Source organism: Leucopleurus acutus (assembly GCF_964270905.1).
Source record: "Leucopleurus acutus genome assembly, chromosome: X".
NCBI lineage: Eukaryota > Metazoa > Chordata > Mammalia > Artiodactyla > Delphinidae > Leucopleurus > Leucopleurus acutus.
This window is the reverse complement of record NC_139148.1, coordinates 109,962,776-110,034,864: the sequence shown is the minus strand read 5'-3', so window position 1 is coordinate 110,034,864 and position 72,089 is coordinate 109,962,776.

Here is a 72,089-nt window from a genome sequence, read left to right as displayed (position 1 = left end):
TCTATTTTACAACATTTAATCTTGATGACATTCATTTTTATATGCTATGAGGTTTCCTCAAGGGAAATATCAATTAGGCTATTACAATTTACTAAATAAATCATTTTTTCCTAATGGATTAAAATATATTTGCCATATATAATATTTCCATAAATGAACCTGTTTCTGGATTCTACGTTTTCTTCCTTTATTTTTTCATTATTGTGCTGAATATATAAGTTTTTTTTTCTGGTTAGAGTAGCTTTACTGTAATTTTTGAAATTTGATAAAGCACATTTTTCACTACTATTTTTATTATTTTCATTAATAGAATTAATTATAGGGGGCAATTGTGAAATTGATGAAAAAGTACAGATTTTTCATATACACTCTCTCATCTTCTTCTAGTTTCTATTATTATTCATGTCATGCATTTGTGTGATACATCAGTTACAATTGATAAGCCAATATTAATACATTATTAATAACTAAAGTTTATATTAGTATTCACTCTTTGTTTTATACATTCTATAGGTCTCTTTTTTAGCATCTTTATTGGAGTATAATTGTTTTACAATGGTGCATTAGTTTCTGATTTATAACAAAGTGAATCAGCTATACATATACATATATCCCCATATCCCCTCCCTCTTGCGTCTCCCTCCCACCCTCCCTATCCCACCCCTCTAGGTGGTTACAAAGCACCAAGCTGATCTCCCTGTGCTATGTGGCTGCTTCCCACTAGCTATCTATTTTACATTTAGTAGTATATATAAGTGCATGCCACTCTCTCACTTCATCCCAGCTTACCCTTCCCACTCCCCGTGTCCTCAAGTCCATTCTCTACATCTGTGTCTTTATTCCTGTCCTGCCCCGAGGTTCTTCAGAACCATATATTTTTTTTTAGATTCCATATATATGTGTTAGCATACAGTATAGTATCCATCAACAGATGAATGGATAAAGAAGATGTGGCACATATATATAATGGAATATTACTCAGCCATAAAAAGAAATGAAACTGAGTTATTTGTAGTGAGGTAGGTGGACCTAGAGTCTGTCATACAGAGTGAAGTAAGTCAGAAAGAGAAAGACAAATACAATTTCATTAAATTTACTGAGGTTTGTTTTCTGACCCAGCAAGTGATCAACCCTGGAGAGTCTTCCATGTGCACTTGAAAAGAATGGGTATTCTGCTGCTTTCCAAATGAATGCTCTATAAATACCAATTAAGTCTATCTGGTCTAATGCATCATTTAAGGCCTGTGTTTCCTTATTGATTTTTCTGTATGGATGATTTGTCCATTGATGTAAGTGGGGTGTTAAAGTCCCCGACTATTACTGTGTTACTGTCAATTTCTCCTTTTATGGCTGTTAACATTTGCCTTATATATTGAGGTGCTCTTATGTTTGGTGCACATATATTTACAATTGTTATATCTTCTTGGATTGATCCCTTGATCATTATGTAGTGTCCTTTATTGTCTCTCGTAATAGTCTTTATTTTAAAGTCTATTTTGTCAGATATGAGAATTGCTACTCCAGCTTTCTCTCTTTTTTTTTTTTTTTTTTTTTTGACAGTACACGGGCCTCTCACTGTTGTGGCCTCTCCCGTTGCAGAGCACAGGCTCTGGATGCACAGGCTCAGCGGCCATGGCTCACGGGCCTAGCGGCTCTGCGGCATGTGGGATCCTCCCGGACCAGGGCACAAACCCATGTCCCCTGCATTGGCAGGCGGACTCTCAACCATTGCGCCACCAGGGAAGCCCTCCAGCTTTCTTTTGATTTCCACTTGCATGGACTATCTTTTTCCATCCCCTCACTTTCAGTCTGTATGTTTCCCTAGGTCTGACATGGGTCCCTTGTAGACAGCATATATATGGGTCTTGTTTTTGTATCCATTCAGCCACTCTATGTCTTTTGGTTGGAGCATTTAAGCCACTTACATTTAAGGTAGTTATCAATATGTATGTTCCTATTACCATTTTCTTAATTGTTTTGCATTTCTTATTGTATTGTTCCTTCTCTTGTGTTTTCCTGCCTAGACAAGTTCCTTTACCATTTGTTGTAAAGCTGGTTTGGTGGTGCTGAATTCTCTTAGTTTTTGCTTGTCTATAAAGGTTTTAATTTCTCCGTCATATCTGAATGAGATCCTTGCTGGGTAGAGTAATCTTGGTTGTAGGTTTTTCCCTTTCATCACTTTAAATATGTCCTGCCACTCCCTTCTGTCTTGCAGAGTTTCTGCTGAAAGATCAGCTGTTAACCTTATGGGGATTCCCTTGCATGTTATTTGTTGCTTTTCCCTTGCTGCTTTTAATATTTTTTCTTTGTATTTAATTTTTGATAGTTTGATTAATATGTGTCTTCGCGTGTTTCTCCTTGAATTTATCCTGTATGGGACTCTCTGTGCTTTCTGGACTTGATTGACTATTTCCTTTCCCATATGACGGAAGTTTTCAACTATAATCTCTTCAAATATTTTCTCAGTCCCTTTCTTTTACTCTTCTTATTCTGGGTCCCCTATAATTCGAATGTTGGTGTGTTTAATGTTGTCCCAGAGATCTCTGATGCTGTCCTCAATTCTTTTCATTTTTTTTTTCTTTATTCTGCTCTGCAGTAGTTATTTCCACTATTTTATCTTCCAGGTCACTTGTCCGTTTTTCTACGTCAGTTATTCTGCTATTGATTCCTTCTAGAGAATTTTTAATTTCATTTATTGTGTTGTTCATCATTGTTTGTTTGCTCTTTAGTTCTTCTAGGTCCTTGTTAAACGTTTCTTGTATTTTCTCCATTCTATCTCCAAGATTTTGGATATCTTTACTATCATTACTGTGAATTCTTTTTCAGGTAGACTGCCTATTTCCTCTTCATTTGTTTGGTCTGGTGGGTTTTTACCTTGCTCCTTCATCTACTGTTTGTTTCTGTGTCTTCTCATTTTGCTTAACTTACTGTGTTTGGGGTCTCCTTTTCACAGGCTGCAGGTTTGTAGTTCCCATTGTTTTTGGTGGCTAAGGTTGGTTCAGTGGGTCGTGTAGGCTTCCCGGTGGAGGGGACTCGTAGTGCCTGTGTTCTGCTGGATGAGGCTTGAATCTTGTCTTGCTGGTGGGCAGGACCGCATCTGCTGTTGTGTTTTGGGGGTGTCTGTGACCTTACTATGATTTTAGGCAGCCTCTCTGCTAATGGGTGGGGTTGTGTTCCTGTCTTGCTAGTTGTTTGGCCTAGGGTGTCCAGCACCGTAGCTTGCTGGTCGGTGAGTGGAGCTGTGTCTTAGCGTTGAGATGGAGATCTCTGGGAGAGCTTTCACTGTTTGATATAACGTGGAGCTGGGAGGTCTCTGGCGGCCCAATGCCCTGAACTCGGCTCTCCCACCTCCTGAACTTGGCTCTCCCACCTCAGAGGCACAGGCCTGACACCGAGCCAGAGCGCCAAGACCCTGTCCTCCACGTGGCTCAGAATAAAAGGGAGGGAGGGAGGGAGGGAGGAAGGGAAAATAAAGTTATTAAAATTTAAAAAATTATTAAAAAGTAATTTAAAAAAAGGACTGGCAGAACCTTGGGACAAATGGTAAAAGCAAAGCTGTACAGACAAAATCACACAAAGAAACATACACACTCACAAAAAGAGAAAAAGGAAAAAAAAATATATCTTTTGGGAAGTCTGAGGTCTTCTGCCAGAGTTCAGTGATGTTCTGTAGGAGTTGTTCCATATGTCGATGTATTTCTGATGTATTTGTGGGGAGGAAGGTGATCTCCACGTCTTACTCCTGCGCCATGTTGAAGGCCTCCCTGTGTTTTACTTTTAAATGTCAGTAATTCAGAAACCTGAATGTGCATAAATCTTGTTTTATTTTATCAGGTGAACATAGACATAACATAAAATTTACTGTTTTAACCTTTTTAAAATATGCTATTCAGTAACCTCAAGCACATTCACAATGTTGTACAAACATTAACAGTATCTATTTCCAGAAATTTTTCATCATCCCACACAGCAACTCTGTATCCATTAAATAGCCGCCATATTCTCCTCCCCTCAGTCCCTGGCAACGTGTGTTCTGTTTTCTGTCTCTACAAGTTTGCCTATCCTAGGTACTTCATATAAGTGGAATTATAAAATATTTGTCATTTTGTGTCTGGCTTATTTCACTTTACCATAATGTTTTCAGGGTTTTTCCATGCTGCAACACATGTCAGAGTTTTACTGATTTTTAAGGCTGGATAATATTCCATTGTATGTACGTATATACCACATTTTGTTTATCCATTCATCTGTTGATGGACATTTGTATTGTTTCCATATTTTCACTCTTGTTATTCTGTGAACACTGAGATACAAGTATATGTTAAGTTCCTGCTTTCAATTATTTTGGATATGTATCTAGAAATGGTAATTCTGTATTTAAGTTTTTAAGGAACCGTTAAACTGCTTTCCACACCACCTGCACCATTTTACATTCTCGCTCACAAAGCACAGGTGTTGCAGTTTCTTCACATACTTACCCAAACTTAGCTTCTGTTTTATTTATTAATTTTTTTGATACCCATCCTAGTGGGTGTGACATGCAATCTCATTGTACTTTTGAATTGCATGTCCCTAATGGCTACAAATGTTGAGCATGTTTTCATGTGCTTATTGGCAATTTATATATCTTCTTTTGAGAAATGTCTGTTTAACTCCTTTGCCCATTTTTGAATTGAGTTTTTTATTATTGAGTTGTAGTTACTTATATATTCTGGATATTAATCCTGTATCAGATATATGCTTGCCGTATATTTTCTCCTATTCTATAGGTTTTCTTTTCACTTTCTTGATAGTATCCTTTGTTGCACAGTAGTTAATTTTAATGAAGTCCAATTCATCTATTATATGCCTATTATATTGGTGTCACAGCAAAATCCAATGTTATCAAGTTTTTGTCCTATATTTTCTTCTAAGATTTTATAATTTTATCTCTTCAGTTTAGGTCTTTGATCAGTTTTGAGTTAATTTTTGTATATGGTGTAAGGTACGGGTTCAATTCATTATTTTATATGTGGATATCCAGTTTTCCCTCCAGTATTTGTTGGAAAAACTTGGCATCTTTATCAAAAATCCATTGACCATATATGTGAGTGTAGATTTGGGGGTTATCTATTCTATTTTATTGCTCTATTTCCATACATATGCAGGTATCACACTGTTTTGACTGCTATACCTTTGTACTGAGTGTTGAAATCAGGAAGTGTGAGACCTTTAACTTTCGTTTTCCTTTGAAAGATTTTTTGGCTATTCAGTGACTATTGTAATTTCATATGAGTTTTATGATGGGCTTTTCTATTTCTTCCCAAAATGCATTGGAAATTTGATAGGGATCGTATTGAATCTGTAAATCACTATCTTAATCTGCTCAGGCAGCCATAACAAAATACCACAGACTGGTGACGTAAACAGCAAAAATTTATTTCTCACAGTTCTGGATGCTGTGAAGTCCAAGATCAAGATTCCAGCAAGGTAGGTTTTTTTGTTTGTTTGTTTTGTTTTGTTTTAATTAGTTTATTTCTTTATTTTGGGCCACGTTGGGTCTTCGTTGCTGCGTGTGGGCTTTCTCTAGTTGAGGTGAGTGGGGGCTACTCTTTGTTGCGGTGTGCAGGCTTCTCATCGTGGTGGCTTCTTTTGTTGCAGAGCATGGGCTCTAGGTGCATGGGCTTCACTAGTTGTGGCATGTGGGCTCAATAATTGTGGCTCATGGGCTCTAGAGCACAGGCTCAGTAGTTGTAGCACACGGGCTTAGTTGCTCTGTGTCATGTGGGATCTTCCCAGACCAGGGCTCGAACCTGTGTCCCCTGCATTGGCAGGCGGATTCTTAACCACTGTGCCACCAGGGAAGCCCACAAGGTAGGTTTTATTCAGAGGGCTTCTCCCTTGCTTTCAGGTGGTTGCCATCTTGCTGTGTGCTCACATAACCTCTTCTCTCAGTTATAGGGGCAAGGGGAGAGAAAGTAAGAGGGGAAAATTAAGGGAGAGAAAAAAGTAAGGGAGAAAGTAAGGGAGCCCTCTTGCATCTCTTCATATAAAGATACTAATCCTATAGTATCAGAATCCCACCATTATGAACTCATTTAATCGTAATTACCTCCTTATAGGCCTTATCTCCAAATACAGTCACATTGGGGGTTTGGGCTTCAACATATGAATTTGGGTGAGGACACTATTCAGCCTATAGTAATCACTTTGAGCAGTGTTGTCATCTTTGAAATATTAAGTCTTCCAATCCAATACAAATGTCTTGCCATTTATTTATGCATTCTTCAACTTTCAACAATGTTTTGTAGCTTTTCAATGCACACGTCTTTTGTCTCCTTGGGTAATTTGAACAAAAAGTGTTTTGTTCTGTTTGGTGCTATTGTAATTTATAAATGAAATTGTTTTCTTAATTTCCTTTTTTAATTGTTCATTGCTAATGTAGAAAAATGCAGCTGATGTTTGAGTGTTGATTTTGTATCCTGCAACTTTGTTGAAATTTTTTATTAGTTCTAATATTTTTGTGTTTGTGGAATCTTTAGGCTTTTATACATAAAAGTTCATGTCAGTGTGCACAGAGGTAATTTTATCTCTTTATTTCCAGATTGGATGCTTTCTATTTCTTTCTCTTGCCTAATTACTCTGACTATAACTTCTAGTACTATGTTAAATGGGAGTGGCAAAAGTGAACATCCTTGTCTTTTCCCGATCTTAGGGTAAAAGCTTTCGGTCTTTCATCATTGAGTATGTTGTTAGCTACCAGTTTTATATACATGGCCTTTAGTAGATTAAGTTTCCTTCTATTCTTAGTTTATTGAGTGTTTTTACTATGAAAGTGTGTTGAATTTTGTCTAATGATATTTTTTATAAATTAAGATAATCCTGGGTTTTTTCTCATTCTACTAATGTGATATATTACATTGATTGATTTTCATATGTTGAATCGTTTTTGCATTTGGAAATAAATCTCACATCATCATTGTGTATAATCCTTTTAATGCACTGCTGACTTCGGTTTGCTAATATTTTGTTGAAGATCTTTGTATCAATAGTCATTAGGGATATTGGACTGTAGTATTCTTATAATATCTTTTTCTAGCTTTGGTATCAGGATATTGGTGGCCTCATAAAATGAGTCTGGGAGTTTTCCCTCCTCTTTAATTTTTTTGGAAGAGTTTGAGTAGAATTTCGTTAATTCTCTTTTAATATTTGGTAGAATTCACCAGTGAAGCATCTAGTCCTGAGCTTATCTCTGGTGGGAGGTTTTGATTATTAATTTCATTTTCTTACTAGTTATAGGTCTATTCAGATTCTCTATTTGATCATGAATAAGTTTTTGTATGTCAAAAATTGAATAAAAGTTTTAATTTACCCATTTCTATCAGGTTATCCACTTTTTGGCATAGTTTTGTTCATAGTAGTCTCTCATATTTTTTTTCTGTAAAATCAGTAGTAATATCCCTTCTTTCATTTTTTATTTTAGTAATTTGAATCTTTTTTTTCTTTGTTTATATAGATGAAGGTTTGCCAATTTTGTTGATCTTTTTGAAGAACCAACTTTTGGTTTTCATTTTCTCTATTGTTTTTTCTATTCTCATTTTTATTTATGTCTGCTCTGCTCTAATGTTTATTAATTTTTTCTTCTACTATCTTTGGGTTTAGTTTGTTCTTTTTCTAGTTCATGAAAGTGTTAAGTTATTTATTTGAGAGTTTATAGCTATAAATATAACCCTTAGCCGTGTTTTCATTGCATCCCTTAAGTTTTATTATGTTAAGTTTTGTTTTCATTTGTCTCAAGGTATTTTATAGTTACCTTGTGATTTGTTCTTTGATCTGATATGGGAAAAGATATCATCCCTCTTTTCAAAGAGGTGTATAATTTCTTTGGAGGAGATATATTTATAAACAGAGATGATTATAACACAACTAGCTAAACATATTAACAGAGTCAAGCAGGGGCTTTATGACAGCACAGAAGAGAAGTCTTGAAGACAGATCATCTACATAAAATAACACATGATTTTAATTGCTCAGGACGATAAGAATGAACCAGACAGTTTTCTTTCTATCCTGGGATAAAATGGACCTACTGATGAGATCTTCATTTATGTAATGCATAAACTTTCTCTAATATTCTCTTTGTCACAAGCCCAAATATTTTCTTCATTAAAGACAGACATAAATTATAACTTTAAGAAATTTACGTTATTTATTTCAGACCTTTGGTTATATTCTAAAACATAAATCAATCATGTTAGATGATGTATAATGATAATCACATACACATTTCTCAAAACTGTACAGATGAGGAAGGTAAATGAAAGTACAGGTGAATCTAGAATTATTATGGCTCCACTAGTAACCCTCAAGTTTATAATTTTATTTTCATTATTAGTTTTTAAAACTTCTTGATGATTAACAAAAAATGTATATTTTTACCACCTAAGACTACTCATCTTGATGTCTAAGTGATATTGAGGTAGATATTGATCCTGCCTCTTTCAAACATTTGACATTCAAATAGTTTCAGAAACATTCATGCTGAAGAAATTGGCAATTGGCAATTAAAATGTCTTAAAAGTAAAAGAATAACTAATTAATAATAATTTCCATTAATATATGTGTATATATATATACACATATATATTTCATTTTTATGGAGAAATATAGAACAATCAAAATATTTTCAAGAAGACATATACTATAATAGTATAAAATATTATGAAGGGTTTAGAATGAAAATATGAGCTCAAAAAATTAAAATTTCTAATTTTTATTGAAGATCTTGTTTAGTATTAAGTGATAATTTTGTGGTATTCAGTTGCTTCGGTCTTGTGTTTATGTTCTTCAAAGTAACCTTGTTTTCAATCTTACATTACTTTGATAGTAATCATGTGTAATAGGTGTTTTTAACCTTATTTTGCTATTAATGGGTGAAACATTGAACACCCTAGTGCTTTACCCAAGTTCACAACACAAGTTAGCATCAGAATCAGGAGTGGAAACCCTATATCTCTGTTTCATTTTAAGGTAGGATACTATAGGCTGCAGTAACAAACAATGATCAATCCCAGTGGCCTTAAAACTTAAAATGTTCTTCCATCAGGAGACAGTTGAGGGCTCTGTTTCACATCACCATCATGCACATTATGGAATCTAGTAGGATGAATCAGCAACCATGTGGAATAGTGTTGTTCACTGTAATACAAGAAAAAGAGAATAAGGCAAAGCAAGCAATGACTTTAAATTTTTGCTCAGTACTGGTACACAATTTTTCTACTCACATTTTATTAGCCAAGGTAAATATTATGGTCCTTCCATGGGAAAAAATTATCTGGAATTATTCTATAACTACCAGTATCTTGATGTTTAATTCAGTGATTGTTTCATTAACTGATATGCTTCCTTCAGCCAGTCCCCAAGACTGATAGCTTTTAATATGTGGTCTGACTCCCTTCAGGAGGTTCATGAGGTCTTCTTTTCTCCAACTACATATCTGTGAGAGGCCAAATTACCTTTATATAGCTCAACCAAATCAGCATATCATGAAAGACTAAATGCAGATACAGATAAGAGGATCCAATTGTCTTCTATTAAACAACACATTAAAAATATTTATAAAAATGTAAAAATAATAATTCCACACTATACCATTTTCTATAAATATAACTATTTTTCATAAAATGTTTTTATGCCTACATATAATAAATTCATTAAATAAGTAAACATTTAATGTGATTTGTTTAATGTGTATTAAAAATATCACTAATATGACTCATATAAGCAAGAGGGTTTTGCATCCCCCATAATTTTAGTAAGTACTAGAAAAAAAATGTTTAAGAACTGCTAACTTAAACAATTTTAAAAGACATAGAAATTTTAGCATTTGGATTACATTGGCAGGCTAATAATAATGGCAGTTTTATTAAGGAACAACAGCAGAATTTAGTTCTTTTGTTTGTGTGCTAATGATTTACTATTTTACTTTACCCAAGAAAGTCATTTGAATTTTATCTGTGATTAAGTTTGATGCTCCGTTTAGAGCCAGAGGGAATTCTCCTCAAATTATAGCTCAACCACTTGCTAGCTGAGAGAACTTGAACAAATTAACTTCTCTAAACTTCAATTTCTTATTTACAAATGGGGATAATATATGACTAGTATTGTTACTATGAGGATGCGTATATGTAAAATTGTGACATATTTTCTATAAGGTAAAACATGATCAATAAAATTTTATTAATAATAGAGATAATAATAGGAAAACTAACCAAAGAAGTTTCTGGACAGAATATTCTTCCATTGAGTAAGAAGATGAGATATTGGTAGTAAGAGAGTTTTTCAGTAGTTTTTGTATCATATATGTAAGTTGCCACCAACTCTGAATAAAGGTAGAGCTATCTTGGCTGTCTACCCTGCACATTTGACAAGTATGCAACATGACACTCACTTCTCGTAAAAGTCTATTTGCCTAGTAACTGCCACATTTTATAATGCAATGCCCTCCAAGAATATTATCATAAACTTCATTTTTGGTTCTCATCTCCATCCAGGCACATAAGAGGAATTGTGCCCACCATCCTCCCCTTTAAATTTAGGCATGACCATGCATCTTGCTTGGTTCAATAAACATGAGCAGGGTTGATGTACATCACTTTTTTCTGGAAGAATTTGAAATCTAGTGCTCTACTCCCTGGTTACCTTTTTTAAAAATACCTCTCCAGCCAAGGAGGCTATAGTGCAACTACAAGGTGTTAAAGGCTCTCAACATCCTAAATTAATGAATCCCTAGATAGAGTGCAGGTGCCTGAGAGAGGTGCCTGGATCTATAGCTGATTTTTGTAAGTGAGAAATAAGCCTTCATTGCGTTAACCCACTGAGATGTAGAGGTTGTTGAAGTAGCATAACCGTGTCTATGTTATTGACTCTCAAACTAATTCCAGTAGCGGCACAAACTCAGGGGTACTTACCACTATAAGGGTCCAATATCAATTAATGTACCTCTGAGCTATAAATAATATACTCCTCTGCTTCTCACCCCAGATGGCTAATCTATTCAGTATGATATTGACAGTACAAACTTTTTCCATTGGAAATATCCTCTGAATTTAGTGAAGCTTTTCAAAACTTTCATTTTTCAATTGCTCTTTATCTTTTCTAAAAGGCAGTATTTTAAGTAAAGTAGGCTAAATTAGCCCTTCTTACTTTTCTTCTCCATTCTCACCAGAGCAATAAAATGCACAGTTAAAATTCATTCTCATGCATGTGTAAAAGGCTTAGAAAGATTAGTGGATAATAGAGTCCAAATAAGGAGCTTTTGAACATTAATCCACCAAGAGTTTAAGTTAGAAAATGTATCATCTTTTGAGCTATTGGGCATAATATTTAGATAGATAGGTTTGGATGGATTGTATAATAGTTGGAAAGCCATGTGGGCTGAGGTAGATTAAGAACTAATTTTCTTCCACCATCTGGTGTATTCACTTTTATTGTTGAAAACAGTCTGTGCTATTGTACTGTTCAGTGCAGTCCTTTAAAATTTCTCTCCATGCATGTGAATAAATGTCTAATTTACCTGGTGTGTGATTATGATAACAGTGGTGATTTTGATCTTTATCCATTGTGAAAATGTGGTCAGCAAAGACATCATGTATGATTTGACTGGCAAGAAATATACAAGGTTTTTTTTTTGTTTTTTTTGGAGGGGTTTTTTGCATTATGAAAAAGAAGGAGTGTATATATCCAGAGAACCTAGCACCAAGGATGCCTTTGTTGTTTACATGTGGAAGACTCTGGGCCGGGAGATTCAAAATAGCTATGTCAGAAAGGAGAGAAAAAAAGAGGGACATAGACTGGGAAATGGGAATGAGTTTAGGGAGACAAGCAGAAAGAGAGAGAGAAAGAAGTTCTGATGCTGTGATCCATTAGAAAAGTCTTAATACCATATTGGTGAATGCTGCACATTAGTATTTTTTTCCAGCCTTATTGAGATATAATTGACATTAAACATTCTGTAAGTTTAAGGTGCATAATGTAGTAATTTTATACATGTATATGTTGCAAAACTGTTACCACGAAAAGGTTAGTTAACACCTACCTCACCTCACATTCTTACAATTATTTTTGTGGTGAGAACTTTCATAATCTACTCTTAGCAATTTTCAAATATACAATACAGTATTGTTAACTATAGTCACATTACATACCTAGAACTTATTCATCTTATGACTGGGAAGTTTCTACCCATTCACAAAATTTACCCATTTCTCCCACTACCCAACCCCCTCCCTGGACAACCAACAATCTGTCCCCTGTTTCTATGAGTTCAACCTTTTAGATTCTACATATAAGTGAGATAATACAGTATTTGTCATTCTCTTTCTGACTTGTTTCACTTAGCATAATGCCCTCAGTGTTCATGCATGTTGTTGCAGATGGCTTGCAGTGGATTTTGTTCTTTTTTATGTATGAATATTTCATTATTAATAATGAATATCCATTAGTCTACATTTTCTTTATCCATTATATGTTAATGGACACTTAGGTTATTTTCATGTCTTGGCTCTTGTAAATAATGCTGCAGTGAATATGAGGGTGCATATATCTCTTCAGGATAGTGATTTCATTTCTTCAGATATATATACCCAGATGTGGAATTGCTGGATCATATGGCAGTTCTACTTTGTAATTATTTGAGGAACCTCCATACTGTTTTCCAGAGTGGCTTTATCAATTTGCATTTCCATCAGCAGTGTACAAGGAGTCCCTTTTCTCCATATCCTAGCCAGCACTTGTTATGTCTTATCTTTTTGATAATAGCCATTCTAACAGATATAAGGTGATCTTATCATGATTTTTATTTGCATTTCCCTGATGATTAGTGATATTGAGTATATTTTCATGTACCTGTTTCGCCATTTAAATATATTCTTTGGGAAAATATCTATTCAAGTGTTTGGCCCATTTTTTTTTCTTTTTTTTGGCGGTACGCGGGCCTCTCACTGTTGTGGCCTCTCCCGTCGCGGAGCACAGGCCCCGGACGCGCAGGCTCAGCGGCCATGGCTCACGGGCCCAGCCGCTCCGCGGCATGTGGGATCTTCCCGAACCGGGGCACGAACCCGTGTCCCCTGCATCGGCAGGCGGACTCTTAACCACTGCGCCACCAGGGAAGCCCATGGCCCATTTTTAAACTGGATTATTTGTGGGGGGTTTTTGTTATTGAGTTGTATGAGTTCCTCATATATTTTGGATATTAACCTCTTATCAGATATGTCGTTTGCAAATATTTTCTCCCATTCCATAGATTGCCTTTTGATTTTGTTGACTGTTTCTTTTGCTATGTAGAAGCTTTTTAACTTGATGTAGTCCCGCTCGTTTATTTTTGCTCTTTGTGCTCGTGCTTTGGGTGTCACATCTAGAAAATTATGGCCAGGACCCACATCAAGGAGTATTTTCCCTATGTTTTCTTCGAGGATTTTTATGGTTTAAGTTATTACTCCATTTCAAGTTGATATTTGTGAGTGATGCAACATAGGGGTCTAGTTCATTTTTCTGCATGTGAATATCCAGTTTCCTCAGCACAATTTATTAAGGAGACTAACACTTCTCCACTGAGAAGTTCATGCCCTTGTCAAATATTAATTGACCATATATACATACATATACGTATTTCTGAGCTCTCAATATCGTTTCATTACAGCTGATACAAAAGAGATGCAAAGGATTATAAGAGACTAATATGAATAATACACCAATAAATTGGACAACCTAGAAAAACTGAATAAATTCCTAGAAATGTATAAGCGACCAGGGCTGAATAATGAAGAAATAGATAATCTGAATAGACCAATATTGAGTAAGGAGATTGAATCACTACTAAAAATCTCCCAACAAGGAAAATTCTAGGACTACATGGTTTCACTGGTGAATTCTACCAAACATTTATAAAAGAATTAACTACAATTATTCCCAAACACTTGGAAAATTTCGAGGAGAGAATACTCCCAGATTTATTTTACGAAGCCAGTATTACCCTGATAACAAATCCATACAAGGATACTATAAGAAAAGGAAACAATAGACCAATATTCCTGATGAATATAGATGCAAGCGTTCTTAAAAAATATTAGCAAACCAAATTCAAGAAATCATTAAAAGGATTATACACCATGGCCAAGTGATATTTATCCCATGGATAGTTTAACATCTGCGTTGAGCAAGTCTATCAGCGCCAATGTTCCAACATCATTTGTTCACTTTGTGTCTCTGTGTCACATTTTGGGAATTTTCACAATATTTCAAATGTTTCCGTTATTGTTATATTTGTTATGTAATCTGTAATCAGTGATCTTTAATGTTACTATTGTAATTGTTTTGGGGCGCCGCAAAACACACCCATATAAGACCGGGACCTAATTGATAAATATTGTGTGTGTTCTGACTGCCCCACCAACTGGCCATTTCCCCATCTCTGTCCCTTTCCTCTTTATTCCTTGAGACACAATAATGTTACAGTTAAGCCAATTAATAACACCACAATGGCTTCTAAGTAACCAAGTGAAAGGAAAAGTCGCACATCTCTCACTTTAAATCAAAAGCTAGAAATGATTAAGCTTAGTGAGGAAGGCACCTTGAAAACTGAGATAGGCTGAAAGCTAGGCATACTAAGGGTCTTCGTCGTTGTATATACAGTTGCCTAATGGACATCTCCCCATGGATGTCTGATACGTATCTCCAACTTAACATCTACCTAATTGAACTCTAGGATGCTGGTCTCTTTTTTGTCGTTGTTGTTGTCATTGTTACTCAATTGCTCTAGCTTATTTCTGTCTCAAGGACTTACTAGTGCTGTTCCTCCTGCTTGTAGCACCATTTCTTCAGAGCTTTTCATGTATGCCTCTCCTTGTAATTCCTATCTAAGATCAAAGGTTGAATCATCCAGATATGTGCTTACTCAGTCACTCAAACTAAAATGATCCTCCTTCAGAACAATGGTTACCTTCTATTGCACTGCTCTGTTTTATTGACAGCATAAAAGTTATCAGTGCTATATGCTATCCTATTCGTTTCTTTGTATTATGATCTCTGCTACTAGGATGTAAGATCCTTTAGGGTGAGTGTTATATCTTTCTAGTACCTTTATGTATCCAAAACATCTATAACATTGTCTGGCACATAATAGGTCCATATAATTATTTTTTCAACTGACTTACTGTTTTTTTAGAGAAGACAAATAATACCTCAATGTTTACATAAGTATCAGGGAAAATAAAATATTTTAAAGAAACAAGGTCATTTGACAAATGTGGGCAACTTCTAGACAATATTACATAGAGATAATTCTATTGTAGATTGATTTGGGTGTCACTTAAATGTTTGATGAATTTATAAAATATATATACTTTATTGGCAAAGATTCTTAAAGAAAGTTCTTTTCAGGTAGACAATTTTTATAACCCAATCTTTTTATTTTCATCGTGGTCATGGTGACTCTTCACACTTTATTTTAAAACTGTATCACTAGAGTTATGATCACCATGCCTACAACAAGGAAAATAATATTTCTTCTCTCATTTTATTTGCCCCCTACTCTAAGTAGAACAATTATCAGGAGTACATGTATAAACATTTGTGAAACTAGGGATAGATTAAAAATTCAAGTTTATTTTTTAAGCTGGTTAAATGATCCTACCAATTTCTGATATTTGTCTAGGGCTGTAATCAAGACTCATGCACAAATATTTGTAATGTAAAATGTGTGATGGTAAAAACTTATAACCAGTCTCTAAACCATTTTCACATATAAAGCTCTTACCTCCTATATCCACTATCTTCACATACTGAAATTACAGTCATAGCAATCCATCCTCCATCTTTACAACCCAGCTGAACTTACTTCATGAATAAACTTAGTATGTCATATTCTGTATTTCTCTTCCCTGGAACCGCAGTGTTGGGTTAGATATTTCCTTTATATTCTCACTTGTCATTCTGTATATGCCTTTATGAAAGCATTTATCAGATTCATTGAAATGATCTGTTTTTACTTCAATAGTGTTATCACTTAACACCAATGTCCTAAACCTAATAGGTACTCAACTAACCTCACTATATTGAAATAACTTTTGAATTTTTGTGATGTGGTAAGGTACATTACTGCTGTTCAGAACATATTCTCTCATCCTTACAATCATGGGCTATGTGGAAAATCAAATTCATGACCTTTGTTGGTGGCTGCAACCTCTTATCAAATGAGCTAATTTTCCTCTGATATAATAGTATCTATTCTTAAAGTATATCACATATATACAATCACAGATTAATCATTATAGTATTACAGCAGGATGGCTGTTCATAGTCATATCCCCGCTATTCCTTTGTTTATTTATCTCCTCACTATGCCACCAACATCAGAACATCTATATTCCTTGCTTTGTACTTTCCTGCCCTCACTTACAGTAAGTGCAGTAGTTAGGATGATAGATGAAGTATTACAGATATTTGTAAGTTACATGGAACCATTTTAGAGATTATATAATAGAGTATGCTGTTTACATTATTCAGGCTATCAAGTTGTGATCTCAGAGGTCACACTTCACCTTAGAGTGAATTGCTTACTCCAGTCTGTCTTCTTCAAGGACTCTGGTTTTCAAACTGTGTTCTTTAGAAGAACTTTAGGGGATTTGACAAAGTTTAACTTTAAACTTTTAAAAATATGTATTTATTGAAAATCCTTCACAAAAATTCACATACTCAAATGGATAAACATTGGCTTATTTTTGTGCAGATTTAAGAACACAAAAACTTTCCCTGATATCTCTGTATAGACTTTAAGTTCTTGTCAATAGGCACTTAAAATTACGCATGAATTTTTATCATTCAAAAATTTTCATGTCCACCCATGCAAAATTGTACAAGCAACTACATTTGTGCAGCACATATACTCTGCTCAATAAAAATTGTCCTCAAACACTAAAACTAATTAAAATACTTTATTACTGTCAACTGTCATCATGCAATTGACTTTATTCTATGACATGAATGTGTGCTAAATAGGTGCACCTGAGACGAACCTGAAAAATAAGTGTTTTGTTGCTAAGTTGAAAAACTCCTTTTCAAACGACTATGATAAGCATCTAGTAAAGGTATCCCATAGAGTGTTTAGCCTACGGTTGGTGTTTGATAGTTTTCTACCACACTTGGGTATTTTATGGAAGAGGGGCAGCAAACAGAGCATGATACTCTATTCTTTATTCACATCGGCCTCGGTTACATTTGAGATATTCCAAATCTGTCTTTGAATAAAGTTATACCAACACGTCTGTAACCATTGTTAAAAATGAGCTTGTAAACTTCTCTTGATCGTATATTAATGTCTAAAGACACATAGAGCAATAAAAGAAACTTAATTTCCATAGCAGTACTTGTGTTTACTTTGACACATCAGATAAATATGTATTTTGCCTCCTTTGATGCAGAGACTGCTAGTGATGCTAGTGAAGCTTTTGATACTGTGCTTTGTATGATAACGGTATAAAAACAGATACAGTGGTATTGTTGTCTCCCACTACTGTAGACTTTAACAGTAAATTTTCAGAACTATTAAGTTTTTGTGTAAATGTATAATTAGGAAATATATAAATATTGTGTTATATGTCAAAAATGTAAAAAAAGTAAATGCATAATATGTACACATAATGTTATGATTGTATATTTTATATTTCCAGTATTTTTGCTTAGAACTAGGCAAAAATAGTATTACATAAGCAATGACATTTATTTAGGTTTAGAAAATGAGTACAAATGAGCTTTTCTTCTGATTAATGATTTTCACTCTATTTAAAGAAAAAATTGGAAATGTGAATGATTTTCTTCCCATTTTCATAGGCAGCAGAACAGTTTCCCTGGGCACCTATGGTTCAATCAAAAATCTACCAGTTACTTCTCTTAGCCATTCTTATCAGGATTTTCATTATCCATTAACATGGTTATACATTATCATATGACACTGATGTGAATCTGGGGATGGAAAGGAAACTAGTGATCCTCTTATTTACAAGGAGATGTAAAGATAACTCTGATAGTTATAGCATAATTCCTCTGAGAGGTCAATGATAATTTTGCCCATATCATTGGTTCTTGATGTGACATTCTTTAGCATCTATATTAATTAGAAAAATACAGACACAATTTTTAAATTAAAAGGAATAAAAACTTTAATTTGCCAAAGAAATGAATTTAAATATTTACTGCACTCTTTAAAACTAATCATAATGACTTTTTTTGAAGCACGATCTGTATACAGTGAATAGTGTTTAAAGAAAGTTTACAGGCCTTAAATTTGGTAGGTTGTGGCTTCACAGATCTCTTTCTTTCTCCCCCTTTAAAAAAAAAATCTAAGAAACCTAATCTGTGGTCATTCAATTAATCAGACTTAACAGTGCAAATATGCTGGCATCCATCTGCTGAAAGCTTTCATCAAGTGACATCATCTTGTAACTGGATTTCAGACTTATTTGGCATGCCTGCAACATAGCCCACCTTCTGTTTCAGGCTGTAAAATAGATGCTTAATTTTTTTTCCTTCCTCTTTATGATAACAATCTATATTACTAATGTACCAGACATTTTTCACATATTCAAATTCTTTGATCATGCAGTGTTTGCTGGGATTAAAGCTTTCGCAGAAGACACAGGGGTTTCTGTATTGATTTTCCACTTTTGTGACAATAATAGAATAAAAATGTATGTGTTTTCCTCAACTCTCAGCCTTTGTGATTTGGGCTAGGGTTAGTAAATTGTGAAGAAATAACTAGGACGATAAGGGAGAGATTAAAAATATTTGTTTCCAGATTCCTTTGATGCCATCTGTGGGCTAAGAGTCTATCACCAGTAAAGGGTGAATTTATTTCCTGCCTTTAGGTGGAAAATGAGGAGCTTTTTCTGCACTTACTGCTTCTTAATTGCCTTCAGCCAAAATAATTTTTATGACAAAAAGGCATATTTTGTGGTGACGTATTCTGGTTCCTTTTTTAAAGCCATTCTACTTGATTAAATGTCATATTAATCTTAAATATTTAATGTCACTTACATATATTGTTCAACCACTACAAGTAATTTCCACTTACCCACCAAGATTTTACCTCCTGCTCCCTATCTTGAAACTATCAAAAAAGACACATAGCATGGTTGACAAATAAAATAGTTCTACTGGTGATATACCTGTGCCAAGGAAAATGTAAGCAATGTTTTGTTTGGGGGCAGTAAAATAAAATTTACTAAGAAGCTAGTATATCCAAGAAAATATAAGTCCACTGTTTGGGACACATTTATTGGTAACTGAAAACAAAAATAAAGCAAATTTAATCACCTATTATTTTGCATCTATTTTCTCTATCAAGGAGGATCAACTTAACTATGGTGAAGATGGAATATACATTGAGTAAAAAATTAGAGTAGGAGACTATTTATATAAGAGACTCTAAGTGAGAAATTGTGTGTTCCAAATGAATTCGTCTCCTTGTTAACAGATATTATATGCCAGGATATTGATATTCCAGAAATCAGAGAGAAACACTGTTGACAATATTTGAAGAGTCAATAGAGAAGGTGAGTGATTCTATAAAAAATCAGATCAGAAAAAGAACTTGAATTTTTAAATTAAAAATGAGGTCATTCCTACAATTACAAATTTCTACGAATATAATAGCAAAGCTCTCATTTAACTCCAACCAAAAAACACTAACTAACTAACACTAACTAGATAGGAAATTCATTCAGGCTACCAGAGATGACATTCCAGCTTTTTTCAGGTAAAAGATTCAGAAAAGTTAAGTACCTTTCCCTACATTACAGAGCTTATAAATGGCAGACAGGATTCAGCACATGCCTGTCTGATTCCAGAGCTTTGACAATTAACTACTGCTATATACAGTTTGTGATAAATATCCAGCCAAAATTCTAGACTGGATTATTGAACGTATAATTATGTATGAGAATAGTAGTCATTAGAACCACTAATAATAACACAATAACATCACACTGACAGATGAAGAAATACTTAAATTTTTCCAAACTGTAATGATGAATATATCGATTTAAGCCTTGAATAAAGGAAGTAGTTAGTGAGACAAATGGATGCTTTATTCTGTTCTATATTTTATTGATGATGCAAATCCAGTTATAGAGCATGCTAATCAAATTGGCAGATGGCACAAATCTAGGCCAGTTATATTAATAGAATATCAATGTTTGAAACAGGGATTTTAAATACTGAAGGAATTGAGAACACGCCACCCCAAAATATGCCACTCTGGCATATTGACATATTTTAAGTTAAAGGCACTTGAAAATCAGCAAATACAAGAAAAATACTCTGACCTTGCCTCTTTTTCTTGAAAGTAGGAGGTAACATTCCATTAAAAAAAGATGTTCTCCCTATACCAGAAGGAAAGCAACAGTATTATCATCAAGAATGAGGAGTTGAACCTGGGAGAGTTCTTTACAGATCTTATTAAAATAATTCTTATCTTCCTTTAGCCTTCACACATGGTTTAGTCACTTTTGCACAATTGCCTTTCTTTGTTCAACCTAATATAAAAGCAAGCAGATTTCAGTATTTCTTTGGGTCTTCATCCTTTATGAAGGCTCCCATATCATATAGAGTTTGTATTAAATAAACTTGTATGCTTTTCTCCTATTGATCTGTCTTACGTCAATTTAATTCTCAGACCCAACCAAAAAGAACCCTAAGAAAGTAAAGGTAGAAGTTTGCCTCCCCTTCGATACTATTCAGTTCAGCTTGATATATCTCTACATTGTTATTCAACCAATGTGTACTTGAGTACCCTAATTACAAGAAACTCAACATATCCTGAGGTTTCCTCTTTTAACCATGGTTGTTAGTATATTCTTTCAGTAAAGAAAGTACGCCTTAGTTTCTTGTAACTGTTTAACCAACTATTCCTTATTCAATGTAGTGGAACCAGAGAAAATTTGTATATATTTTAGAGACACAGAGGAAATATCTGAAAAGTGATTGAATGGTTGAAAATGGTTGAAAATATCAGCTAAATTAAGGAAGCATTTTCACCTTTTTTTAAACCAACTGTTTGAATTCCTTCTCACCAATGCTGTGAATAACTAAAATATGGTACAGAAAATAGTAACAAGTATACAGAGTAATTAGATTAACATTATAAGAGAACAATCCTGGATTATCTGATGGAAAATATTCACAACTCTCAGTAGTACCAAAGAAATAACTATTATTAGATTTCTGTTCAGTTAATAAAGGCTATCAATGTTAGATATAATTTTCAAAATAAAACTTTGAATGGTGAAATTAATTCTAGTTATAATTTAGATTCACATTTATTAAGGAATAATTTGCATATAATAAAATTCACTGATTATAAGTGTACAATGCAGTGTGTAACCACTGTAACCATTGCCGCAATCATGATGCAGAACTTTTCCATCACCCCTCCTGACTAGTTCCCCAACCAGAACTTCTAGAAAAAAGACAACAGGTGGATGTGACCATCAAACACTAAAATTAAAAAAAGGCAAATAGAACTCCTATAAGTAAATATATGTATATATAAAAATGATATGAAAATATATATCTATAAATCAATATCTATCTCACAACAAAATATAATGAATGGATTAAATAATAGAGTAGACAAAGCAGAAGAAAAATTAATAGACTGAAAGATTTGAAGTTACTTTATAAAAAATAGAACAGAGAAATTATACCTGGAAAATATGAGATGTTAGGATATAGTACTGAGTGACTTCTGAGAAGTAAGACACAGATTCCTTCCTCAATCTCAGTATTTTTAGTCTGATCCTAATATCGTGGAGAAAGTGAAAACTTCCTCAGAGTCTAGGAGTAGGACAGCAAATTTGGTAGAGGATTTGGTTTTAGCATTGCAGTATCTGAGGAAATTGGCTTTAATTATAGCATTGATTCTATGGGAGAAACGTATTCCAAGTTACAGATAGCTGAAATGCATTGAAATTTTGGAACATAAGATCTTATTTTAAGTCATGACACATACTTGCTGTATCTGTACATTCATTTATTACTTCTGTTAGTATTCTTTTGTTTCCTAATCACACTTTCACCCACAGTATTGTAAGAATTATAATTTGTAAATGGAATACCAAATATAAAGACATTCTTTGTTGTGATGCCATGTATGTTTCCTTATTTCAACCATTACTTTGTGTTGTTCTAAAATAAAAGTATAAATCCCTTGATTTACCTATTTCTTCTATCAATGTTTAAATATCAGGATGAAGAATTATAAGTGATTAACTTCTTTAAAACTCTGAAGGTGAAATGAAGAAATCCATCTCCCATTTTATAACATTTTTTAAATCTTTGAATAGGTATCAAGAGAAAGATAGAAGTTATTATAAATTAGTTTAAATTTGATGAAGAAATATTGCTTATTTCAAGGATTCTGAATAGAACTTTTTCATTTAACTCTCTATCCTGAATAAAGACTTCTTTTCAGTGTATGAGAATTGTTCATCTACTCTGATCAATTTAATTTGCCTTTAATTGGATTCAATTATGATTGTATCTAATTCGTCCTTCTAAGTTTTAAAAATATGCTTTTGAAATCCTTCAGTTTATTGTATCTCTAATTCATATTTGAGATTCCAGAATACATAAAGCACTTTGAATGTAACTAATTTAAAAAATGAGTTCAAAAAATATATTAAAACCCTGATTAACAAGATGCCTAAGAAATAGGTAGTCTTATTGTTTAAATGCTCTGCTTAAGTGACAATTAAGCAAAAAGTCCATTGTTTTACATTTTCTTATTTAAAAGTTTTCTTAATTGCCTATGTCTACTTTCTTTGTACCGACTATATTAAAGTGATTTTAATGGAATTCCTCTTTTAAAACCCTACAGTGCTCAGGGTCATCTGTCAGTATAGCAATTCATAGTGTACATGAGTTTATATGTTAAAGCTGCAGGAGGCTAAGCTATCAGTATACAAAATCTGGAGCATCTCTTGAAAGTTGCCTATGGATTGTATTTTTCTTGCATTAATATGTTATTTATAATTTGTATCTCCCAGATAGGTTGCAATGTCACAATGTTGATTATCTGAGAGTTACAGTGAATTGGATTCTAGTTAATTTATCTTTTACAGCTAAACATATCCAAGATATATGAAGTGTAGCCCTAATCACAGTATCAAAATTCTAACCCATCAATTGTTCTTTTGTGTTACATAGAATTATGCAATGCCTCTGGTGAATCATATGCAAAAGTGGCCTAATTCTTCCCATTGCTCTGAATGCATGCCACTTCTCTCATGAAAAGGTAGTCTGTTTCCTTTTCACATGGATCTGGAATAGACTTGTGACTTCCTGTGACGAATTAAGAATAGTTCCCTCTATGCCTACTTTCTGCAGGGTTTTTATCATAAATCCGTGTTGAATTTTGTCAAAAGCTTTCTCTGCATCTATTGAGATGATCATATGGTTTTTCTCCTTCAATTTGTTAATATGGTGTATCAGGTTGATTGATTTGGGTATACTGAAGAATCCTTGCATTCCTGGAATAAACCCCACTTGATCATCGTGTATGATCCTTTTAATGTGCTGTTGGATTCTGTTTGCTAGTATTTTGTTGAGGATTTTTGCATCTATGTTCGTCAGTGATATTGGCCTGTAGTATTCTTTCTTTGTGACATCCTTGTCTGGTTTTCGTATCAGGGTGATGGTGGCCTTGTATAATGAGTTTGGGAGTGTTCCTCCCTCTGCTATATTTTGGAAGAGTTTGAGAAGGATAGGTGTTAGCTCTTCTCTAAATGTTTGATAGAATTTGCCTGTGAATCCATCTGGACCTGGGCTTTTGTTTGTTGGAAGATTTTTAATCACAGTTTCAATTTCAGTGCTTGTGATTGGTGTGTTCATATTTTCCATTTCTTCCTGATTCAGTCTTGGCAGGTTGTGCATTTCTAAGAATTTGTCCATTTCTTCCAGGTTGTCCATTTTATTGGCATAGGGTTGCTTGTAGTAATCTCTCATGATCTTTTGTATTTCTGCAGTGTCAGTTGTTACTTCTCCTTTTCATTTCCAATTCTGTTGATTTGAGTCTTCTCCCTTTTTTTCTTGATGAGTCTGGCTAATGGTTTATCAATTTTGTTTATCTTCTCAAAGAACCAGCTTTTAGTTTTATTGATCTTTGCTATCATTTCCTTCATTTGTTTTTCATTTATTTCTGATCTTACCTTTATGATTTCTTTCCTTTTGCAAACTTTGGGATTTTTTTTGTTCTTCTTTCTCTGATCGCTTGAGGTGCAAGGTTAGGTTGTTTATTCGAGATATTTCCTGTTTCTTAAGGTAGGATTGTATTGCTATAAACTTCCCTCTTAGAACTGCTGTTGCTGCATCCCATAGGTTTTGGGTCATCGTGTCTCCATTGTCATTTGTTTCTATGTATTTTTTGATTTCCTTTTTGATTTCTTCAGTGATCACTTCGTTATTAAGTAGTGTATTGTTTAGCCTCCATGTGTTTGTATTTTTTACAGATCTTTTCCTGTAATTGATATCTAGTCTCATAGCGTTGCGGTCGGAAAAGGTACTTGATACAATTTCAATTTTCTTAAATTTACCAAGGCTTAGTTTATGACCCACGATATGAACTATCCTGCAGAATGTTCCATGAGCACTTGAGAAAAATGTGTATTCTGTTGTTTTTGGATGGAATGTCCTGTAAATGTCAATTAAGTCCATCTTGTTTAATGTATCATTTAAAGCTTGTGTTTCCTTATTTATTTTCATTTTGGATGATCTGTCCATGGGTGAAAGTGGGGTGTTTAAGTCCCCTACTATGAATGTGTTACTGTTGCTTTCCACTTTTATGGCTGTTAGTATTTGCCTTATGTATTGAGGTGCTCCTAAGTTGGGTGCATAAATATTTACAATTGTTATATCTTCTTCTTGGATCGATCCCTTGATCATTTTGTAGTGTCCTTCTTTGTCTCTTGTAATAGTCTTTATTTTAAAGTCTATTTTGTCTGATATGAGAATTGCTACTCCAGCTTTCTTTTGATTTCCATTTGCATGGAAGATCTTTTTCCATGCCCTTACTTTCAGTCTGTATGTGTCTCCAGGTCTGAAGTGGGTCTCTTGTAGGCAGCATATATATGGGTCTTGTTTTTGTATCCATTCAGCCAGTCTGTGTCTTTTGGTGGGAGCATTTAATCCATTTACATTTAAGGTAATTATCGATATATATGTTCCTATTCCCATTTTCTTAATTGTTTTGGGTTTGTTACTGTAGGTCTTTTCCTTCTCTTGTGTTTCTTGACTAGAGAAGATCCTTTAGCATTTGTTGTAAAGCTGGTTTGGTGGTGCTGAACTCTCTCAGCTTTTGCTTGTCTGTAAAGGTTTTAATTTCTCCATCAAATCTGAATGAGATCCTTGCTGGGTAGAGTAATCTTGGTTGTAGGTTTTTCTCCTTCATCACTTTAAATATGTCCTGCCAGTCCCTTCTGGCTTGCAGAGTTTCTGCTGAAAGATCAGCTGTTAACCTTATGGGGATTCCCTTGTGTGTTACTTGTTTTTTTTTCCGTTGCTGCTTTTAATATGTTTCTTTGTATTTAATTTTTGACAGTTTGATTAATACGTGTCTTGGCATGTTTCTCCTTGGATTTATCCTGTATGGGACTCTCTGTGCTTCCTGGACTTGATTAACTATCTCCTTTCCCATTTTATGGAAGTTTTCAACTATAATCTCTTCAAATATTTTCTCGGTCCCTTTCTTTTTCTCTTCTTCTTCTGGGACCCCTATAATTTGAATGTTGGTGCGTTTAATGTTGTCCCAGAGGTCTCTGAGACTGTCCTCAGTTATTTTCATTCTTTTTTCTTTATTCTGCTCTGCAGTAGTTATTTCTACTATTTTATCTTCCAGGTCACTTATCCGTTCTTCTGCCTCAGTTATTCTGCTATTGATCCCATCTAGAGTATTTTTAATTTCATTTATTGTGTTGTTCATCGTTGCTTGTTTCATCTTTAGTTCTTCTAGGTCCTTTTTTAAATGTTTCTTGCATCTTCTCTATTCTATTTCCAAGATTTTGGATCATCTTTACTATCATTATTCTGAATTCTTCTTCAGGGAGACTGCCTATTTCCTCTTCATTTGTTAGGTCTGGTGGGTTTTTGTCTTGCTCCTTCATCTGCTGTGTGTTTTTCTGTCTTCTCATTTTGCTTATCTTCCTGTGTTTGGGGTTTCCTTTTTGCAGGTTGCAGGTTTGTAGTTCCCATTGTCTTTGGTGTCTGCCCCCAGTGGCTAAGGTTGGTTCAGTGGGTTGTGTAGGCTTCCTGTTGCAGGGGACTAGTGCCTGTGTTCTGATGGATGAGGCTGGATCTTGTCTTTCTGGTGGGCAGGTCCACGTCTGGTGGTGTGTTTTGGGGTGTCTGTGGACTTATTATGATTTTAGGCAGCCTCTCTGCTAATGGGTGGGGTTGCGTTCCTGTCTTGCTAGTTGTTTGGCATAGCGTGTCCAGCATTGTAGATTGCTGGTCGTTGAGTGAAGCTGGGTGCTGGTGTTGAGATTGAGATATCTGGGAGATTTTCACCGTTTGATATTATGTGGAGCTGGGAGGTCTCTTGTGGACCAGTGTCCTGAATTTGGCTCTCCCACCTCAGAGGCACAGCACTGACTCCTGGGTGCAGCATCAAGAGCCTTTCATCCACACGGCTCAGAATAAAAGGGAGAAAAAGTAGAAAGAAAAGAAAAGAAAAGAAAGAAAGAAAGAAAGGAGATAAAATAAAGTAAGATAAGATAAAGTTAGTAAAATAAAAAATAATTAGGAAGAAAAAAATTTTTTTTGAAAAAAAAATGGACGGATAGAACCCTAGGACAAATGGTGAAAGCAAAGCTATACAGACAAAATTTCACACAAAGGCATACACATACACACTCACAAAAAGAGGAAAAGGGGAAGAAAATCATAAATCTTGCTCTCAAAGTCCACCTCCTCAATTTGGGATGATTCGTTGTCTATTCATGTATTCCACAGATGGAGGGTACATCAAGTTGATTGTGGAGCTTTAATCCGCTGCTTCTGAGGCTGCTGGGAGAGATTTCCCTTTCTCTTCTTTGTTCGCACAGCTCCTGGGGCTCAGCTTTGGATTTGGTCCCGCCTCTGCATGTAGGTCGCCGGCGGGCATCTGTTCTTAGATCGGACAGGACGGGGTTAAAGGAGCAGCTGCTTCAGGGGCTCTGGCTCACTCAGGCCAGGGGGAGGGAGTGGTGCGGATGCAGGGAGAGCCTGCGGCGGCAGAGGCCAGCGTGACGTTGCACCAGCCTGAGGCATGCCATGCATTCTCCCAGGGAAGTTGTCCCTGGATCCTGCGACCCTGGCAGTGGCGGGCTGCACAGGCTCCCCGGAAGCGATGTGTGGATAGTGACCTGTGGTTGCACACAGGCTTCTTGGTGGCGGCAGCAGTGGCCTTAGCGTCTCATGCCCGTCTCTGGGGTCCACGCTTTTAGCCGCAGCTCACGCCCGTCTCTGGAGGTCCTTTAAGCGGCGCTCTTAATCCCCTCTTCTCGTGCACCAGGAAACAAAGAGGCAAGAAAAAGTCTCTTGCCTCTTCGGCAGGTCCAGACTTTTCCCCGGACTCCCGGCTAGCCGTGGTGCACTAACCCCTTCAGGCTGTGTTCACGCCACCAACCCCAGTCCTCTCCCTGCGCTCCGACCAACCGAAGCCCGAGCCTTAGCTCCCAGCCCCGCCCACCCTGGTGGCTGAGCAGAAAAGCCTCTCGGGCTGGTGAGTGCCAGTCGGCACCGATCCTCTGTGCCGGAATCTCTCCGCTTTGCCCTCTGCACCCCTGTTGCTGCGCTCTCCTCCGTGGCTCCGAAGCTTTCCCCCTCCACCACCTGCAGTCTCCACGCGTGAAGGGGCTTCCTAGTGTGTGGAAACCTTTCCTGCTTCACAGCTCCCTCCCACTGGTGCAGGTCCCATCCCTATTCTTTTGTCTCTGTTTATTCTTTTTTCTTTTGCCCTACCCAGGTACATGGGGACTTTCTTGCCTTTTGGGAGGTCTGAGGTCTTCTGCCAGTGTTCAGTAGGTGTTCTGTAGGAGTTGTTCGCTGTGAAGAATTGTGTATGATAGAATCTATGCTGTGCTATGTCTGGGCCTAGGCGTTAAGAGATGATACACATTTGCATTTGCTCTGTTAAAAACTAGTCACCATGTAAAGAAGTCTAGATGACCTACCAGTGCAAACATATGGGAGAAAGAGGCCTATCCATTCTTTAGGTGTTCCAGCCATCCAGCAAATTTGCCAAAACTTTGAGTGAATTCATCTTGGTTGTTTCAGCCTCGTCCAAGACCCTAGATCAATGCAATTTCGAGAATGACGTCAGCACACATGTTGTTAAGAAGTGCACAACAAAGCCTAGGCAACTCACAGAGTCATTGGAAATAATATTCGATACATTTTTTAGCCATCATGTGTTAAGTGTTTTGTTATGCTGCAATAGATTCCTGATACAGAAATTAATACCTGAAGGTAAAATGCTACTTGAGCAGAAAGCTGAACATGTGCGTTGGCTTTGAGCCCAAATGTGGGTTAGAGGAAGAAAAGTGATGAGCAGACTGTTAATAGAGACTAGAAGAGCAGTGAGGAAATCGTTATCATTGAAAGCTGAAAAAGAAGTAATACATATTATATTGACAAAAAGTTCATTAACACTCACCTGAGGTAATATGGAAGAAAGAAAGTGAACCTAATGAATTTGTGGATCTGGCTGACGAGATTTCTGATCATAAAGTTGGCATTGTCAAATAGCTTACTTTAGTAGAATATGATAAAGTCTTGCAAGAGAAAGGTAAACTAAATAAGGCAAATTAATTTGGACCCAGGACAGTCTCTCCAGCTGGTAAAATTTTTTTGAAGTAAGAAATGCCAACTGGCACAGATCACAGTAAAACGTAGCCTAAGAATTAAAATAAAATCAAATTGTATAGCTGTAAAAAATCTTTGTAAAGACCTCGACAATATTTGTTTGTTCCCCTTCACTAGATAAAATAACTATTAATTTTCTAAATATTGTCCCACAGCAGCCTGCCACTTTCACAGTAGAGAGAGGTAAATCTAAAAAAGAACTATGAATGTGTCATAAGATGATTCCAAATAAGTTTCACAGAAAGCCCACAGAAGTTTTAAGAGAATTACACTTGCAACAGCATCCTGGACTAAAAGTTATAGAGATAGTTCAAAATAAAAAGAAGACCCTGCTTACCAAGTTTCTGTTGACCATAAAAAGACTGAGGGAATTATTCAATTGCAAACATAGGTCATATTTTATGGAAAAATATGGAAGACTTAAAGGGTAAAGCCAAGAACCACCAAGAACAATGGTTTAGGGAACTATTTCCATAAAAGTGCAATTGGACCTTAATCAAGGAACATCTCAACGAGAAGGGGAAACTCATTAAAAGTCCCTGGCACAGGACTTCCCTGGTGGTACAGTGGTTAAGAATCTGCCTGCCAATGCAGGAGACACGGGTTTGATCCTTGGTCCGGGAAGATCCCACATGCCATGGAGCAACTAAGCCTGTGCGCCACAACTACTGAGCCTGCGCTCTAGAGCCTGCGAGCCACAACTACTGGGCCTGTGTGCCACATGTATTGAAGCCTGTGCACCTAGCGCCCGTGCTCTGCAACAAAGAGAAGCCACCGCAATGAGAAGCCCACACACCACAAGGAAGAGTAACCCCCACTTGTAGCAACTAGAGAAAGCCCGCGCACAGCAATGAAGACCCAACACAGCCATAAATAAATAAATAAATAACACATTAAAAAGAAAAGTCCCTGGCACAACTTCATATCTTTTTAACAGACCAGTGTACTAGTGTGCCTTTTTTCTAATGACGTAAACTGTGATGATTATTTTATCTGTGTATGTTGGGTGTCTGGGGGCAGATACTTCTTTTAGTTCATAGGCTTTCAGAACAAGACTATCCATACTTGAAGAGTCTTATCCACTTCTGAACGTAATGCAGATAATGAGATCCTTGATTTTGTACTGATACCATAGTGAAGAACAACTTTGGAGGGGGTGGGGAATGGGAATTAGTGTATTTTGCATCTGGGAGGTATGTGGATTATCGTGGCCAGAGGGTGTATTGTGATAGATTGTTTGCAAAGATGCCACCAGCAATTTTTACCAGACTTTGACGTTTCTGCTCCCTCTCTCAAGAGGTAGGTTCTCTTTGCTTTTCCTTAAAATGTGGGCTCTCAAGAGGTAGGTTCTCTTTGCTTTTCCTTAAAATGTGGGCTGCACTTGTGACTTGCTTTGACCAATAAAATGAGATGAAAATTAAGCTCTGAGATTTCCAAACCCAGACCCTAGAAAGTAGCTTCCATTTTCTGCCCATTGAGATCCAGTGCCATGTAACAGAGCTCAAGTAAAACAACTGGATGGTGAGAGAACACAGGGAGAAAGCGGACAACTGGCTAATATCCATTCCAGCTACCCTAGCTGACTTGCCAGATAGGTGAGTAAAATTAGCCTCAGCATCCCAAACCCAACTCAACTCACAGATAAATGCAGCTCCAGCTGCAAACATACAGCATATAACAGCCCAGTTGATTCTAGGCAACCCAGAAAACTGCGAGAAAAAACAGTGTTTCTTTAAACCATTAAGTTTTAAAAGATTTTGTTATGCAATAATATACAACTGAGACATTCCCTTTTGAAGAACAGCCTTCAATAGGACTGAGGGGTGTTTTTCTAAAGAGAATTAGCATGATGGATTTATTTATGTGAGAAGTCTTAATTTTTCAAAATTTCTTTTCTCTTTGTATGTAGGACTATGCTCTGATCGAGGTATTATTGTTGGCAAATGAAGCTATTCTAACATTGTATAATCACTAGTGGGATAATTCTTTGAATCATTAAAAACAGAAGCATTCAAATGTTTTGATAAATATTGGTGTGTTCACTTGATGTGATAATTAGTCCATCCATATTTAATTCTAATTACTTAAATACTATTCTATGAATAATCATATTACTATTTAAAAACATGTTTGGGGATTTAAAAATACTAAAAACTACCCAGATTTAGCTTTAGACTTTCATCATGATAAAACAAAAAAAACTTGTTTCGCTGTATAATTTTTATCAGTTTCAACTAGTAAAATAGATACGTATAAAGAATATAATGTATAAATTATCAATAGGCCATTAACTCTTAACCATGGAAGGAGAAATTACACAAATTTCTGTCTATTTCATATTATAAATGCTAGCTTATGCTAAACTGCTATATTTCATTTATCCAACCAGGACTTAGTGCTATGTGAAAGGATAGGATTATGTTAAGTAAAGTGAGTGATCTCCAACAGAGAGTAGATTCAAGTATACCAGATAGAGCTTCCAAAAGCAGACTAAAATATTACCTTGGAGGGCCCTAAAAAAGTTATGTCTTTTAAACCTTTTCCTGGGTGATAAGGATGATGACGACCACGACAATGATGATCATGATGATTATGATGATGATGATTTGAGGAGCAATGACTCAGAAATGAAAAAAGTAGAGGTCGGTATATTTTGATATGGTTGGTCTTGGCAGATTAAGTTAAGTTCCATCATGGGAAGAACTTGGCAAGATACATGGACACGGGGTGAAATTGGCAGAGGCATCAGGCAAGTAGGAGCATGATGAAATAGGGACAAAATGATGCAGAAAATTAGCTTCACTTTCTATTTTTAAAAATTATTTATTTGTTTGTTTATTTATTTATTTGTCTGCACCGGGTCTTAGTTGCAACACGCAGGATCTTTATTGCCACGTGCGGGATCTTCCTTGTGGCATGAGGGATCTTCAGATGCGGCATGCAGGATCTTTTTTTTTTTAGTTACGGCATGCAAACTCTTAGTTGCAGCATGTGAGATCTAGTTCCCTGATCAGGGATCGAATCAGGGCCCCCTGCATTGGGAGTGTGGAGTCTTAGCTACTGGACCACCAGGAAAGTCCCTAGCTTCACTTTCTTAATAATTTTTACAAATGCTCATGCTCCATGTGACATGAATCTCTGCTTACCTTACACACTTGTTGCTTGCATAAAATATGGATGTCAAAAACCACATGATTTTCAAAAATATAGCATTATACACCTGTGAAGTTACTGTTATTCTTGTTTTATTGACTGCATCAAATGGAGATTTTTAATTCATTCATTTAAAACAAATATTTATTGGAAATCCAGATCCTGGGTCAGACACTGGATATTCAACATATTAAAAGGACCCTGATACCATCAAAAATTCTCAGTCAACTGGTGGATACTGATGGAAATATGTACAGTACTTTACAATGTAATCAGAGTCATAACAGAAGTGGGAATAAAATGACCTATTGAACAATGATTCTTCCTGGGAGATTCACAATATGATACTTATATTACTGTAACTTGAAGGATGACTAGTCATTCACAAAGCAGAGATGAGGAGCAGAAAAAAAGGCCACAAAAATGTGAAAGAAACAATGAGGAATTAAGTGTGCCTTTAGTCAATTATTTGTATGGACAAGTTGAAGAATATAAGGCTAGAATTTAATAGGACATTAAATGCCTTGCTAAGAATTTTGGCATGCTAATAATTTTGAATGTATCTTTCATAAAGTAAGATGAGCATTTTTTAACAAATATAATCAATAGTTTTAGAGAAAATCAAGCTGAAAACTATTCAGTGTCAATTTTATTGTCTAGTGCTTTTCATGGCACTGTTTGGCATATGAGGTAATTCAATAGAAGTCTTCCCATATCTTACTTCATATTACTAGAAATTACTATAGAAAAAATTATTTAATTTGTTCATTTTTCATAAATATCCATTGATACCTCCTAATTCAAAGCACTTTTCTTTGCTCCATAAGAGTTACAGAGGCGAATCAACCCTGTAGGAAATTTATTACAAGAGCTTTCTATATTTCTAGGGAATATAGGGTATGTACAATAAATATAAAGTAGAGAAATATGTGAGATTAAATGTAATTGGTACAGATTAAAACCTATGTAAAACCAATAAAAAATAGTTCCTTCTACAGAATTTTGGGGAGGCCGATGAAAAATAGTATTGGTCATGTAGACATTGCATCACATTTCAGATTTTGCTTATTTCACACAACATTTTTGGGGGGAACTTATACAAATGGATACATATAGATCTAGAAGTTATCAAACTTTTTTGGTAAAGGACCAGATACTAAATTTTATTTCATTCTTTTGTGTGTGTGTGTGTGTGTGTGTGTGTGTGTGTGTGGTACGCAAGCCTCCCACTGCTGTGGCCTCTGCCGCCACGGAGCACAGGCCCCGAAAGTGCAGGCCCAGCGGCCATGGCCCACAGACCCAGCCGCTCCACGGCATGCGGGACCCTCCCAGACCAGGGCATGAAACCGCGTCCCCCCACATTGGCAGACAGACCCTCAACCACTGCGCCACCAGCGAAGCCCCACATACTAAATTTTAGGCTTTACAAGCCAGATAGTCTGTGTTACAACTCCACAGTTTCATAGGCAGTGCATAAATAAGAATTGTGACTGTGTTCCAATAAAACTTTACGGGCATCACAGTTTGAATTTCACATAATTTTCACGTGTCACAAAATACTGCTTTGTGTTTTTTATCAACCATTTAAAATTTTAAAAGACATTCTTTGCTGTGTATTATGTAGAAACAGACAGCAGAATAAATTTAGCCTGTAGGCTGTAGTTTGCTGACCTCTGGTCTATCTAGTCCAGTCCTTTTTACTGCTGAATAGTATTCCATGCTTACAATTTCTCCATTGTGCATAGCTCAGAGAGGAATGACTGATTCATTGGCCAACCCATCTTCTACTATATTTTCCAAAGTAAACCAGTTTACATCCTTCATGATCATATAAGAGATCCCTTTTTTCCACATTTATACCAATACTCTGTATTCCTAAGCATGTATGTTTTCCCCAAGCTCATGTATAAGAAAACATATAAATTCAGGTTTGCTCTGTTATTTTATTTTGCAACAAAAACAATCACAAACTTAGAGAAAATGTGTACATGTGGTACAAATAACCTTTATTTTTCTAAACCACTTGTAAGTTGTCAACCTAATGTCTCATCATCTCTGAAAATGTTGTGCACATTTGAAGCAAACAAGGATATTCTGTTATATAACCACAAAAAACCAAGGGACAGAGCTAGGGAATCATACACATGCATGCGCACAAACACATTGTGTGTATATTTATTTCCATTTCTATCTAGATATATTGAAACCCGTAAGATCACTCCAGTACCTCCAAATGCAAACCTAATATCAGAAGGATCTTTCCAGTTTTCTCACTTTCCATTTCTGTAACACCCTTCTCAATGAGAACCTCAAAATCCTTAATATATTTACATATTTTATCACTCTCCATATATTTAATCCATCTTTCTTCATTATTGCCACACCTACTTTTGTGCATTTACCCTCCTCATTACCCTCAGACTCCAAGACTCCACCTCCAGGCTTTCATCTCATCCCCATTTGCCATTGCATAAAAGCCTTCCCCAAGTCTGGTTGCTCCTGTGGATGTAAAAGTTCTTCACACTGTTTGTGCTTTAATAACTCATAAAGGATATTCTCTCCATGTGGATATCCTCTATACTCTTCTTATATGCTGAATTACTATGCCAGGCCATACTTTCAACATTAACACTCTCCATAACCTACTTGGGATGTGATATCTTATGTCAAATTCCTTCTCTGCATGGGACACCCTTCTTATCCTGCTCAGGCTCTGATACCCTGTATCAGGCAACCCCCATGCATGGATGTGCTCTTGACTCTATTCAGGTTCTCTATCTCTATACTGGGCTTATACCCATCCTCACAATCACATGGATGCTCTCTTTACCTTGATCAGAGCTCTGATGCTCTACTCTGATACTCTATATCATGGCTTCCTACCCCACTCCACCCACTGCAACTACTACGTTGCTCTGCCCTACCTAATGCTTTTATACTTTAATTTTTCAGTAATAGAAGGACAAGGTAATAAGTATAGTTATAATTGCAATTTCAATTTGCCAGTTAACAATTTTTCATATATTATTTTTCCTCTCATATGAATTTCCTGTTCTTACATTTGACTATTTTTCTACTCAGTAGTTTTTCTTAGTGGTATTGATGTTTAGATATCTTCTACTTATGAATAATAGTAATCCAAAACCATAGAGAAAATCAATGAAACCAAGAGTTGGATATTTTAAAAGATCAACAAAAATGACAAATATTTATCTAGATTAACTAAGAAAAAGAAGACTCAAATAACTAAAATTAAAAATGAAAGAAGGGACCTTAAAATATTGTAGAAGTAGAATGGGTTATAAGAGAACACTTTAAGAAATTGTACAAAAACAAATTTGAGTACCTAAATTAAATGAATATATTCCCGGAAACAAACAACCTACCAAGACTTAATTAGGAAGAAATATAAAATCTGAACAGACCTAAAACTAGTGAAGAGATTTAGTCAGTAATCAAAAACCTCTCAACAAAGAAAAGCCTGGAACTAGATGACTTCACTGATTAATTGTATCAAACATTTAAAGAAAAATTAACACTAATGTTCCTCAACTCTTACCAAAGCAAATATAGAAGAGAAGGGAATACATCCAAACTCATTATATGAGGCCAGCGTTACCATGATAACAAAGCCAGACAAAGATAGGAAAAGAAATTTCAGATCAATATCCATGATAAATGTAGATGCAAACACATATACAATACCAGGAAACAGAATTTAACAGTTCATGAAAATAATTATACACCTTGACTAGGTGGGACTTATTCCTGGATGCAAGGATGGTTCAGCATAGAAAAATCACTCAATTTAATATAGCACATTAACAGAATGATGGGAAAAAAACTATACAAGCATCTCAATTCATGCAAAAAATGATAAAATTCAACATGCTTTCATAATAGAAACACTCAACAAACTAGAAATATAGGGAAACTTCCTCAAGTTTATAAGGTCTCATCTAACAACAAATAATCAATGCTGAAAGACTGAAAGCTTTTCTCTGAGATCAGGAACAAGACAAAAATGCCCTCTCTAGCCACTTCTATTTAACATAGTACTAAAAGTCTTAGAGAAATTAGGCAAGAAAGTGAAACAAAACACATCCATATTGGAAAGGAAGAAGTAAAATTATCTCTCTTCACAGATGACATAATCATATATGTAGAAAACCCTAAAGATTTCATTTTAAAAGGGGTTAAGAGTAATCGAGTTCAGCAAAGTTGCAAGATACAAAATCAACATGCAAAAGTCAGTTGCAATTTACACACTAACAATGAACAATCCAAAAGGAAAATTAAGAAATTCAATTTACAGTAGCATAGAAAATAATAAAATACTTAGGAATACATTTTTAAAAAGAGGTGAAAGGCTTTTATACTTAACATCAAAAAAACAGATGAAAGAAATTAAAGAAGATACAAATAAAGGGAAAGACAACCTGCATTCATGGATTGGAAGACATAATATTAAGATGACAGTACTATCCAAAGTGATCTACAGATTTAATGTAATCCCTATCAAAATCCTAATGACATTATTTTGCAGAAATAGAAAAATTCATTCTAAAATTCACATGGAATCTCAAGGGACCCTGAATAGCCAAAACAATCTTGAAAAAGACCAGATTTGGAGGTCTCACACTTAACGATTTCAAAACTCTTACAGATGTACAGTAATCAAGAGTGTGGTACTGACGTAAAGACAGATATATAGACAAATCGAATAGAATAGAGAGCCCAGAAATAAACTCTTGCATATAAGGTTAAATTATCTATCCTGGAGAATGTTCCATGTGCACTTGAGAAGAATGTGTTCTGATGCTGTTGAATGGAATGGTCTTTGTATGTCTGTTAGGTCCAATTGGTCTATATTGTTGTTCAAGTCCATTGTTTCCTTATTACTTTTCTTTCTGAATAATCTATCTACTTTTGAAAGTGGGATATGAAGTCCCCTACTATTATTGTATTGCTGTCTATTTCTCCCTTCAATTCTGCTATATTTGCTTTATTTAGTCTCCAATGTTGTGTGCATATATATTTACATTTGTTACATCCTCTTAATGAATTGACCTCTTTATCACTGCATAGTGACCGTCTTTGCCTCTTGTAACTGATTTTGACTTAAAATCTATTTAATCTGATGTAAGTATAGCTACCTCTGCTCTCTTTGGTTACCATTTGCATGGATTTTTTTTCTGTCCCTTCATTTTCAGGCTATGTGTGTCCTTAAATGTAAAGTGAACCTCTTGTAGGCAACACATTGTAGGAATTTCTTTTTTAAAAAAATCCATTCATATACTCAATATATTTTGGTTAGATAAGTGAATTCATTTACATTTTAAGTAATTAATGATATGTAAGGACTAATTATTTTCATGCTGTTAATTGTTTTCTATTTTATAGTTTCTTTATTCCTTCCTCTCTTTCTGTCTTCCTTTTGTGATTTGTTGACTATTTGTAGTGGAATGCTTTGGCTCCTTTTTCTTTAACTTTTGTGTAGAGGTTACTGTGAGACTTACATGCAACATCTTATAGTTATAACAGGCTATTTTAAGTGATAACAAATTAACTTGAATTGCCTACAAAACTCTATGCTTTAGTTGTCTCTGCCCACATTTTATTTTATTGATGTTACACTTTGCATCTATTCATGTGGTGTATGTATTAAAAAATTATTGTATCTACAGTTATTTTTAATACTTTTGTCTTTTAGTTTTTATACTAGACATAAAAGTGATTCACCCACTGTGGTTACAGTATTAGAGTATTCTGAATTGGAATATTTACCTTTACCAGTGAGTTTTACACTTTCATATATTTTCATGTTGTTACTTAATGTCTATTCATTTCAACTTGAAGAATTCCCTGTAGCATTTCTTGGAAGGCAGATATAGTGGTGATGAACTCTCTCAACTTGTGTTGGTCTGGGAATATCTTCATCTCTCCTTCATTTCTGAAGGGCAACATTGCTGATTTTAGTACTATTGATTAGGTGTTTTTTTTGTTTGTTTTGTTTTTTAACTTTCAGCACTTTGAATATATCATCCCACTTCCTCCTGGCTTGCAAGGTTTCTGCTGAGGAATTCACCGATAGTCTTATGGAAGTTCCCTTTTAAGTTATAAGCTTCTTTTCTCTACTGTTTTAGATTTTTAGAAATTTTATTATAATGTCTCTTTTACAAGAACTCTGTAAGTTTTGTTTGTTAGACACCTATGAGCTTCATGAACTTGGATGTCCAAATCTCTCCCCAGATTTGGGATGTTCTCAGTGATTTTCCTTTAATTAAACTTTCTGTCCTCTCCTACCCTCTTCTCTTTCTGGTACACTAATAATTTACAAATTGTTCCTTTTGGTGATATGCCATAGATCACTTGGGCCTTCTTCACTCTTTCTTTATTCTTTTTTTCATTATTCTCCTCTAAATGAATAATTTCAAAGGCCCTATTTTCTAATCCACAGATTCTTTATTCTGCTTGGCCATTCTGCTGTTGATGCTCTCTATTGCATTTTTTCATTTAATTCATTGTTTTCTTCCACACCTGAATTTGAATTTCTGTTCAGTTCTTTTTAATGATTTATATCTCTTCATTAAACTTCTTTTTGTGTGTGTGTATTGTTTTCCTGATTTTGTTGAATTGTCTTCCAGTGTTTTTTTGTAGATCATCAAACTTCTTTAAACAGCTATTTTGAATTCTTTATCAGATAAATTACAGATCTCCATCTTTGGGGTCAATTACTGGAAATATATTGTATATTTTGTGGTATCATCTTTCCTTTATTTTTCATGTTCCTTGAAATCTTGCACTGCTCTTCACATTTGAAGTAGCAATCACTTCCTCCAATCTTACTGTCTGACTTTAGGAGAGAAATACCTTCCATCAGCCCCACGAGGTATTCTAAGGCTTTCTCAGACCTTCTATGGATACATCTGCTCCATACTTCTTGCTCTATCTTGTGGCACAATTCTTAAGTTTGTATGTCTTCTTTTGATTCTGCAGAGCCAGGCTATGTGCTGACAACCTTCCTTTTGCTTTCCCAAAGGTAATCTGTCAAAGAGCCTCAGATTCAGGGTAGATTTCTGCACATGCTCCTTGGTTATCTACAAAAGGTTGCTCTTGCTGCCATCAGTAGGGCACACAGGGAGGTGGGGTTGTGTTTAGATGGTAAGCACCGAATCTTGGGAGTTCCTGTGATTCAGCTAGGGGAATCCAAATGTAAACAAACCCAGTGTCTTGTGGGTAGTCCTTTCAATGGAGTCCATGATGTGGTTAGTAGGATCTGCATCCCCTTGATATATTATGTTTCAAACTCTGGCTGTTGTTCTCCCACCCACTTCCCACTCCCCGGTCATACAGTTTATGACTCAGAACTCTCGATGAAGCAATAGAGAAATAGGCCTCTTTCTCAGCATACCACACAGATGGGGAAGTTGGGCATTTATACACAGGCTCTCACTTTTTCCTATGGAAGAAATCACTTGGCACAGAGTTGTGCTACTTTGGGGAGGTGTAATGTAGATTAAGTAAAACTGTTCCTCTTACCCTCTCCAACTCATCCATTCTCATTTTTTTTCCCCCAGCTGTGCTGGAATTCTCCTCTAGACTCCTTTACTTCTACAATGCTCTCTCATCCATGGATGATTATCTAATTCAGTATTCTCCCAGGACTCCTGGACCATGGGTGAGGGTAGCTGGAGTTTGTTCATGGAGCACTTTCATGTCCACAACTGGGATTGAGGTCTGTATACCTATTATCAAATTCACAGGTGTACAGGGCTCCTCCCAGGTCCCTTGGCATATGGTGAGAAAATCAAAGCCAAATGGGGCTATCACTGATTGCCCAGGGGTACTGAGTTGTTTCCGAGTCTACAGTTAGTTGATGAGTCACCTGCCTGGGTACTTGGTTTGTCTTTTCAAAACAGCACTCCTTATTCTTGGACTGCACCAGGGTTTTACAGTGTCCTACCTGGATTCCAAAGTTCCCACAAAGGCATTTTTGTCCATGGATGGATACCAAATTATTGTTGTTGAGAGGAGGATACTATGAGAAACATCTTATTTGGCCAACTTGCTGATGTCACTCTCACCGTGTATTTTCTTTTGTTTTTTTTTTATTAGATTGTTATGCTGTATTAAATTATTTAACTTTCAGATGATAATCCAACCATGCATAGTTGGGACAAATCCCACATGACAAAGGTCTATAATTTTTTAATATTTTCCTTGATTCTGGTTGCTAGTATTTTGTTGAGTATTTTTGGACCCATATTTATAAAAGATAAGATATCCATAGCGTCTGTAGTGTTAGTAGTTTTATTTTCTTGTAAAACTGTCTAGTTTTGATATCAAGGTAATACTAGACTCATAAAATGAGTCAGGAAGTATTCCCTCATCTTCTATTTTTTGGGAAGAATTTGTGAAAGACTGGTTTTAACTTTCTCTAAATGTTTGTTAGAATTCACCAGTGAAACCAACTGTGTCTGGCATTTTCTTTGTGGGTAGTTTTTCTTTTTTTTTTAATTAATTCAATCTCTATTTATAAAGAGCTCTTCTAATTGTTTCTTCAGAAGTCAGTTTTGGCAGTTTGTGTCTTCCTAGATTTTTGTACATTTAAGTTATCTAATTTATTGGCATACAATAGTTGAAGATACTCTTTCACAATGCTTTTTATTTCTGTAAGAGTGGTAGTAATTTCCACTGTTTTATTTATGATTCTATTAATTTGAGTCCTCTCCCTTTTTTCTTTGGTCAATATAACCAAAGGTTTGTCAATTTTTAAAAATCTTTGCAAAGAACCAACTTTTGGTTTCATGCGTTTTCTCTAATGTTTTCCTAGTTCTCTCATTAATTTCCTTTCTAATCTATTATTTCCCTTCTTTTTGTAATTAGATTTACATTTCTCATCTTTTCCTGGATTTGAAGAATGAAAAGTTATTGAAGTATTGTTTTGAGATCTTTCCTTTTTCTTTTCTTTTTTTTATGTTCTGATTGCTTTTTATCTTTTAAATTTTTAAAAAATATTTTTTGAATTTTATTCTATTTTTTTATACAGCAGGTTATTATTAGTTATCCATTTATACATATTAGTGTATATATGTCAATCCCAAACTCCCAATTCATCACACCACCACCACCACCCCCCACCACTTTCCCCACTTGGTGTCCATATGTTGGTTCTCTATATCTGTGTCTCAATTTCTGCCCTGCAAACCGGTTCATCTGTGCCATTGTTCTAGGTTCCACATATGATATTTGTTTTTCTCTTTCTGACTTACTTCACTCTGTATGACAGTCTCTAGATCCATCTCCACGTCTCTACAAATGACCCAATTTCGTTCCTTTTTATGGCTGAGTAATATTCCATTGTGTATATGTACCACATCTTCTTTATCCATTCGTCTGTCGATGGGCATTTAGGTTGCTTCCATGGCCTGGCTATTGTAAATAATGCTGCAGTGAACATTGGGGTGCATGTGTCTTTTTGAATTATGGTTTTCCCTAGGTATATTCCCCGTAGTGGGATTGCTGGGTCATATGGTAATTCTATTTTTAGTTCTTTAAGGAGCCGCCATACTTTTCTCCATAGTGGCTGTATCAATTTACATTCCCACCAACAGTGCAAGAGGATTCCCTTTCCTCCACACCCTCTCCAGCATTTGTTGTTTGTAGATTTTCTGATGATGCCCATTCTAACTGGTGTGAGCTGATACCACATTGTAGTTTTGATTTGCATTTCTCTAATAATTAGTGATGTTGAGCACCTTGTCATGTGCTTCTTGACCATCTGTATGTCTTCTTTGGAGAAATGTCTGTTTAGGTCTTCGGCCCATTTTTGGATTGGGTTGTTTGTTTCTTTAATATTGAGCTGCATGAGCTGCTTGTAAATTTTGGAGATTAATCCTTTGTCAGTTGCTTCATTTGCAAATATTTTCTCCTATTCTGAGGGTTGTCTTTTCGTCTTGTTTATGGTTTCCTTTGGTTTGCAAAAGCTTTGAAGTTTCATTAGGTCCCATTTGTTTATTTTTGTTTTTATTTACATTACTGTAGGAGGTAGATCAAAAAAGATCTTGCTGTGATTTATGTCAAATTGTGCTCTTCCTATGTTTTCCTCTAAGAGTTTTATAGTATCCAGTCTTACATTTATGTCTCTAATCCATTTTGAGTTTATTTTTGTGGATGGGGCTAGGGAGTATTCTAATTTCATTCTTTTACATGTAGCTGTCCAGTTTTCCCAGCACCACTTATTGAAGAGACTGTCTTTTCTCCACTGTATGTCCTTGCCTCTTTTGTCATAGATTAGTTGACCATATGTGCGTGCGTTTATCTCTGGGCTTTCTATGCTGTTCCATTGATCTATATTTCTGTTTTTGTGCCACTACCATACTGTCTTGATTACTGTAGCTTTGCAGTATAGTCTGAAGTAAGGGAGTCTGATTCCTCCAGCTCCATTTTTTTCCCTCAAGAGTGCTTTTGCTATTAGGGGTCTTTTGTGTCTCCATACAAATTTTAAGATTTTTTGTTCTAGTTCTGTAAAAAATGCCATTGGTAATTTGATAGGGATTGCATTGAATCTGTAGATTGCTTTGGGTGTAGTCATTTTCACACTGTTGATTCTTCCAATCCAAGAACATGGTGTATCTCTCCATCTGTTTGTATTATCTTTAATTTCTTTCATCAGTGTCATAGTTTTCTACATACAGGTCTTTTGTCTCCCTAGGTAGGTTTTTTCCTAGGTATTTTATTATTTTTGTTCCAATGGTAAATGGGAGTGTTTCCTTAATTTATCTTTCAGATTTTTCATCATTAATGTATAGGAATACAAGAGATTTCTGTGCATTAATTTTGTATCCTGCAACTTTTTTCTTAATATAGCCATTTAAAGATATAAATAGCCTTTTAAAAATTATTTAACTGTCTCCTTTAAGTTTTGGTATATTGTCTCTTCGCTTTTTTTCCCAGATATTTTCTAATTTCTCTTTTGATATCTCTTTTGACTCATTGATTATTTAGAGATGTGCTGTTTAATTTCCAGATACTTGTGAGTTCCAAACTTTTCTTTCTATTGTTAATTCTAATTCCTTTCATTGTGGTAAAACATGTTTTGTATTATTTATTTCCTTTTAAAATTTATTGCTGTTTGTTTCATGGCCTAGAATATTGTCTATCCTGGAAAATGTTCCATGGGTACTTGATAAAAATGTATATGATGCTGTTGTTGAATGAAATGTTTTATTAGAAGTCTGTTAGGCCTAGTTGGTTTATTGTGTTGTTCAAGTCTTCTATTTCCTTGATGAACTTCTGCCCTTATTCTATTGTTGAAAGTTGAGTATTAAAGTCTGCAACTATATTTATAAATTGTCTGTTTTCCATTTTTATCCCTCATACCACTCAGTCAGTTGCTCCTTGAATGGAAAGTCACAACAAACCTGAAATCTTACACTGTAAATCATAAGCCTGATGAGTCCTTTCATTGTTTTTCTTCTTCTTCATAATAAGATGAAGCAGATTGTTGTTTGTCTGTGCTGAACTAAAAAGTAGACAAAGATTAATGCAATGTTGACAGCAAAATATATAAAGAAGGAAATGGCTGAACCAGATAAACATTATAGGACAGGTTCGTCAAGTCTCTTAAGCAGTCTAATGAGATGACTGTTTATATAATATTTAGAGTTGGTAATTATTAAGAAATTATAAAAATCTCAGGTGTTCCTTGGTAAAAAGGAATTCTAAGTGTACATTATCTGTACATATGATTATCTTCTATCAATTATAATTATTTTTCCATTTCACAAATATCTTACATATATACTAATGCTGTATCTCTATGAAATTACGTGGATTAAAGGCCGAGGTATTTGGATAATTATATAATGTTTGTATATATTCATATGTATACGATCATATAAGATGATTACATGTATCTCTAATTCTCCATGTTCACCAATGTCAATTTATTGCCACATATGTGTATATATGTATATATATAGCCACATATGTGTATGTGTATATATATATATATATATATATATATATATATATATATATACGTATTTATATAAATGTTTACACAAATGCACTTTTTCAGTAAAGGTGAATTTAATTCACCATTTTCTTTGATTTTTGGTTATTATTTTTTACATTGAATGACATATTAAAAAACTTTAATTTTCAACTGGATACTTCTTTTTGGTTCACGCTAACCTATCTTTTGTATCAGGATCCAGCTGAGAAAACAAGCTGGGCATTTCAAATGTATGAGGTTTAACACAGGGAACTGTTTCCCCAGGTATTGGAAGGCAATAAAGGGATGCTAAGATACCCCCAAAATCAGTAGCATAAGAATAAAAGAATTAAAAAATGATACTATTAGAACTTAGGAGCTTAGACGATGAACCCTGAAGTTTTGGCACTTGTATCACCAAGGAGGGAGTATGAGTTAACAGGTGTTCATATTACTAAGGAGAATGTACTTAATGAGTGTTTGGACAACATAAGGGCCTGGCATAGGGTATGAGGGAGCACAGGAGGCTGATTCTCTGACTGCCAAAGAATAAGACCTGACTGTTGCAAGGAACTGGTAAGGCACACTCTGAGGCTAATCCTCGGGACACTGAAAGATGGAAACAGGAACCAATTGACTGCTGCTGCTATAACAATGTTGACAGGAACTGGAAACCACAAAAGTACAAAAAACAAAAAAGTATTTCCAATATCTCTACATTACTTCCCTATGACAGTCAGTGATATCTCAAAAAACCTATGCTATCCAACACTGTCTAGAAATTAACCTAACTTTATACAAGATATTTCTTTAGAATGTTACAAAATATTAATAGAGTCTAAAAGAAAGGCTGTAAACTATGGAAAGATTGTTTTTACAGGGGAAGACAATTTTCTAAAATTGATCTAATACTGCAATAGGAAAAAAAAATTCCAACATGGATGCCTGTTCAATGGAAAACACTACATCTGAAAATCATAAGGAAATATAAATTACCCAAAATAGACAATTTTGAATAAGTAAAAATATATGTTTTCATGGCTTACCATATATCAATTCATATTATAATGTCATGATAATCAAGGTATGTTGGCATTGAAATTGATAAGAATAAATGATGTAACTTGACAGAAAAGAGAGCTTAGAAACACCTACACTCATTAATGGAAAATCAGTTCAAAATAGAAATAGTCTTTCTAATCTTTGATTACTATAACAGTGGGAAAGGTGAGATAGCTTTTTAACTATATAAAAAAATAAAATTAAGTATATTTTGTACACTGTGTTCTAAAATTAATTTCAAATTCATTAAAATCTGAAATTTGAAACAGGCAGAAGGCCTACACTGACAGGGAGTCAAGGCTACAGAAGCTGAATAAGAATCATGACCACCTCTCCAAATTGCTGGGGCAGTGGCAACAGTAAAGCCATCCCAATTTCCAGTCCATCATCTTATACTTCTACTATGGTAGCAAGGAAAAAAGTTTCGCCATGGAGCAGAATCTGCTTCTACTGGTTTTTCAGATTGCCATGCTTATTATGTATAAAAATGAAAGCAAAATATGTTATAAAACTTTCCAAGCAAATGAGCATAGGCCATGCTGTCAACTTGCCATATGGAAGTTTTTTTAAAATAGAGGTGTTACAGGCAATGAAATTGATATTTAGAGGAATTAATAAGTATTTCCTATATTGAAAACAGGCAGAAGAAACAATTATAACAGTTATGAATGTGACCAACTTGAATCTTCCAGAGTCTGATAGCAAGATGACAATTTTTACTAGAAAATAGATGTTATAAGATTGATTTCTTATTCTGTGGCAAAAATGTAGTTACTGGCAAATTGAGTAGTCATTAAACAAATAATAAGATCAAGAAATTAGGTTCTTGCAACTACGGAACAACTAATGAAAGCGAGTGCTTTCAAGTGTTTGTAGAAATTTCAGTCAAATTGGAAATGAACGATGGTGTTTGCATCTCTAACTTGAGGTAAATAAAATTATTTGAAATACACAAGTATAAAGGCAAACATGGAAATATCTTGAGCAGTTCTAGAAAAATGCTTCACATAAGTTCAAAAACACGTTTCAAACATCTTCAAAGTGAATTAACACATGAAGACAAAGGAGTTTTCAACTCAAAGAAGTATTGATACAGATAAATGACATTATAACTGACAATAGAATGAATTTCATCTGTCTGTTTTATTAGTAGAAAATAATTCAAGATGGATGTTGAAAATGTATAAAGTAATCTTTATTTTTCAATCCAAAGGACTCTTTCAGTGATATTGGACTTACTTTGTGTGTACAGAAAAGTCTACTGATTGTATTGATGAAAACCATTAGCAAAGACATGAATGGAAATGAATAAATTAATTTTACTATTTATATAAGCTCAAAGCAATATTTTTTTTAAAAAGTATCACTGAATAGATAGAACACACTGTATTGGAAATGAGACAGGGCATCAACAACTTAAGAAAACTTCATAGTACAGGAACTTGCACATCTAATAAATATCATGCTGGGCTTCCCTGGTGGTACAGTAGTTAAGAATCCACCTGCCAGTGCAGGGGACACGGGTTTGAGCCCTGGTCTGGGAAGATCCCACATGCCGTGGAGCAGCTAAGGTCGTGCACCACAACTACTGAGCCTGCACTCTAGAGCCCGCGAGCCACAATTACTGAGCCCGCGCACCACAACTACTGAAGCCCCCGCGCCTAGAGCCCGTGCTTTGCAACAAGAGAAGCTACCACAATGAGAAGCCCGCACGCTGCAACTGGAGAAAGCCCACGTGCAGCAACAAAGACCCAACACAGCCAAAAATAATAAATAAAAATAAATAATTTTTAAAAATATCATGATTGTGTATGGGTTGATACTTTTATTTAAATACAATATATTGATACATACATATAGAAAAGTGCATGTTATAAGTATACCATGCAGAATTTTAAAAAATGGAACACACCTGTGTAACCAAATCCCAGATCAACAAACAGCAGCAGTAGTCCAGAAGCCTTATGCTCCCTACCCATCACTAACCTCCCACAAAGGTAACCACCATCCTGACTTGTCACAGTGATGATGAATTTTAGCTGTCTTGTACTTTATACAAACGTGGTCATATGACATTGAAGGAGTTAGGTACATGGTACTGCAAAGTATGCAGCTTTGGTATATTGATTATTTTGAGTTGAAGTCCCTTGAAAAATAGCAAATGTAGGGAGAGGATTTCTCTCAACTCCCTTCATATGCCTAAAGACAGATCTTAAAGGAACTAAATTTTCATAAATTCCCTCCCTAGGAGTTTCACTAACCAGGGAAAATTGACTCTTATCACAAGAGAGGAGACCAGACATTGACACCACACCCAGACAAACTATCATTCTTCTAAGGGCCTATTCATCTTTCCTAAAAATAACTTACTCTCCCTTTAAGTGGCTCATATCCTCCTTCACCTCCCCCTTCCCCTTTTTAGTACAATATATAAGCTTTCAAATCTCACCGCTTTTTTTGGGTATTCACTTTTTTTCCTGTGATGCCCCTGTGAATGTAATATTTAAAAATAATAAATTTGTATATCTTTTCTCCTATTATCTGCCTGTTATCAGTTTATTTCATAGACGGTAGAGGTAAAGTCTTTCTTCCTCTAAAACATGAACTGATTTTAGTGTTGCTATAGATTGAATTGTGTCTCCTCAAAATTTATATGTTGAAGTCCTAACCTTTGATGTGATGGTGTTTAGAGATGGTGCCTTTGGGAGGTAATTAGGGTTAGATGAGATCATGAGAGTGGGGACCTTACAGTGAGATGGCTGGTAGCTTATGGTGGCTTTGTAAGAAAAAGAACAGAGCAAGAGATCACTCTTTCTTTTCTATATGGTGACATAATGAGAAGGTAAGCCCGGAAGACAGCTCTCACCAGGAGTCAAATTGGCTGGTGCAAGCTTGATCTTAGACTTTGCAGCATCCAGAACTATGAGAAATTAAAGTCTCTTGTTTAAGCCACTCAGTCTATGGTATTTTGTTAGGATATCCCAAGCAGGCTAAGACAGGTATGGTTTATGTTAGTCAATGTTACATTTATTAAATTCATTCAGATTATAGAATACCCTTCAGTGATCCATTATCTTTGCTGTAATGTATTTGATTGTATGAAAAAAATGTATTTACCCACTCATTGATTATTTCTAGTTTTTGACAATTATGGGTAGTACTGCCACAGATAATTTAGTACATATCTTTTGAAACCGACGTATCTTTCGTGGAGTGGAATTGACAGAAAATTTGTTATAAACATGTTCAGCATTGGTAGGTTCTCTCAAATATTTTTTAAAAGGCTATACCACCAAAGTTTATGAGTATTCCCGTTGTCCTACATCCCTTGGAACATGTGTTTAATCCTCTTTTTTTTTTTTTTTGCATTTTAGCAATTCAGATGGGTGGTTAGTGGTATCTTCTTGTGATTTCAATTTGCAATTCCCTGATAATTAATGAACTTGAACACTTTTTCACATGTTTAATACCTATTTGCATATCTTCTCTTGGGAAGTGTCTGTTTAATTATTTTGCCCTATTATCTGTTCTGTTCTTTCAGGTTCTTCCTTTTTGATTCATTTTCTAGGTTATATTTTGGATAGTCATTCTTTGTTGGATGTTGTATTGAAACTAACTTTTCCCATCCTGAAACTCTTTTTCTTTCTCAGTCATGTCTTTTGATAAACAGGTCTTAAAATAAATTTATGTTTATTTTTCTTTATGATTACCACGTTTTTGCTCTGTTTAAGAAATATTTGCTTACTCTAAGTCACAAAAATATTTCCCTGGGGCTTCCCTGGTGGCACAGTGGTTGAGAGTCCGCTTGCCGATGCAGGGGACGCGGGTTCGTGCCCTGGTCCGGGAAGATCCCACATGCCGCGGAGCGGCTGGGCCCGTGGGCCATGGCCGCTGAGCCTACGCGTCCAGAGCCTGTGCTCTGCAACGGGAGAGGCCACAACAGTGAGAGGCCTGCGTACCGCAAAAAAAAAAAAAGTTTCCCTATTATTTTCTCTAACATTTTTATTGTGATACATTTAACCTTTAGACCAAATAAATTGGGACTGTATTTGTATATGTGATGAAATATAGAAATCAAATTTCTTTTTTATTCCATGAGAATAACCAATTGACCCAATACTCTTGGATTTTGATTGTATTGCAATGAATCTATTGATTATTTTATGGAAATTTGACAGCTTAATAATATTAACTCTCAATACTCAAACATATTAGATTCCTCCATTCATTTTGATATTTCTAAATTTCTCTTATATTTATATTTTTCTATTTAGCTTCCTTATACATCACTTAATAGATTAATTTTGTTGCTATTATAATTTCCTGTTGGTATTTATAAAACAAATTCTTTTTACTGAAGTATGGTTATTTACAATATTATATTAGTTTCAGGTGTACAATATATTAAATATTTTTATACATTATACTCCATTTAAAGTTATTATAAATTATTGGCTGTATTCTCTGTGCTGTATAATATATCCTTGCAGCTTATTTTATACAGAGAAGTTTGTGCTATGTATAAGTTTATATGTTGACCTTGTATCCAGTATCCTTGCTAAATTTTCATAGATTAATTTGGAATTTTATATACATAATCATGTTTTTTGAAATTCTGAGAGTTTTCATTCTTCCTCTCTAATCCACCTGCCTTTTACTATTTGTATTGCCTTATTTCAGGGGAATGAAACATCCAATAAAATGTAGAGTGGAAGATATGATAGCAGGTGAGTAGCCTTGTTCTGTTTTCTATATCAGGGAAAACTTTTCATTATATCATGTTGAGTATGATGAACACTGTAGATTTTTATAAAGATTCTTTATCAGATTAAGGAATTTCCATTCTATTTCTTGTTTGATAATATTTGTTTTGTTTTGTCTGTTTTATTTATAGTAAATGGGTTTTGATTTTTTTTCAAGTGCAGATTTTTAAAATTTATCATTATCACTTTTCTACTGTGTTCTGTTAATAAGATGAATTGAATTACTCTGAATAAGTCTCAAGTGCTAAATCATTCTTGCATACTTGAGATGAATCATATGTGATAATGATGCATATAAATATATACATATGCATATATCAATTTGCATATATGTTGTCATGTATATTTGTGTTTATGCTCTTGAAAGATACTGGTCTATATTTATTGTAATGTACATTCAGATTGTGACATTTACTTACTCTAGTTTATTTTTGCAGCTCTTTAAGAGACATAAAATTATATATATTAGTAATTATAAAAAAGTATTGTTTAGTTTGTAACATATATAAGTGTGATATGTATCAAATAATAGCACAAAATGTGCTGATGGAATAAAGCAACATAGGTGTAATGTTTCTCTATCTCATTGCAGGTAAGTTTTATAAATCTGAACTTGAATCTGTTAATGTGCATATGCTAAGTCCTAAAGCAGAATGCTAAGAAAATAACTAAAATAAATGTAGCAAAATTAATAAAGGAATTAAAATATTACAGTACAAAATATTCATTTAATGCAAAATACTTTATGATTCCACTTATGTGAGGATCTGAAATGAGCAAATTCATACAGACAGAAAGTAGAATAGAGTTTACCAGGGTCTTGGGACTTGGGGATAGGGGAATGGGGAATTATTGTTTATTTGATATGGATCTTTTATTTGGAATGATGAAAAGTCCTGGAAATGTCTACTGGGTATGTTTATACAACATTGTTAATGTCCTTAAGGTCATCAAATTATACACTTAAAAAATGGTTAAAATGGTAAATTTCATGTTAGGTATATTACACCACAATAAAATGTAAAAGGATGGAAGTATAAGATACAAATCATAATTAAAAGAAAGCTACAGTAACTATACTAGTATCATACTAAGTGCACTTAACGCAAGGAAAATTTCTAGGGATAAAGAGGGCCATTATGTAATAATAAAATGGGGAATGCATGAAAAAGACATAAGAATTCTAAATATGTTTGAACCAAACAATAGTGCTTCAGGAATCATTAAGAACAAATTTGTAGGATTGAAAGGGGAGATAGACAAATTCAAAATTGTCCATTAAACATTACACTGTCCTTAATACATAAAACAAGGAAACAGAAAACTAGCAAGGATACATAGAAGGTCTCATGAGCGTTATCAGCCAAAGGGGAAAGGGTGGAAGGAGGGTGAAATGGGTAAAGGGGATCAACTGTATTGTGATGGATAGAAATTAAATTTTTTGTGGTAAGTATGCTACAGTGAATACAGAAGTAGAAATATAATGTTGTACATATACAGAAGTGGGATAGCTGAATCATATGGTAGTTTTATTCTTAATTTTTTGAGGAATCTCCATACTGTTTTCTATAGTGACTATACCAATTTCCATTCCCCTTGACAGTGTATGAGGGTTCCCTTTCTCCACATTCTTGCCAACACTTGTTATTTCTAGCCTTTTTGATAATAGCCATTCTAACAGTTGTGAGGTGATATCTCATTGTGGTTTTGATTTGTATTTCCCTAATAATTACTGATATAGAAAATCTCTTCATCTGCCTGTTAGCCATCTCTATGTCTTCTTTGGAAAAATGTCTATTCAGCCCCTCTGCTCATTTTTTAACTGGGTTGTTTGCTTTTTTGTTGTTGAATTGTATGCGTTCTTTATATATTTTGGATATTAACCCCTTACTGTATATATGATTTGCAAATATATTCTCCCATTCTGTAGGTTACTTTGTAGATTGTTTCCTTTGTTGTGCAAAAGCTTTTCGTTTAGTTCCATTTGTTTATTTTTGTTTTTGTTTCTCTTGCCTGAGGAGACATGTCCAGAAAGATATTGCTAAGACCAATGTCAAAGAGTGTACTGCCTATCTTCTAGGAGTTTTATGGTTTTAGATATTACACTCAAGTCTTTAATCCATGTTGAGTTGATTTTTGTGTATGGTGTGAGATACTGGTCTAGTTTCATTTTTTTGCATGTGGCTGTCCAGTTTTTCTAACACCATTTATTGAAGAGACTATGCTTCTCCATTTTATGTTCTTTGACCCTTTGTTTTAAATTAATTGTTCATATATAAATGGGTTTTCTTCTGAGGTCTCATTTCTGTTCCATTGATCTGTATATCTTTTTTTTTCTTCTAATTCCCTGCTCTATTGATTACTATGGCTTTGTAACATAGTTTGGAAACAGGGAGTGTGATATCTCCAGCTTTGTTCTTCTTTCTCTAGATTGCTTTGGATATTTGGGTTCTTCCGTGGTTCCATATAAATTTTAGGAGATTTTGTCCTATTTCTGTGAAAAATGTCCTTGGGATTTTGATAGAGATTGCACTGAATCTGTAGATTCAGTATATAGACATTTTAACAATGTTAATTCTTCCAATCCATGACCACAGAATATGCTTCCATTTTTTTGTGGCTTCTTCAGTTTCTTTCAACAGTGTCTTATAGTTTTAGTGACTGGTATTTCACCCCCTTGATTAAGTTAATTCTTATTCTTATTGAAATTGTAAATGGAATTGTTTTCTTAATTGCTTTTTCTGATAGCTCACTGTTAGCATATAGAAAAGCAATAGATTTTTGTGTATTGATTTTTATCTTGCAAATTTACTGTATTCATTTATTATTTCTAATAGTTTTTTTGGTGGAGTCTTTAGGACTTTTTATATATAAAATTATGTGATCCTCCAATAGACAGTTTTACTTCTTCCTTTATAATTTGGATAACTTTTATTTCTTTTACTTGCATAATTGCTCTGGTAGGACTTCCAATACAATGTTGAATAAGAGTGGCAAGAGTGGGCATCCTTATCTTTTTCCTGAATTTAGTGAGAAGGCTTTCAGCTTTTCACCATTGAGTATGATGTTAGCTGTGGGTTTGTCATATATGGCCTTTATTATGTTTAAGTATATACCTTCTATGCCCACTTTATTGGTACCTTTTTATCATAAATAGGTGTTTAATACAGTCAAATGCTTTTTCTGCATCTATTGAGATGATCATATGTTTTTTATATTTTTATTTTTTTAGTTTAACTTTATTTTTATTTTATTTTTAATTGAAGTATAGTTGATTTACAATGTGTTAGTTTCAGGTGTACAACAAAGTGATTCATTTATATATATATATATATATATATATATATATATATATATATATATATACTTTTTCAGATTCTTTTCCCATATAGGTTATTACAAAATATTTAGTATAGTTCGCCATGCTATAGAATAGGTCCTTTTGGTTATCTATTTTATATACAGTAGTCTGTACGTGTTAATCCTAAACTCCTAATTTATCCCTCCCCCATATGGTTTTTTATCCTTAATTTTGTTCATATGGTATATCACTTTGATTGATTTGTGCATGTTGAACCATCCTTGCACCCCTGGAATAAATCCCACTTGATCATGGTGTATGATCCTTTTAATATGTTCTTGAATTTTGGTTTGCTAATATTTTATTGAGAACTTTTGCATCTATGTTTATTAGATATTGGCTTGTAATTTTATTTTTTTGTGTGTTGTCTTTGGTTTTGGTATTAGGGTAATTTTGTCCTTGTAAAATGAGTTAGGAAGAGTTCCTTCCTCTTCATTTTTTTTGGAAGAGTTTGAGGTGGATAAGTATTAAATATTCTCTGAATATTTGGTATAATTTACCAGTGAAGCTGTCTGGTCCTGGACTTTTGTTTCTTGGGGAGATTTTTGATTGCTTTTTCAATCTCCTTACTAGTGATCAGTCTATTCAGGTTTTCTGTTTCTTCCTGATTCAGTCTTGTAATGTTGTATGATTCTACAAATTTGTCCATTTCTTCTAGTTTGTCCAAGTTGTTGGTATATATCTATTTATAATATTCTCTTATAATTATTTGTATTTCTATGGTATGTTTTAATTTCTCCTCTTTTGTTTCTGATTTTATTTCGCAGATCCTTCTCTCTTTTTTTCTTAGTGAGTCTAGCTAACAGTTTGTCAAATTTGTTTATCTTTCAAAGAACCAGCTCTTAGTTTGATTGCTCTTTTCTGTTGTCTTTTTAGTCTCTGTTTAAGTTATTTCTTCTCTCATCTTTATTATTTTCTTCCTTCTACTGACTTTGAACTTTGTACTTTTTCTAGTTCCTTTAAATGTAAGGTTAGATTGTTAATTTGAGATTTTTCTTGTTTCTTGAGGTAGGCCTGTATTGCTATAAACTTCCCTCTTAATAATTTAATTTTTTTAATTAAAAAAATTTCTTGAAGTATAGTTGATTTACAATATTACATTAGTTTCAGGTGTTAGCATAGTGGTGAAGTATTTTTACAGATTATATTCCATCAAAAGTTTACAAGATAATAGTTATAATTCCCTATGCTATACAATATATCCTTGTTGCTTATCTCTTTTATACATAGTAGTTTGTATCTCTTAATCCCACACACCTAAAGTTACCCTTCCTTCTCTCCACTGGTAACCACTAGTTTTGTTTCTATATCTGTGAGTCTGTTTCTGTTTTGTTATATACATTCATTTGTATTATTTTAAAGATTCTACATATAAGTGATATCATACAGTATTTGTCTTTCTCTGTCTGACATTTAACTAAGCATAATATTCTTTAGGTACATCCACATTGCTGCAAATGAAAGAATTCCATTCTTTTTATGACTGAGTAATATTCCATTATATATATATATATATATATATATATATATACTGCATTTTCTTAAACCAGTCATCTGTTGATGGGCACTTGGGTTGCTTCCATATCTTGGCTGTTGAAAATAGTGCTGCTGTGAACATTAGGGTGCATTTATCTTTTCAAATTAGTATTTTCATTTTTTTCTGAATATATACTCAGGAGTACAATTGCTGGATCAAACGGTAGTTTTATTTTTAGTTTTCTTAGGACCCTTCATACTGTTTTCCATAGTAGTTGCACCAATTTACATTCCCACCAACAGTGTAGAGGGGTTCCCTTTTCTCCACATCCTCGCCAACATTTGTTATTAGAAGACTTTTTGATGATAGCCATTCTGACAGGTGTGAAGTGATAGCTCATTGTTGTTTTGATTTGCATTTATCTAATAATTAGCAAAAATAATAAAATGACATAAAAAGACAGCCTATGGAATGGAAGAAAATATTTTCAAGTTGTATGAATGACAAGGGGTTAATATTCAAAATATATAAACAGATTGTACAACTCAATATCAAAAAACAAACAACTTAGTCAAAAAACGGGCAGAAGACCTGAATAGACATTTTTCCAAAGCAGACATACAGATGGCTAACATGCAAATGAAAAGATGACTTTTTAAAATTTTTCATCAGATAACTCGTAGATCTTCAATTCTTTGGGATTGGTTACTGGAGCTTGTTTTATTCTTTAAGTAGTGTCGTATCTCCCTATCTTTTTGTCACCCTTGTAACCTTGTTTTGGTGTCTGTACATTTGAAGAAGGAACCACCTCTTCCAGTCTTTTGGGACTGGTTTTAGGAAGGAAAGACGTCCACCAGATAGCCAGGCTGGAGATTTTGGTGATCTCTCCACCTTTTTTTATAGATGTGCCTGCTCCTTTTATCTCACTCCTTTCTGGGCTGGGGGAGAGTCTTAAGATTGTGTGTCTTCTCTTAACCCCACAGAGCCAAGCTGGGTGCCGAGAGCCATCTGCTCCTTTTCCCACCCCTTGGACTGATATGTCAAGGTATTGGGCACAAACACCACTTCTCTCCCTCACTCCTGAAGGAAATGTCTTAGGATTGTGCATCTCTCCCTACCCCACAATGCCATGCCATGTGCTGTAAGTCACCATCCTTTTTCCCTAGGGTAGTGTATTGAGATGCCAGGATGATAAGTGCAAGCTCTACTTTTCGTCCTCTCTCCTAAAGAGGCAGTCTGAGTATTGTTCACCTTCACCTCATCCTGTAGAGTAGAACTGGCTGCTGAGATCTGTACTTGCTGCTGAGATCTACATGTTGTCTGCAGGGTATAGGGAGCACCAGCTGCAGGGGTGCATAAGTCACTGGCTGTCAGAGTGTATGGGGTGCCATTTGCAGGGATGCACTGGGAAGTTGTCAAGATCTACACGTCATCTGCTATGAGCCCTTGCTCCTTTTCTTTGCGCTCAATTCCCCAGATGATCCATCTGTGTCAATATTTTAAACATTTTTGGTATAGAGAGATAGAAGTGGAACTTTCAGGAAGTTCCCCCAAAGACTGGGGAAGCCAGACTCTCACTTCACTCTCTCTTTCCCCTGTGGGAAAAGTCTCAGGTTGGGAGCTCTCTTTTAGTTTGGAACTGTGCTAGCTTGGAGGAGAAATGACATGGGTAAAATGGAACTGTTCTTACCCTTTTCCGTGCAGCTGACGTCAGGTTTTGTGCTCCACCAGTGTACTAGGACTTCTTAACTGAACTCAGAAATGCACATAAATGTATTTTTGCCCATGGATGGTTGTTAAATTGGTGTTTCTGTGGGGATGGGAGTGAAGGCTGGACATTTTGCTCACATCACCCTCCCATCTAGAAAATACTTTGAATGTAAATTAAAATACAACATATCAAAAAAATACTACATATCAAAAAATATACATATAAAAATTTGTGAGACATAGAATATGTTTACACTGCTTTAGTGAGACCTAATTCATATACAATAAAATTCATCTATTTAGGACTTCCCTGGTGGTGCAGTGGGTAAGACTCCCAGTACAGTGGGCCTGGGTTCCCTCCCTGGTCAGGGAACTAGATCCCGCATACCGCAACTAAGATCCCATGTGCCACAACTAAGACTGGCACAGCCAAATAAATAAATATTTTTTAAAAATTCATCCTTTTGGGCTTCCCTGGTGGCACAGTGGTTGAGAGTCCGCCTGCCGATGCAGGGGACACGGGTTCGTGCCCCGGTCCGGGAAGATCCCACATGCCGTGGAGCGGCTGGGCCCCTGAGCCATGGCCACTGAGCCTGCGTGTCCGGAGCCTGTGCTCCGCAACGGGAGAGGCCACAACAGTGAGAGGCCTGTGTACCACAAAAAAAAAAAAAAAAAAAAAAATCATCCTTTTAAAATGTTCAGTGATGTTTAGTATATTAACAGAGTTATACAACCATCACCACAATCAATTTGAGAACATTTTTATCACAGCAGAAAAGAACCCCATACCCGTTAGCAGTCACTCCCAGTTCCTTCCTCTCTCCAGCCGGGCAATTTTTACCCCATTACAAAGTTTAGTTCTGTATTTTGACTCAATAAAGACGGCTATCCCTTATGCTTTTTTACCATCTTGATTTTATACTTAATTGAAAGTTTATGTAAATAAATATCATAAATGTGTGAAACATTACCTAAAGGATTTTCTAGTTTGGGGGTTGTGTGTGTGTGTGTGTGTGTGTGTGTGTGCTTTCTTCTGGTTATTGACCAGTACATGAAGAATTATGAAGTCAGATCTGATTTTTTTTAAAAATCATTATATAAAACTGGTTTTTCTTTGTCTGGTGGCACAAAGAATTTTTCTTTATTACTTAAAGTTCAGTATTTTTAGGAATATATATTATTTATCATGTATTTGATATATAATATCATATATTATATACAAACTATAATGTACCACACATATGTACAATATACACACATATATAATATAGCCTATGTAATACATTATTTAATTTGTATATAATTTATAAAATGTATCAGAAGTTTCTCTACCTGACTTTTCCTGAACCTCTGCTGGATCTCCACTCCTCTCAGCAGCATTTTTAGACCTTTTGTGTTTGTGTTCTCATATGTTTCCTTGTTCTTTTTGCTATTTCTTAGAAATCATTCTGAGAGAAGTAGAAAATTCTTACTTTATACCGCCATGTTCAAACGGAAGTCATATTATGTCTTTCTCAATATTCTTTAGTATTTTATTATTTTTCTTGGAATAGATATATAATTATGGGGCAAATATATATGCAATTTTTAAATGACCAATTTGTCCATAGTATATTTCTCTGATTATTAAAGCCTTTTAAAACTTTTTTATTCCGCTCTGTAAAGTTTTTTAGTGTTCTTCCTAAAGGACCGCGTATTCATTGGTGAGCCTCCCTCCCACCCCATGCTGACATTTTATTTACCCAAGTTCTCTGACTGTGCCCTCATTGTACTGGATATAAAATGTGTGTCTATTAATCAATGTTGAATTTTTCTTCCTCTCTTTCTGGGCAATCATGATTTGTGATATAATGTAATCAAAACATCAGTAATTCCACAAGATAAAACAGAAGAGAATGTGGACTAATTTTTAACGTGATACTATTAGAAAGCATGCCTTACCTTTCTGACCAGTAAACCAATACAGGATAGGAAACTGATTATTTTAACCAAATCAATGGGAAATTTCTGTGAATAATAGTAATATAAGCTAATACTGGGAGTCTTGCTTCTGTCACATCTATTTCCCTGAACTAATGCCTATTTTTCAGGTTTTAAAACACTTTATAGAACAACTTGAATTACTTTTTAAAGGTCACCATTTACATTTGCTTTTTTAAGCCTCATTCCTCCTATGTGAGATGAGCATGTGTTTCTGCCAAGCTTTGAATTTCTGTGACAAGCATGGAAGAATGCCTTGCTAATTAGAGAGGCTTAAATATTCCCTAATATTCTATCATCCATTTCGTTGATCTGAGACATTTTCTGGTTGAATGCATACCTGAATTTTGAGCATACAGAGGGAAAGCCATTTTTCTACTTGAAAAGCCTGAATATTACACAATAGAGATAACACCATATATCTACAGATTACTTTCTAGTCCAGTTTAATAATTCTAGGGAAAAATCACTAAACATCAAGACTAAAAATAAAAAAACAGATCCCAAAGTGATTAAGTTTATAGAGTTTGACTTCTTTTAACCTTGAGAAACATTTTCTCTTGGCACTCAATACACCAAAAACTCATTAGTAGGAATTTTCATACTTGATAATTTAATATAATTTGGACAGAAGTTCATCAAAAGTTGAACTAATTATGATAAATATAAACTGCTTATATTTTTACTGAAATTGAGACTCTACCCTAGAGTTTATAATATTAAAATACATAGATTTATTATAGATTATATGTATTGGGAAGAAATAACATGAATTTTATAGAAATCTATAATTCAACATTTTCACTAATTATTATTTTTCTGTATTAGTGACTAGTTTATTAAATGTCACTTTTATACTTTTGTGTGTTGTATACGTGTACATTATATAGTTGGCAATATTACATTTAATGACACAGTTCAGGAGACAAGGAGCATACGAAAAAACATCTTTTAATGTAATATCGAGTTCAATTTTGCATTCTTTGAAACAGTTTGGCTAAAGAGAAAATAAGAAAAAATTATGCTTATGTTACATTTCATTTATTGTATTTATTTCTTATGGAATGTAATCATTTTTAATTTTCCAGAATCATTACAACAATTAAATTGGTTTCATAAAAGCTCATCTGCATGTCAGTATCAAATTTAGAGTAGGAGTTTAAAAAATTTTTGGCTCTGGTGCTGACCCCCTAGATGATGTTAAGCAAGTAATTTACCCCTCTCCACTGCCAATATCCCACTAGGGATAAGGTTAATCATATTTGCCATCTATTTACCTCACAGTTAGATTAGTGAGGTGATCATTGGAAAGTGCTTTTGGAAGCTAAATGAGAAATAAATGCCAATTATAATTTACACATTATATGTGAGCTACTGATACAGTAATAAAAAAGAGTTTCACCCATTTTAAACCACTCAGGGAAAACATGATTACAGATAAACCTTTGGTATAATCCTCTGCAATAGTGGGTAACTTTTCTTACTACTTTAAAGAATTCCACTGTAAACTATTCACAGAAAAATAATTGAATTACATATTATCAAAACAACTGCCTGAAATATTCAGTCAAGAATTATTTGCAGCTCAGCGCTGGGACCTCTGAGGTGCCCGTGAACGGCTGGAGCAGACCTGGGCTGCCACTGGGACTTTGTGATCCACTTCCTTGGTGCCAAGGCGCTGCTGGCCTTGGGCCAAGGCGGGCAGCAGCCCTTGGAGATGGCAGCGCAGAGGTGCTTCTGCCAGTTAGCACCATTGGAGGCAAAACTGAGAGCTGGGAAGAAGTACAGGGATTTCATATGAGAAAATCTTTGGATTTTCAAGAGATACCACACATTACATCATCATCATCGTCATTGTCATCATCATCATGGTTATTATTATTTACAGTGGATGAATCCAGTGAAGTATAAAAGAAAAGATACCCAGGATCCTCAGTGGAGAGTCTTTCAGTCAAAAGCAGGAAAGAAAATCTGCCAGTTTTGCAGTACCATGATTTCATATCAGTTTCATGCCATGTGGCTGACAGGGTCTTGTTGCTATGGCCAAGTGTCAGGCCTGTGCCTCTGAGGTGGAAGAGCCGAGTTCAGGACATTGGTCCACCAGACACCTCCAGGCCCCATGTAATATCAATTGGCAACAGCTCTCCCAGAGATCTCCATCTCAATGCTAAGACCCAGCTCCACTCAAAGACCAGCAAACTACAGTGCTAGACACCCTATGCCAAACAACTAGCAAGACAGGAACACTATCCCACCCATTAGCAGAGAGGCTGCCTAAAATAATAAGGTCACAGACACCCCAAAACACACCACTGGACATGGTCCTGCCCACCAGAAAGACAAGATCCAGCCTCATCCACCAGAACACAGGCACCAGTCCCGTCCACCAGGAAGCCTACAAACCCACTGAACCAATCTTAGCCATGGGGGGCAGACACCAAAAACAACGGGAACTACAAACCTGCAGCCAGTGAAAAGGAGACCCCAAACACAGTAAGTTAAGCAAAATTGGAAGACAGAGAAATACGCAGCAGATGAAGGAGCAAGGTAAAAACCCACCAGACCAAACAAATGAAGAGGAAATAGGCAGTCTACCTGAAAAAGAATTCACAGTAATGAGAGTAAAGATGATCCAAAATCTTGGAAATAGGATGGAGAAAATACAAGAAACGTTTAACAAGGACCTAGAAGAACTAAAGAGCAAACAAACACTGAGGAACAACACAATAGGTGAAATTAAAAATTCTCTAGAAGGAATCAATAGCAGAATAACTGAGGCAGAAGAACGGATAAGTGACCTGGAAGATAAAATAGTGGAAATAACGACTGCAGAGCAGAATAAAGAAAAAAGAATGAAAAGAATCGAGGACAGTCTCAGAGACTTCTGGGACAACATTAAACGCCCCAACATTTGAATTATAGGAGTCCCTGAAGAGGAAGAGCAAAAGAAAGGGACTGAGAAAATATCTGAAGAGATCATAGCTGAAAACTTCCCTAATATGGGAAAGGAAATAGTTAATCAAGGCCAGGAAGCGCAGAGAGTCCCATACAGGATAAATCCAAGGATAAACACGTAAAGACACATATTAGTCAAACTATCAAAAATTAAATACACAGAAAATATATTAAATGCAGCAAGGAAAAAACAATAAATAACACACAAGGGAATCCCCATAAGCTGAACAGCTGATCTTTCAGCAGAAATTCTGCAAGCCAGAAGGGAGTGGCAGGATATATTTAAAGTGATTCAGGAGAAAAACCTACAACCAAGATTACTCTACCCAGTAAGCTACCACCTTTTAATTCATTGTTTGCAAGCCCCTCTCTAGAAGCAGACATCTCTAACAGGTGAATGACGCACACCAGTTTATGCGTCATGCCCTAGCTGGGTCAACTGACTAGGCTTTTAAAAAATATTAAATAATAGAGAAAACAATTATAAGGGCATCATCACTCACTTATATATACTACTTCTATAAAACATCTCAGTATTTAATTTATACTACAGAAGAGTTACAGAAACTTTCTAAAACTCCTTGTCTCCAAATAGTGGACTGGCTAAATAAGAACTGGTACATCCAGAAGATGCAGCCATTAAAAATAATCTTTGCCAGCTCTTTTTGGAGATATAGCTGACTCTAGGATTGGAGCAGGATATTACAACATGATTCTGGAACATCCTGTCATATCAGAAGTTAAATATGAAAGATCAGTGGATCATGCTAAAAAGGAATCAGGAAGCAGGAAAGTTACCTGGGCTTGGCCGGGAGGCCAGGCGTGCCGCATCGTGGGGAATGGGCTCTGGAGTGCATCCTCTGCTCGCTGCACGGAGGCTTGGGCGTGGAGAGGAAGCCGCAAACGCGGGCCACTCGCCGAGCTCCCCGCCCCCTTTTGCAGGAGCCATGGGCACTCCTCGGAGAATATGCCCAGGGATGGCGCCTGCCCAGGATCGGCCGTGGGGGAGGGGTGCCACGGGACTTAAGGACCCTCATGCCACGGCTGCCTTCTCCGGGCACTGAGGCACACTCTGAGTCCATGCCTCCAGACCGTTGCCAATCTCGTGAGCCTTTAGATTTCCACTGAGATTTCCGCCTGGCTCTCTATCCCCCACCCCTCCCAGACGCACCGCCCCCCGCCGCCCCAGTGGGGGGAGGGTGTTCCTGACCATCAGCTACATAGCTGGCAGGGTCTAGGGGCTTCCGCCAGGTGTCACGCATGTGCCTCTGAGGTGGGAGAGCTGAGTTCAGGACACTGGTCCACCAGAGAACTCCCGGCTCCACTCCACGTACTGTCAGACGGCGAAAGCTCTCCCAGAGATCTCCATCTCAACGCTAAGACACAGCTCCACTCACCGACCAGCAGGCTACGGTGCTGGACACCCTAGGCCAAACAACTAGCAAGACAGGAACACAGCTCCACCCATTAGCAGAGAGGCTGCCTAAAATCATAATAAGGTCACAGACACCCCCAAAACACAACAGATGCGGTCCTGCCCACCAGCAAGACAAGATTCAAGCCTCATCCAGCAGAACACAGGCACTACAAGTCCCCTCCACCAGGAATCCTACACGACCCACTGAACCAACCTTAGCCACTGGAGGCAGTCACCAAAAACAAAGAGAGCTACGAACTTGCAGTCTGTGAAAAGGAGACCCCAAACACAGTAAGTTTAGCAAAATGGAAAGACAGAGAAACACACAGCAGATGAAGGAGCAAGGTAAAAACCCACCAGACCAAACAAATGAAGAGGGAATAGGCAGTCTCCCTGAAAAAGAATTCAGAGTAGTGATAGCAAAGATGATCCAAAATATTAGAAAAAGAATGGAGAAAACACAAGAAACGTTTCACAAGGACCTAGAAGAACTAATGAGCAAACAGACAATGATGAACAACACAATAAATGAAATTAAAAGCTCTCTAGAAGGAATCAATAGCAGAATAACTGGGGCCGAAAAACGGATAAGTGACCTGGAAGATAAAATAGTGGAAATGACTACAGCAGAGCAGAATAAAGAAGAAAGAATGAAAAGAATTGAGGACAGTCTCAGAGACCTTTGTGACAACATTAAATGCACCAACATTCGAATTATAGGGGTCCCAGAGGAAGAATAGAAAAAGAAAGGGACTGAGAAAATATTTGAAGAGATTATAGTTGAAAACTTCCCTAATATGGGAAAGCAAATAGTTAATCAAGTCCAGGAGCACAGAGAGTCCCATACAGGATAAATCCAAGGAGAAATATGCCAAGACACATATTAATCAAACTGTCAAAAATTAAATACAAAGAAAACATATTAAAAGCAGCAAGGGAAAAACAACAAATAACACACAGGCGAATCCCCATAAGGTTAACAGCTGATCCTTCAGCAGAAACTCTGCAAGCCAGAAGGGACTGGCAGGACATATTTGAAGTTATAAAAGGGAAGAACCTACAACCAAGATTACTCTACCCAGCAGGGATCTAATTCAGACTTGACAGAGAATTTAAAACCTTTACAGAAAAGCAAAAGCTAAGAGAATTCAACACCACTGACCAGCTTTACAACAAATGCTAAAGGAACTTCTCTAGGCAGGAAACACGAGACAAGGAAAAGACCTACAATAACAAACCCCAAACAATTAAGAGAATCGTAATAGGAACACACATATTGATAATTATAAATGTAAATGGATTAAATGCTCCACCCAAAAGTCATAGACTGGCTGAATGGATACACAAGCAAGACCCATATATATGCTGTCTACAAGAGACCCAATTCAGACCTAGGGACACATACAGACTGAAAGTGAGGGGATGGAAAAAGATATTCCATGCAAATGGAAATCAAAAGAAAGCTGGAGTAGCAATTCTCATATCAGACAAAATAGACTTTAAAATAAAGACTATTACAAGAGACAAACAAGGACACTACATAATGATCAAGGGATCAATCCAAGAAGAAGATATAACAATTGTAAATATTTATGCACCCAGCATAGGAGCACCTCAAAACATAAGGCAAATGCTAACAGCCATAAAAGGGAAAATCTACAGTAACACAATAATAGTAGGGGATTTTAACACCCCACTTTCACCAATAGACAGATCATCCAAAATGAAAATAAATAAGGAAACACAAGCTTTAAGTGATACATTAAACAAAATGGACTTAATTGAAATTTATAGGACATTCCATCCAAAAACAACAGAATACATTTTCTTCTCAAGTGCTCATGGAACATTCTCCAGGACAGATCATATCTTGAGTCACAAATCAAGCCTTGTTAAATTTAAGGAAATTGAGATCGTATCAAGTATCTTTTCTGACAACAATGGTATAAGACTAGATATCAATTACAGAAAAAAAATATAAAAAATACAAACACATGGAGGCTAAACAATACACTGCTAAATAGCCAAGAGATCACTGAAGAAATCAAAGAGGAAATCAAAAAATACCTAGAAACAAATGACAATGAAAACACAATGACCCAAAACCTATGGGATGTAGCAAAAGAGGTTATAAGAGGGAAGTTTATAGCACTACATTCCAACGTCAAGAAACAAGAAACATCTCAAATAAACCTAAATTTACACCTAAAGCAATTAGATAAAGAAGAACAAAAAACCCAAAAGTTGGCAGAAGGAAAGAAATCATAAAGATCAGGTCAGAAATAAATGAAAAATAAATGAAGGAAACAATAGAAAAGATCAATAAAACTAAAAGCTGTTTCTTTGAGAAGATAAACAAAATTGATAAACCATTAGCCAGACTCATCAAAAAAAAAAAGGGAGAAGACTCAAATCAATAGAATTAGAAATGAAAAAGGAGAAATAAAAGCTGACGGTGGTGCAGAAATACAAAGAATCATGAGAGATTACCACAAGCAACTACATCCCAATAAAATGGACAACCTGGAAGAAAGGGACAAATCCTTAGGAAAGCACAACCTTCCAAGCCTGAACCACGAAGAAGTAGAAAATATATACACAGCAATCACAAGCACAAAAATTGAAACTGTGATTAAAAATCTTCCAGCAACCAAAAGCCCAGGACCAGATGACTTCACAGGCGAATTCTATCAAACATTTAGAGAAGAGCTAACACCTATCCTTCTCAAAGTCTTCCAAAATATAGCAAAGGGAAGAACACTCCCAAACTCATTCTAAGAGGCCACCCTCACCCTGATACCAAACCAGACAAAGATGTTACAAAGAAAGAAAGCGATAGGCCAATATCACTGACGAACACAGATGCAAGAATCCTCAACAAAATGCTAGCAAACAGAACCCAAGAGCACATTAAAAGGATCACGCATCATGATCCAGTAGGGTTTATCCCAGGAATGCAAGGATTCTTCAATATACGCAAATCAATCAATGTAATACACCATATTAAGAAACTGAAGGATAAAAACCATATGATCAACTCAATGGATGCAGAAAAAGCTTTAGACAAAATTCAACACCCATTTATGATGAAAACACTCCAGGAAGTAGGCATAGAGGGAACTTACCTCAACATAATAAAGGCCATATATGACAAACCCACAGCCAACATCGTTCTCAATGGTGAAATACTGAAACCATTTCAACTAATATCAGGCAAAAGACAAAGTTGCCCACTCTCACCACTATTATTCAATATAGTTTTAGAAGTTTTAGTCACAGCAATCAGGGAAGGAAAAGAAATAAAAGGAATCAAAATCATAAAAGAGGAATAAAACTGTCACTGTTTGCAGATGACATGATACTATACATAGAGAATCCTAAAAATGCTACCAGAAAACTACTAGAGATAATCAAAGAATTTGGTAAGGTAGGAGGATACAAAATTAATGCACAGAAATCTCTTGCATTCCTATACACTCATGATGAAAAATTTGAAAGAGAAATGATAGGAAACAGTCCCATTTACCAGTGCAACAAAAAGAATTAATTACCTAGGAATAAACTTACCTAAGGAGACAAAAGACCTGTATGCAGAAAGCTATAACACTGATGAAAGAAATCAAAGATGATACAAACAGATGGAGAGATATACCATGTTCTTGGATTGGACGAATCAACATTGTGAAAATGACTATACTAACCGAAGCAATCTACAGTCAATGCAATCCCTATCAAACCACCACTGGCATTTTTCGCAGAACTAGAACAAAAAATTTCACAATTTGTATGGAAACACAAAAGACCCCCAAAACCAAAGCAATCTTGAGAAGGAAAAACGGAGCTGGAGGAATCAGCCTCCCTGACTTCAGACTATACTACAAAGTTACAGTAATCAAAACAGTATGGTACTGTGATGAAAACAGAAATATAGATCAATGGACCAGGATAGAAAGCCCAGATATAACCCCCCATACATATGGTCACCTTATCTTTGATAAAGGAGGCAAGAATATACAATAGAGAAAAGACCGTGTCTTCAATAAGTGGTGCTCAGAAAACTGGACAGGTACATGTAAAAGAATGAAATTAGAACACTCCCTAACACTATACACAAAAATAAACTCCAAATGGATTATAGTCCTAAATATAATGTCAGACACTATCAAACTCTTAGAGGAAAACATAGGCAGAACACTCTATAACATAAATCACAGCAAGATCCTTTTTGACCCACCTCCTAGAGAAATGGAAATGAAAACAAAAATAAACAAATGGGACCTAATGAAACTTAAAATCTTTTGCACAGCAAAGGAAACCATAAACGAGACAAAAAGACAGTCCTCAGAAGGGGAGAAAATATTTGCAAACGAAGCAAGTGACAAGTGATTAATCTCCCAAATATACAAGCAGCTCATGCAGCTCAATATCAAAAAAAGCAAGGAACCCAATCCAAAAATGAGCAGAAGACCTAAATAGTCATTTCTCTAAGGAAGATATACAGGTTGCCAACAAACACATGAAAGGATGTTCAACATCACTAATCATTAGGGAAATGCAAATCAAAACTACATTGATGTATCATTTCACATGGGTCAGAATGGCCATGATGAAAAAGTCTACAAACAATAAATGCTGGAGAGGATGTGGAGAAAAGGGAACCCTCTTACACTGTTGCTGGGAATGTAAATTGATGTAGCCACTATGGAGAATAGTATGGAAGTTCCTCAGAAACATAAAAATAGAACTACCATACGACCCAGCAATCCCACTACTAGGCATATACCCTGAGAAAACCATAATTCAAAAATAGTCATGTACCACAATGTTCATTGCAGCACTGCTTACAATAGCCAGGGCGTGGAAGCAATCTAAGTGTACACCAACAGATGAATGGATAAAGAAGATGTGGCACATATATACAATAGAATATTACTCAGCCATAAAAAGAAATGAATTTGAGTTTTTTGTAGTGAGGTGGATGGACCTAGAGTCTGTCATACAGAGTGAAGTAAGTCAGAAAGTGAAAAACAAATAGTGTATTCTAACACATATATATGGAATCTAAGAAAAAAAGTTCTGATGAACCTATGGGCAGGGCAGGAATAAAGACACAGATGTAGAGAATGGACTTGAGGACACGGGGAGGGGGAAGGGTAAGCTGGGACAAAGTGAGAGACTAGCATTGACTTATATATACTATCAAATATTAAATAAATGGTTAGTGGGAAGCAGCCACATAGCACAGGGAGATCAGCTTGGTGCTTTGTGACCACGTAGAGGGGTGGGAAAGAATGCATCCGGGCTTCCCTGGTTAAGAATCTGCCTGCCAGTGCAGGGGACACAGGTTTGAGCCCTGTTCCGGATCCCACATGCCGCAGAGCAAGTAAGCCCGTGTGCCACAACTACTGAGCCTGGGCTCTAGAGCCCACGAGCCACAACTACTGAAGCCCACACGCCTAGAGCCTGTGTTCTGCAACAAGAGAAGCCACTGCAATGAGAAGCCCGCTCACCACAACAGAGTAGCCCCCGTTCCCCACAACTAGAGAAAAGCCCACGTGCAACAGCGAAGACCCAACGCAGCCAAAATTAATAAAATAAATTTATTTTAAAATTAATTAATGAATGCAGCCTATGATTCCCCAGTTCATTCCAAGTTTATTAGTCAAAGTTGAAAGAGCCCTAGTACATATGGATAGAGCCAGACTTGGAATATCAGTAGCATTTAGGTTTCAAGTTTTTGCTACATATATTTTCCTAATAGGTTACAACTGATTCCCTAGGTATTATGCTCTAAGGAGTATCAATTAATGCCTCCTTTAATTTTATTAAACAATTTCCTAGCATATTGACTTATTTTACTTTAAAACTGTGGAATTTTTTCTAGGAAGACATATACTAGCAGAAAGAAGTTGGTCAAGTTATTCTAACTCCTGAGGCTTACTCTGCTCTCAAACTTGCCCTAAATGCAAAGGTTTGTTATCAATGCCAGTTACCAATATTTCCCTTCTCTTTCTTCTCTTATAATTTTTAAACACCACTTGGCAATTCTGTTTAAAAACTATGTAAATTTTAATGGGCAATCCCATTTAGGCTAGAAAACTCTGTTAGAAAACAAAAATAACATCTTTAAATTTTGTATAATGGTTACAACTCGTTCTATTAACACCTATTTCTTCATTAATACTATCCAGCATTTAAAGTGATACATTTTACCCAACTCCCTTACTTTTGGCAAGTCCTTTAGCCTGGGTCTCACTTTCTCCATTTGTAAAGTCGGGGTAATTATATCCACCCAATCTACCTCATAGAGCTGCTGTTAAAGGATTTTAAAAAAAGTGATACATTTAAAATAACTTTAAAATATGCACAAAAATGATTTAAAGCACTGTCATAAATTTGTTATCCAAAATAACTGCTATTTCATTGACTTCTTATTCTTTTATGTGCTATGAGTGCACAATAAAAGGAAATAGTAAAGAACAAGATTGACCATGAGTTGCTTCAAGAAGGATAAATATGATTTGCATCAGACAGAGGAATAGAAAGCCCAGTCTCATGGAGGAAAATAACATGGTCAAAGATGTGGAGGTAAAATTGAATATGATGTGTGGAAAATATGAGCTCCTTTTCCCTAAAACTATTCTAGGAAATTTATATTATATTTTATTATACACATTAGAATATATATTTCTATGTCATTTTGATTGTTACTTACTCATGCTTTCTGTCAATGCTGTTTTCTCTCTCAGATACTTCTGATGTTGTGGGTTTCACATTTGGTCAATTTGCCATATGATATTCATTAAATTATACTCAAGGGTCAAATATTTATATTGGAATTTTGAATACATATGATTTGGATAGTTTCCACATTAGCAAAATACCTTTCTTCCCAAAGAATTAATGCATCTATACTCTGAAAAAGTAGATAATTAAGGGATTTTAATCTGCTTTTCTTGCCAGTGTTTAACTCATTAATAAGTATTTGTGATTTCATCTTTAAAAGTGCCTGAAAATTAGGTCATCAGTAAAGTGAGTGGAATAGGATGATTCATTTTCATATGCAGAAATCAGATAAAACAAACCTTAAAAGAATCACTTGATTTTGTCTTCTCCACTTTACCTTTGGAGAAAACAATTGTGTCCTTTGGAGTGAATTCTCTCTCATTATAGTTAATTACATACTTTAGATGACAAAATTCCATTTGAAGAAAATTATATAAAATAGTGACTTAAATTCCCAGTTGATATTCCACTTTGTATATGCAAAGATGGAATCAGTGATATTAAAATGAGAGCACTTATCTTTAACTCTTAATGGGAAAAATACAGTTTATTATCATGTTATTATCTTCATTTTTGCTTAGTTTGGTCTTCCCTGTAGTAGAATTTCAGAGATCCATATATCTTTCTTAGCAGCAACTAATAGAGTACGAGGAGAGTCAGAGCCACTTCCTTTTGTATATTCATTTATTTTTAAATATTTGTGCCATGACCTCTTCTGTATAGATTCATAGACCTCTTTCCCATGCTAAAAAGTTACGAATAAGAATTCAAAGTTTAACTTTATTTTCCAGTTTTAGTAGTGTTACAAAACTTATTTTTGTTTACAGTGGCTGTATTAGACCCTATGTTCTCCATAGGCATCACCCATGTAGATATATACATTCTGTTAATTCTAAGCATTGGAACTTCAATAAAATATTCAGTAGTACCTCATCAAGATGTGAATGAAAGAAAAGAATGCATTATAAGTTTGTAGAGTTGTTCTCCCCCCTTGTCTTCTAAAGAAATGAAACTTTACTTGCTCTGATAATCACCAAGATCCACTTTTAGGTTCAAAGGGATGATGAGCGGAAAAGAGAATGACAGAGAATGAAGGTAGTTGAGATGTGTCCAATTTTGTTTCCGTAATTGATGGCGATGAGATAGAGGAAGAAGAGAGAAGTAGGGGAAAGGGGAAGGGAGGTGGGAGAAAGGGAGAGAGAGAGAGAGAAAGAATATAGGAAAACGCAGCTGCATTGAGGGGACTTGCCAAAAATGTGGGACTTCGGGGAAGAAATGGATACACTTAAATATTAATAACTATCATCCTATGTTATTAATGTTAATTATTTTGCTACCCCCTCAAAGAAAAAACAACAAAACTAGGCTCAAGATCTTCATTGTTTGTAAATATTTTTTAAAATTTATTTTTTATTTTTGGCTGCGTTGGGTCTTTGTTGCTGTGTGCGGGCTTTCTCTAGTTGCGGTGAGCGGGGGCTACTCTTAGTTGCGGTGCGCAGGCTCCTCATTGCAGTGGCTTCTCTTGTTGTGGAGCACGGGCTCTAGGCGTGCAGGCTTCAGTAGTTGTGGCTCACGGGTTCAGTATTTGTGGCGCTCAGGCTCTAGAGCACAGGCTCAGTAGTTGTGGCACACGGGCTTAGTTGCTCCACGGCATGTGGGGTCTTCCCGGACCAGGGCTTGAAGCCATGTCCCCTGCATTGGCAGGCGGATTCTTAACCACTACACAACCAGGGATTTGTTGAAATTGAACTTTTATTTATTTTGGAGCTGATAACTTTTGAAAAGTTTCTTAAGGTGAGTATGAAAGTCTATCTTTTTTATTTGGCTTCAGTGTTTACTTGTAATAATAAGCTAATAAGCTTTTATACACTCAGCTACCTAATATCAGTGGGAAGATCTGGAAAAACAAGAGCTTAAGAATGCATACTAAAGTGGCAGTTGAACACTTTATATATATTTCTAAGATATGTTTCCATTTTTGAGTTCTGTAGTTATTCTTTGAACATTTACTTTGGTTGTTATTTTTGATGACCCTTCAGTTTTCCAATCAGCCAAATGCCTTTTGTTTTGGATTTATTCATGCTTCAACAAAGCAGACCTCTTTTCTCTATATAATAAATGTGTTTTAAACACCCATATAACACCTCAACAATTCATATCTAATCAAATTTAAATAATTCTGATTCAGAAGTAAAAAATATATAACTATTACATACTATTTTCTTTCTTTTTCTATAACCACTGTTTTACTATATTTTTCCTTTCTTCACTTCTTCTCTAGCTGTGTTCTAACCTAGTCCAGGAACTAATAAATTTACCAGGGTTCACAGGGTGGACCTTGCATAAATGTCAGGTCCCGTCCTCCTGTCTGGTGGAACTAACTCTAAGTCACTTGCAAATTTAACTTATTTTGCTAGTTTCTAGACCAAACGTGATCTAAGGCAGGAGGAATTAAAAGAAACATCTAATTGAATAATCTTGGACTTGGTGTTTGA